Source organism: Pleurodeles waltl, chromosome 1_1, assembly GCF_031143425.1.
Source record: "Pleurodeles waltl isolate 20211129_DDA chromosome 1_1, aPleWal1.hap1.20221129, whole genome shotgun sequence".
Lineage (NCBI taxonomy): Eukaryota > Metazoa > Chordata > Amphibia > Caudata > Salamandridae > Pleurodeles > Pleurodeles waltl.
Window position 1 is genome coordinate 536,628,932 of NC_090436.1, and position 72,089 is coordinate 536,701,020.

Below are 72,089 nucleotides of genomic sequence, written 5' to 3' on the forward strand. Positions count from 1 at the left end.
AGAAATTCAGGAGTTACGTGTGGGGCAAGAAATGTGTAATTCAAACTGACCATAAGCCGTTGGTGTACATTTTGAATGGGGACAAACTCAACTACACCACCCATGCATTGCACGTCTCACCACAAAATTATTACAGTATCATTTCCAAGTTAAATACATTCCAGGAAAATAAAATTTTACAGCAAATCTTTTGTCTCGGTTACATATTTGTGAACAGGTTACTACTGATTTAGAGGATGATAAGGAAGATTGCTTTATGGCATCAGTAGATGTTGATGAGTCCAAAGTTTACACTGAAACAGTGTGGAAAACAGCAGAGAGTAATGATGGTGTGATGGGCAGAGTTAAGCAGTATATTATCAATGGTTGGCCCAAGGAGAGGAATTTAAGTACTGAGAGTCAACGGCATTCCAAAGTTTGTGAAGAATTGTCTATTGAAGATGGTGTTGTGTTGAGGAATGATAAATGTGTTCCCCAGATGTTATTTGTCCAATGTTGGTATACCATGCGCATTGAGGGCACTTAGGTTCCACTATGACCAAGAGACGAGTTAGAGCTCATTATTAGTGGCCCTCTATGGATAGATAAGTGGGAATGGTTGTGAGTAGGTGTGTGGTGTGTAACAGTGCAGAGAAGGTGTTAAAGGTTGTGAAACCATCCTTACAACCTATACCAGTAGCTGACAAAGCTTGGATGAAAATGGGAATCAACATGGTGGGGTCGTTTTAATTTCTCCCACTTCAGTTACGCTATGCATTTGTCTTGATGGATTACCATAGCAAATGGCCAGAAGTAAGTTTTTTTCCTAAGCCCATGGCTGGAAGTGCCATACAATTCCTCAGAGATGTTTTTATGAGAGAAGGGTTTCCGGAGTATAAAATCTCTGATAATGGAGTCCAGTTTGTTAATCACGAAATGGAAACTTTCCTGGAAAAGTCAGGTGTGAAGCATTTAAAAAGTTCACTTTACGATCCTCAAATGAATAGTTTGATAGAAAGGATGAATAGGGTGGTGGTGAAATGTAATAAGTGGGCTAAAGTAAATAGAAATGATGTAGGAAAGGCAGTGAACTCAATGTTGTGGTATTATCGCACTACTCCCCATTCGCTCACTCAAATTTCTCCCTTTGAACTCCTCAGGGGAAGGTGTTCCACATCTAAGCTTTTTCCTGCCTGATTAGCAAATGCAGTAGAGGGTAATCACTGATAAGATGGTCCAGAAGAAAATGTTGGGAGATGTAAAAGAAGCACAAGACAAAATGGTAACTAGATATGATCAAACAAATTCTACCAAAGTACAGATATTTCCACCCTGAGATGTGGTACACATTAAATGTCAAACATTTGTTAAAAAAGGGAATGCTAGTTATGGTGAACCCATTACTGTGAGGAAAGTGTGTGGCAATGTGGCCATAGTGGAGGGAGGCCATTGGTGGAATGTAGGGAAAGTTTTGAAGGTTAGAGGATATTGTGTCATGAGGCTAGAACCAGAGAAAAGTTGTTGTCCAGTCAAGTGGTCAATGAGAACAACGTGTCTAACTTTAATAATTTGGAACCACACATGTCACAGAGATCTGCCCGTGAAAAGCGGGTACCATGGAAACTTAAAGAGTGTTACAGATATTAGTGCGCATGTACATGCATTATATTAGTACACTATTTGACTATAATGACTTTATGTGATCTAGTGTACAGCTGTTATGCGTTCACTGTAGTGTCTTGATTTGTTTTTAGGTTTAAGGGGTTATCTATAGTAGAATGTTTGGGCATGTAGCTGGGTATGTCCATATGTCCATATGTTATCTTTTGTAGAATGTTTGGGTTTGTGGCGGGGAAGTTATATATGTAAAAAAAAAAGAAATAATATGTTATGTTCATGTGTTCTGCGTCATAGAATATTAGCTCTAGTGTTATGTTGCTGTCGTCCGGCCCAAGCGTTCCAACTATGTCAGTTGGGAACACGTCTGACAGATGGCACAGCGGTGGTTTCTTTTTAAGGATCTCAAGAAATAAAAGATCTTCAAATTTTACCAGCAAGAACTCGTGTTTCATTATTTGAAGTCACGACCTCCTGCCCAGGCCTCAGTGTTCCAAAGTTGCTGGGATGGCATCCTCAAGCCTGGGAAGGCCTCAATTGTCTACCAGTTCCAGAAGCTCTGATTTGATCCTGGGTCTCAGCTCTGGCAGGCCAGGTAGTAGAAGTCCATGGCCCTGGGCTCCCTTTAACAGCCTGTTATGTTGCAAAGTGCTGGAGGAAGGGTCTTGCAGGCCCTGGGGCCCCTGCTTAACCGGGTGAAGGAGCTCTGGTCAGGGCCCCTGGCCAGAAGTCCAATTGGTTGGGAGCTAGACGTCTTCATCTCTAGCCTGCTGTGTCACAAAGTGCCCATAACAGGGGTCCAACAGGCCCGAGATGGCCTCCGCTGACTGTCTGGGTTCAGAAGATCTGACTGGGACCCAGGTCAGAACTTTGGCAGCTCCAGGGATGGAATCACCCATCCTGCCATGTCAAAAGTGCCTGAGACATATTGTGCAGAGTCAGGAAGGTCTCCCTTGCCTGCCCTGGGTTATGATGCTCTGACTGAACCCCATGGGTTATGATGCTCTGACTGAACCCCAGGGCAGAGCTCCAGCAGGCCCTAGGGTGGAAGCCCGTGGCCTTGGGCTTCATTCTCTGGCCTACTGAGTCCCAAAGTGCCCAGGATGTGGTCCCACAGGCCCGAGAAGGCCCCAGCTGCCTGCCTGGTTTCAAAAGATCTGACTGAGACCCAGGCTAGAGCTCAGGCAGCTCAGGGGGTGAAATCACCCAGCCCTAGGGTCCCTTCCCCAGTCTGCCATGTTACATAGTTCTTGAGACTGGCTCATGCAGGCCCGGGAAGGTGTCCCTTGCCTGCCAAGGTTAGGAAGCTCTAACTGGGCACTGAGTCAGAGCTCTGGTAGGCCCTGTGATGGAAGCCCTAGCCCTTGACTCTGTTCTCTGGCCCACCATATCCGAATGTGGCCGGGACGGGGTCTTGTGGGTCCACAAATGCCTCCATGCCTGCCTAAGATAAGACCTTTGAACTTACCCTGGTTCAGAATTCAAGCTGTGCCTAGAGGGAAAGACCCAGGACCAGGCAAGGCTCACCTGCTTGGCTGGAGGAAAAATCTCTGACTGGGCCCTGGCCTTTCCAAGGGCGAGTGTATACTGATTCATATGGTATGGTGCAACTAGATGACCTTCCTTCAGTCTGGCCGTCAGTTTGCTCTTAGCCTACACATCTGGTCATAGGAATAAATGGCACGTCCGGATGGATGGGTTGCCCTGGACGTCCTGATGTGGGCTCATTTGACCCTGCTAGGGCTACAGGAGGTTGTACACATTTTCACAAATGTCCCCCTCTGTCACTTTTTGTGCATGGATTACAAGAAAGGCAGGTGGTCATCCTTGGTATTAGTAGGGACCAGGTGCTAGGAACCCCTTTTTCATCCAATTGTTCTTCCAGGTACTTCCTGCCCCAGTACACCAAGGGACCCGCCAGTGACAGCTTACAGCCCTGCCCAATGGGCCTTCCCCCTAGCCTGCTTTCTCAGGGAGCAGGCAGGAATGCAAAGCTGGCATATCCATGCAGGGCGGCCTGCTCAGGGACTGTTTATCTAGCACTGTACTCTAATTGATTGGGCACACTTGGTCTGTTTAGCAAACACTTGGACTGTCTGACTTGATGGTCTGCATTTTGCAAAGGCCACCCAGCAGAGCATAGCTTAAGCAGCCTGGCAGGGTGCGCCCTGCCAGTGGTCTGACCAGAGTGAAAGGTGTCGGGTGACACAAGACGCTGTGTGGCTGTCTGAGCCTGCATGCTTGTCTGTTGCTTTTCTGCAGCAACCACACTTTCGCAACAGCTCAAAACTCTTGTTCCATGGGGGGTCCTAAGTGGCAAAGTGAGCATACTCTTGTCTTGCTCAGGCAGCACCTGGGCTGCCTCTCCCTTCCATTGTTGCAGAGCAGGCTGCACCTTCTGATGAATGTGTGACTGCTCTGTTCACCAAGCCCTCTGAGGGCAAGAATGGGCTCCTAGAGCAGGCTCCTGAAGGGTGTGAAGGTCAGTCCAGGATGGGCACATGGCTCTTCCTCCAGTCCAGCAGGTGCAGAAATGGAAAAAATAAAAGACGGAGGAGCACTCTAGTCAATATTTTAAAAAGAGTTCTTTAAAACAACATAAACAACGATTGATATTCCGTATAAACTCTAAACTTAGAGACCCAATCAATGACGTTAAGTACCACAGATTAGTTGTAGACCACAAAGTTCATTCTTTATTATTTTTTTGCATCAAGCATGAACACAATCTTAAAAAGCAAATGAGGACGCAGCCAACGTGCTTAATCCCAAAACAAAAGGACTTCTTCAGGGCTATTGAGAGGCACATACATAGTACTGAAAAAACATTTATACACACAAAATAATTTTTAAAACCAATATCAAAAACATTACTAACAATAAAAGACATATTAAGAGCCACTAACTGACGTACATGCATACATATAAAAAACCTTAACACAGTCATTTGCTTAGATTCGGGAAAAATCCAAATCAGATATTCTATAGTGCACACCATTCCCTTAACAGCCAGCATCCCACCAAACAATGTGTTTAGCATGCCTTCCTAATTTTTATATGTTATTCTAAACTAAGTCATTTTGTCCTTGATATTCAGTTGCTCCAATAAGCATAAACATTTCTGTAAGAGACTTGTTTCCTACCGACAACCTCGTGTACAATTCCCTCCTTTTCATCACCCATGTATAAGAAGCAGAACTCTCCATTATTCCACATATGGAAAGAGGGAATGGAACAAGAGGGAGTTGTTAATGAAACAAGTTTCTTGGAGAAATGTTTATGTTAAATGGAGCAACTGAGTGTCAAGGACAAAGTGGCTTAGTTTAGAATAACATATTAAGATTAGGAAGGCATGCTAAACACATTGTTTGGGGGCATGCTGACCAGTAAGAGAATGACTATAGTATATCTGGTTTGGGTTTTTCTGAATATAAGAAAACAATTGAGTTAATGATTCTTATATTTATGTATGTCTATTAGTGTTTTTAATATGTCTTGTAGTGCTAATAATGCTTTTGATATTGTGTTTAGAAATTATTTTGTGTGTATATATGTGTATTTTAAATACTATGTATATGTCTTTCAACAGCCCTGAAGAAGTCTCTTTATTTTGGGACGAAATGCGTTGGCTGTGTTGGTTTGCATTTTCAGATTATGTTCATGCTCAATGTAAGCAAATAATAAAGAATGAACTTTGTGATCTACATCTAATTCTTAGTATTCACTAAACAATGTTTCCGCCCGCCGGCCCAGCAGAATGTTCTTTATTCGGCCAGCAGGTCTCCAGGGGGCTGGCGGTCGGTGAAATGACTACCAGCATGAACACAGCAGTAAACATTGCTATTTTCATAATGACCCCCTAAGTCTAGGGGCTCAGGGTGTCCTTATCCTGGTCCCTCTTCTTTTTTTTAACCTCTTTTTGTGAGACTTGGCTGAAGCCAAGTCATAAACTGTCTGCTAGCACTTAATTGTTGAAGTGTTGGCAGCCAATCAGATATCAACACAGCGACAGTTGGATACACAGAGGATTTGCATCCCTAGATATCAATATTTTTTCCCCTTTAATATCTCTAGAAACACTGAATGGATTTATATCAAATCACAAAAAAATTTGCTTTCTGGATAAAGAGCTAGCTTTTTGCCACATTTGGTATTATTCCCTCCAGCCGTTCGAGCTGGAACTGTGTTCAAAATCACAATGGGAAAATCATTGAAAATAACATATTTTGGGACTTTCCTTTTTGTCAGCACCCACTAGATGGGTCACCCCGAAACTTTCAAGACAGCACCTGAACTGACTGAAGCATAAGTTTTAAAAATTTCGTAATGATTAGTCAAGTGACACCAAAGTTATTGGCAAAACAAAAAATGCTTATCCTCTGGAAACAAGGTCCTAATTATAACTACCTGCCAGTAGGTTTTATATATATATATATATATATATATATATATATATATATATATATATATATATTTATATATATTTATATATATATATTTATATATAACTATAAATATATATATATATATTCACTGAAAAAACAAAGGTTACAGGGAAGTTAGAGTTAGGTTCTGAATTTACTTATTCAAAAACAGAGAAATTCAGCAGTTCTAGAGTTCTTTTAAGTAACTATTACGTGAGCCCTAAGGTAACTATTCCTCGTGCCCTGCCATGCACAGCTTTTTCTTCAAAAATGTGATTGGTAATGTTTCATTTTTGTTTTCAGGATGTTATAGAAGTTGACACGATTGCTGTAATATCTGGTGTAATTAGCAGTCCAATGCGAGGGTGCAAGTTATAGTTACCTTAGGGCATGAGTAATAGTTCCTTGAAAGAACCTATAACTGGTAAATTTCTATGGTTTTGTATGAGGAAATTCAGAACCTAACTCTAATGTCCCAATAACCTTTGATTTTTTCAGTGAATTTCTAAGTTTAAAAAAAAAATCTATTTCCTAACTATAATGTCCCTGTAACCTACGTTCTTTTCAGTGAGTTTCTACGTTTTTTTATCATAAAGTTAAATGTGTGCCACCCCACACTCATTTTGAAAACTGCCCAGGGTGACATGTTATCATGTTTGCTTGGAAGTGTAGTGGATCCGCTGATCAATTGTGGTGCCCAGTGCAGCAACAACTGAAGCTCCACAATGGATCTGCAGTTCTCATATGCTGTTTTAAAAAATATGCACATACACACACCCAGACACAAATGTACACAAAACCTCCACACACATTCTGTTGCACACACACAATCACACAACTACACCCATATAGACACCACTCAGTCTCACACACACTCAGCACCTCCGCTCACCTCCAAACACATTACCTTTACACGCAGATAAACACAACTATAAGCACACACTCCTGACCCACTTAGTCACACACATTCAGATAGGCACCCACACACAACTTCACACACTTCCCCTCGCATACATAGATACACACAACTACACCCATACACATACCCCCACCTACTCATTCACACACACCCAGACTGCACATTCAATACACGTTACCTCGTGCACACACACATACATACAATTATGTTCACACACAACCCCACCCACTCAGTCTCACACACAAACTCAAACATGCATCTCCACACATATTCCCTTGTATATAAAAAACACAAAACTATGCCCCCACACACCTCACCCACTCAATCATGCACACACACATACCTACACACACCTAGACATGCATATCTTTGCATAAACATAGACAAACAACTACACCCTCAAACTACATACATGCAGATATTCCCACACATATGAACATGTACAGACACATAGACAGTTCTGGTTTTGACTGGGAGTTTGAGTTAAATGTTTGGTTGTTTGAACAAATAGTTAGATTTGAAGCACATTGTCAGGCCTTACATAACTGGTATGCAGGGAATGTCAGCCGGATGGCCACAAAGGCTAGTGCACTGCATTTGAAAGTCCTGGAAAGTGGGAAAGGACACTCTTGAGGTCCCAATCACGTGAGAGCATGGTGTTCTAAGGTTTGGGTTTAGCTACAATTAACTGCAAAGAAAAGAGATTAGTGCTTTTCAGGTGGTAATAGCACCAGCGCTCGCCTGACAGTTGCTTCTTGGTTTTTCTTGTGTGTAGGTCAGGTTGAACTGCATATCTTTGACTTCTGTGCATAAATCTGAAAAGAAAACAAAGGAAACAGTTTTTGAATTTGTGACATTAGGTTTTCCAGACACATTTATGATTAATGAACATGCTTATATGTTTGTATCGTAATGATATGAAAGGAGTTCAAAGGTACTTGAGCTCTGGCTAACTGAGTGACATTTACTCGTTTAAGATCCACCATAAATTTCCTTTTTAATTCATTTGTTTAATATCTTATTTGGAACCATCTGTTCAACTTTGTTTAATGGTGAACAACCTGACATACAGATAACAAAAGTCTGCACTAAGCCTTTGGCATGTAGTTGTTGTGTACATCAATATTCTTATCAACTTGTGTCCATAATCTCATGTACTTATCCTGAATCATGTTAACCCCAGTTTTGCCAATTCTAGAAGTTCTCATGAGGAATATTTACTAAGAGGGAATCACCATGTAGTAACCTTTTCCTTAAGAACAGTAAAAGGGGCACAAGTACCACATATAGAGTTAACCATCTCTCTTATTTTCCTACAGGAGGCAGGTGTACAGGCCTTACCACTGGCTTTAAGGTCCCAAACCACAGCAGTGTCTTTTTTTCTTCTATGCATCCCCTTTTCCCCCACAGGCAGAGATCGTCCACATGTGAGATAGTCTGGACAGCCAATGCCTAGTGTGGGAGTCAGGATCTTGCTGAGTATTCTTCAGCTGACTCCTCACCCCAATCACCAATGTACCATTTAAATAGCCAGGAATGTATGTGGTAATTTGCCTAGTTCAGTACTGTGGTAAATCAGCTGCTATGCAAAATGAATAATACAAATAATTTTCTATAAAAACATTCTGTAATTTGGTGAATAGGTGGCTCTGCAAAGACCCTTTGTGTTATTAGTGTATTGTGCTCACCTGTAGGTAGATATTGATACATATTTTGATGTAAGTGAGGAAGATCATGTTGTCTTCTGTTGTGAAATGTACTCCATCCTTTTGGCACACTCCTGGCATGTTGAAGCGGATCGTATTGTGAAAATTTAGCCCATCCCGTGAGCACAGAGAAATGCGGTTGACATATCTCAGGGCTTTCTCTATCTTTGGGTAATATTCTCTTCACCACTGCCACTTCTACCTTTGACATATGCTGGAATACACAAAGGCTGTGTAATGAAAGACAGTCATCAATTGTGTCAATGTCTCCTTCATTTAAATTTTGAGCACAATCACAATGTATATATGCTCATAATTCAAAATGCTGTCAAACATAAGTATCAATTGATGCCATTTCATACCTTTGTGGTGAATAGAAGTAGTGTGCACTCGAGGAAATCCAAGATCTCTGTCAATGGCACAATTTCTGGCATGTTCTCTGGCCCAGAATACAAAGCTGTGGCCCATAATCCACACTTGGACCATGATGAAGGTATGCTGGAACAAGACATAGGTAGAGCCAGTGTCACAATGAAAAATATTCTGCAAGAGCATGCACTTTAAAGAGGTTGAAAAAATATCTTGCAGCAGTAGGTCTATGATTAGTCGATGTTGCTGTGTTGAATAGTAGGTTAGGTAGTCAATAGCTGCTATTCTGATTGGGAGAAAGAGTGTCATTACTGTTAGGTTGTTTACAATAGACTTACATTTATAAGCAATATAAGTTGACTTCCTGTGAGAAGCTTAACCACACCTGCGGAGCTCACAGTACTTACTGAACTTTTGATGTACAACTTGTGAGTATTTGTAAATCAGTTGTCATGAAAACTGAACTTGAGAAATGGTATATGGGGAAAGGGTGTAATGGAGAGTGTAGTTACATTACAACTGAATCAATTAATTGGAATGACATATTATGGGTGTCTATTTTCAAGTGAAAGACAGGGAGTAGAAATGCTGTTGAGTCCTTGGTTGAAGAATCAGGTGTGCTGATCTGAATATACTACACATCCCTTTATTCATTTACTTTAAACACACAGCTTCTTTTTCAGATATTTGGATCAAATAACATTTTTTACACTTTTAAAAATGTGTTTATTTATTTATTGAACTTTCAAATAGGTGGAGCATGGATTAAAATGTATCATGAACGGGACGAATGCAGGCTGATGCATTTGATTTGTCTATCTATGTATGAATATGATATGTTTTCCATATTTCTGTTGGTGGGTAGATGCTGGAAAACTTCAGTAGCACTTTACATTAACAAATATGTGTTCATAATAGTGCACATATGTTGTCTTTAAATGGTATTGATTATGACTAGAGTTAGAGAACAGAAGTTATTGAAAAAATAAAGTTATTATTTTTTTACCGTCTTTCTGTATATGTAGTTTCTGTAACCTTCTATGGTATGTATTATGTATGCATGTGTGATTTTGCAGCTCTGTACTTTAGAAAACTGTATATAGAAAATAGTAAAGTAAAGTTTGCTAAAGAGACACGTAGCACGCCAAATAATGTTTTAATGCTTATATGATAAGGCTACGGATATTGTTTTAATCAAGATGTAGTTTACTTCTAACATAGCAGACACAAAAGATAAGATAGTATACTTTGTGTCTAGTTTCAATGGAGCAGACAGTTTACTTGATATATCAATTTATAATAATATTTATGCTATGGCATGTTTTAAGGATGTGAGTGTTTTGAACAATGACAAATGTATAATACATAAGGACATTTATGGATAGTGTCCATTGTAGGTTCATGATTTCATAAACTGATGTATTATGAGCTGTATACCATTTTAGTTAAGGCTTTCTTTATCCAGATATTGAAGACACCTTAATTAGTAAACTATACACTACAGAGAGCTGTAGGTCAGAATGCAATTGTTCGCAGAGAGCCCACCCCTTCAGACAGTTAATTCTCCAGCCTCTGCTTGTACAGAGCTCTTTGCAGAGAGGCCAGTGTCTCTTCATACTGAGGTCCTATTATAGGGGTAAGCCCTCACCATGTGCAGCCTTTATCCTTCATAGAAGCCTTCATGTAGAAGGCAATTCATCTCAATGCATAAGATCCATTACATTGCTAAGTGCTTGTTACACACAGTGCTTATTCTGTATAGAGTTCTTAATTCAGAAGCCAGTCTCTCAAGCACATCCAAGCCCCATTATGTGGCTAACTGCCCACTACTCACAGTGTTTGGTCTGCACAGAGCTGTTCAAACAGAGGCCAATCTATCACATACCCAGGTGCCATTATGTGGCAAAGCCCCTGCTATGTGTAGCCTGAACGAGAAGCTAGTTCTTTACTGTACTCATGCCACAATATTTGTGTAACCTCTACTAACTACTGCTTTCATAATACACAGAATCCTTCATGGACAGCGCAATCCTTCTTCACACCCAGGCTGCTATATGTGGCTGTGTCTGCAATATACAGTGTTTGCCCCGTAAACACCAATTCATGTTGAGGCCAGTGACTTACTGCACGCATTCCCCATTACACTTGTAACCCTGCATTATGTATAGCTCTCACCTTGCACTTAGAGAGCTTTTATGACAGAGGCCAGTGTCTTATAGCACTCATTGTTCATTACGTGGATCAGCCTCTATTATGTGCATCCCATATTTTATGCAAAGCTTTAAACATAGAGGCCAGTTCCTGAGCCCGCACAACCCCTGTTAAGCAGAAAAAGCTTATTACACTCAGTGCTTGTCCAGTAAAGACCTCATTAAACAGAGACCAGTCCCTTCACAGAGCTATTACTTGGTGAAGCCTCTACTGTGTACAGCCTTTGACCTGCACTGAAAAAACCTCTTCTAACAAAGGCCACTTTCTCATTGCACTCATGCTCTGTTATGTGGGTAAAGCTCTTACTATCTGAAATCTTTATCCTGCACAGACCTCAACATAGAGAGGCTAGTTCCTAAGCACACCAAAGCGCTGTCATGTGAGTAAGCTCCTATCATGTACAGTTTACACCTGTAGAGAACCCCACACAAACAGCACACGCGCTCACCATACTCAAGGCCCCTTATACTGAGGTGTTCACAGAGATGCAAGCAACTTACAATAGCCAAGACATATTACAAGGTTAACTTTGTACTGTGTACAGCAGCCCCCACTAGAGACTATGTACAGTTGTGAAATTATACAGAGCTCTACCCAGATATGTCAGTCCCTCTCTACAGCCAAGGCTCATTATATGACTAAGGTCCTACAATGCACAGGGTTTACCATGTACTGATCTCTTCATGGAAAGGGCAGTCACTCTTCACGTTATGTGGCAATATACCTACTATTCACAGTGTTCACCTTGTGCAGAGCTGTTTAAGGACACACCATTCTCCCAGTATTTTTATACCCCATTATTTGTCAAAGTTCCTACCATGAACAGCATTTGCAGTGTACAGAGCTCGTCATGTAGGGGACAGTCAACCACCACAGATATCATCCATTAGTGGGCCAGGCCTATACTACATACAGCTTTCTCTTTGGACTGCGCTCTTCACAGTCAGCCCAGTTTGTTACCATGGCCAAACAACTACTTCACACTGTCTTTACCCTGTGCATAGCTATTTAGAAAGATGCAAGTCTCTCACCTAGTTATGCTGCACCATGGCGCAAAGTCCCTAGTATGAACAGGTTTCACTCAGTAGAGTTTTCTTCAAGGAGAGACCAGTCCTTTTAAACACACAACACTAATTACTTGGCCAAGTCCGTATTAGGCACAGTTACCCCCTGAACAGAGCTGTTCACATGCAAGGCCAGTTTCTTTCCACAGCCAAGCAGTATTGCAAGGTTAACTTTGTATTATGTGCAGCTACAAACCAATAAAGAGCTGCACAGAAAGATGCCATTGTTTCTCTACACCGACCTCCAGTATGTGGAAAAGCCCCTATTAGCACAGGGTTCTCCTTGTGCAGAATGTTTCATACAGAGAGCAAACCCTTGCCATACTTAAGCCATATTATGGGACCAACCACCTACCATGCAGTGTTCACCTTGTGCAGACCTGTTGAAGGGCACACCAGTCCCTCAGAAGACTAACCCCCCACTATGTGGTCAAGTCCCTACTATATATAGCTTTCACCTTGCACAGATCTCTTCACGATGAGGCCAGTTCCTAACCACTAACATTCCCCATTATTTGGGCAAGCTCCTACTACATTAAGCTTTCACCCTACACTGAGTTCTTCATGGAGAGGCTAGTCCCTCACCACACCAAAGCATATAGTAAGAACAATTTCAACCTTGCTTCCAATTATAAAAAAAGGAATCAATCTTGTTACTTATTGAAAATGTTATAGTGTGTCCAAGTTGTAAAGGTATACACATTTTTAAAAGTGCAAATTTCTTTAATATTGTGGCATGCTTTCTGTGTAGGTCTTCAACATTTTTTAAAATGACCACCAAGCAGCAGAAGAGAAAGGAAGTTAGATATAACTACTATGAAAACCAAGTGAACCTAAAACAGCAAAAGCTAAAGAGAGAAGTGAAAAGAAAAGAAAGAAAATTGGTAAGAGAACTCAAACTGTTCTTCAAACATTTATTAAGAAAATTAAAGTTGATACTGAATCTAGTGACCATTAGAGAGTGTGTAGATCAAAAGTAGGCCAAAGGCAAATGGCCAAATTACAAAATGATTTGAAAACAAAATTAAGCCAGAATCTGGAAGGACTAGAAAATTTAAAGAACTTTGACAGAAAATGTTTCACCATAGGATGGTACAGACTATTAAGAAATCTATAAAACGGTTGAATAGCAGAGTAGAAATATTTCATCAGAAATAATTTGTTGAAAGTATTGTTGACAAGGCTTTTGGCATCAAGAGAAAGTGTTCATTCTCATATTAAACAGAACGAAAACTTTATATAGGTTAGTGGCATGTCTTAAAAAGAGGTGCTGTCACAACAGAAGATCAATAAGTCTGAATTTTTCACCATGTTTCAGGGGGCATGTAAACACACTTCCAGCACTGAGGCAGATAGTCTGTCTTATAATGTGAAACAAGATAAAGCAATGTGAAATGAAATGTTAGTGCCTAGAAAAACATATATAGTAAATAGAGATTACATTTTACAACAACGCCCTCCTGCTCCAGTTTACGAGTGGCAGTGCTGTAGTAGCTGTAACATAAGACAACAGTCAATTGACAAGCTTAGGTTACTTGTAAGAAAGTTCAACAGTGTAACTTTAAAACAGAAAAGTTGAATTTTGCAAATTCATTATCTCTATAGAGTTAGGAAGCTCTTTATTCTACAAGGACATTTGTTGTCTTGCCTATCTAATGAGAAATATGAAAGTATTTTTAACCATTTTCAAATGGCGTCTGCGCATTACTCAAAACTGGGCAATCTAGTCAGAAGGTTGTACTTTGAGATACATCCAGATTAACTTTTAGAAGCGCTGAATAAAGTTCTTTTACATGGCACTTTCTCCGATATCTCAAATAGTGCAGAAGATATTCAATTAAGTGAGAAATAGAGTACAGGTATTATGTTAGACAACCTTACCAAGCAAAGAAGTAAGAGAATTTAGTGCAACATGTCCTAAAATACCTGACAAGATATGTGTTTGTTGCTGTCGTACGCACTACAAGGCACACACAAGAAAAATTGATATCTGTGTAAAAACCTAAAGAGGAAGACCTTATTCAGTGGTTTAAGCGTGCACTGTATTTAATTGCTGAGCAGCAGTTGGATCTGTGCAGCAACAAAGTAATATGCAAGTATTGTAAAAGCAAACTGGATGCTAAGAACATGCCTGCTAGAGGTATTCACAATAAGTTAGAAATGTTTTCAATCCCTCCTGAACTTTAGGAACTCAAAGTGTGTCAAACTATTCTGATCCAAACCATACATCCTTTCCTGCCAATAGAATGAATGCAGACAAAACCTGCAAAATCACCCCCAAGGGAATTAGTAAAAGGCCATAAAGGAAAGGTTGTTTACCTTCAACAGATATTAAACAGTATATTGGAACTCTGGGTGTAGACCTAGAGTAGAGGAACTACTAGTGGTTCTAGTAAATGGTGTGCCAACAAATAATATTTTGATTTGGCAGGAACTGGTTAACATAGAGAAAGTAAAGAAAAAAATAAAACTTGCTCTACAAAGATGTAGATGTACAGCAGCATTTAAGTTCACTGAGCACACAGTTTTCACATTCTAGTAATAGTGGACAGCTTGAAAGAACAGGTTCTGCCAAAGCAGAAGAAATATGTGAACATTATCCTATTTACTCTCTACACTCTATAGATACAGAGGTTGATGCATTAGAATTATATCAAATGAAACAAGTTAAAGGTGAACTCAGTAGTCTGCAGTAGTCTTTAGCAAAATAGTTTAGAAGCTTGCTGCTTTCCATTTCTGTTTCCAAAAGAAGAAAGACGCTGCTATGATCATCGGCCAGTGCAGATTCCTGATTCATAGTACAAATTACCAAGACTGAAGATCAGTGATTCTGACAAAATATTTGTTTATCTTTTTCACCTTCTCTTTGAAAGTTCACTTTCTGTCTTGTCATATGCTGTTGCACATATTGTGTAAACAAGGGCATGATTTCAAAATATGATTGCAAGAAATTTTGTTGAAAGAGTTAATTGGAAAGACGAACATTTTGCTTGCAATCTCATGGTGTGCCAGCTTGGAACAAATGTGTACTGGTTCCTTTGGCACGGTAAGCCCAAGTGCATGTTGTGCAACTTAATGGCATCGACCTGGTTTGTAACTGTTAGCTGTTAGGAATATGACTGGGGCGATTTGCACGACTTCCTGAGAGGAGCTAACCATAACATTGCTGGCCTCAACTTTAAAAGACTGGGAGAATTGTGCTCCAAGGACAATGTTTGCAGCCACTTTAACCATAGATTTCAAACTATATATACAACTTTATCTGCAACAAAAGAAGTCTTTTTCTATGTGGGGTCATTGACTACTTTTGGAGGAAATAATCTTAAGCTAAAAGTGCTCCACATATTTATATGTTACTTTGGGTAAAAGGTGCATCACATTTTGGACAAAATACTGATTACTTAGTACAGTCATTCATTGAGCAGTATATACATTTTGACATTTAAAATGAGTCAGAGAACAGAACATTTAGACAGGAAGTATTACAATTTCTGTTCCACAAATGTGGAAAATACTGTTGTTGCAAATACAGAACCAAAGGAGAATACAACACCAAGATGCCTTGGTATCCCTATGGCTGTTTTCTCTGAAGAAAAAGTAAAGAGTTTTAATTCAGACATGCAATTGTTGGCAAATCTCCAAATACATACAACGTTAAGATAAATTAAGCATCCAAACTTTACAATGACTAAACCCTGTCATTTTGTCTATGTGGAATGCTAACATGGAGATTCAGTTTGTAGTTGACAGTTCCATCACTGTTGCTCGATGCATTACTTCTTCCATTACACTGTCTGAAAATACTCAAATGAAAGAGGTGTGGGAAGAGTTTTCAGCTGAGGTGTCCTTAACAATGAAATTGTATTGTTTCAGTCTAAAGATGTTTTCTCACAGGAAGGAAAGTTCTTATTAAGCCGTTGACAGATTCAGTTTGGCAATTTTATATGGGATGTCCAAATCCATCATTTAGATTTGGTTAGGCCTTGCTTCTACTTGTAAAATAGTACTGAAGTCTTTTGCTGCAACTGAATATCTTCCACACTATGAATACAAAAGCACTGACTTTGTCAAAACTAACAGATAGACACTTACTTTCCCCATCAAAGTGTACATTTAGAAAAACTCTGTCTACATGGAGTGGTTCAGCGCTACACATAAGAAACAATGTGAAAGAAAACATTGAAAGTGGCAAGTCTGTTGTCTCTGGTTCTAATGGTCGTTTAGTAAGACCTAACATACTGAGTCTCATCAACTACCGGAAACTGAGTTGTCAAACTGAAGATAAGAGAAAGTTCTTTTAGTTGGCTCTTCTGCAACTCTTTAAACCGTAGAATAGTAAGATAGAACTGTTAGGTCAATATGACTGCTATGAGGATGCGTTTAGCACAGTTAAAGACCAAATAGAATATTTATTGTTTTCTAGTTATCTGAAAATGTTAAACTGATCAACAACTCACATTCACTTTGAGCGATTTGGATATTTAACCATACCAGATTTCAAATTGGTGAAATTTGAAAAATGAATAAAGAAAATTGTGAAAATAATGTATGTCCAGATTGTAGAGCAGAAGTTCTATCAACTTTAATGGTTAGTCACAGCAGCAAATATTTAATCTTAATACTATAAAGATGTAGAGTCGATGACCTTAGGAATATTACACACATTTCTAACTTTAATACTGGTGAGATATCCCTTTTTGGGAAATCATTCACTACTGTCACAATCATTTTCGATGAGGAAGAAAGTATTAGATCAGGTCACTACACAGTGAAAAATAGACCTGGATAGACTGAAGGTAATGACAATTGTCTCACATTAAAACAAAGATTACCTTGGGAATTACCACACAACTATCTCCTTTTTCCAGGATGAAAGTCCTAAAACAAGTATGATTATAAGTATTAGAGATAGGTTTTAGGCAAATATATTGTACACGTTGTGGACATATTTCATCATGTGGCCTAACAAGGGCAACAACCACTTTAGATCTTGCCGTTTTAATTGAGGTATGCCTCTTTTACTGTTGACTGTTATTTTAAGACACTGAACATATAGGCCCTCATTATGACATTGGCGGTAAGTACCGCTTAACTCCATGCTGATTGCCGCCAACATACTTCCGAGAGATAGCAAGACCACAGAGCACAGACACACACCACCATCACCTATGCACCATCCATGTACCTTACATCACACACCTCAACACAGCACCCCACACACACTCACGCACACCACTCACACTACACCCATGGCACCACAACAACACCCCAGGTGCTCAGAGGAGGAGCTAAGGGTCATGGTGGAGGAAATCATCCGGGTAGAGCCACAGATTTTCGGATCACAGGTGCAGCAGACATCCATTGCTAGGAAGATGGAGCTGTGGCCGAGAATCGTCTACAGGGTCAACGCCGTGGGACAACACCCCAGAACAAGGAATTACATCAGGAAGGCGTGGAACGACCTATGGGGGAAGGTGCGTTCCACAGCAGCAAGGCACCAAATAGCTGTAAAGAGGACTGGCTGTGGACCCCCACCTCCTCCTCCACAACTAACAACATGGGAGGAGCAAGTCTTGGTAATCATGCATCCTGAGGGCCTTGCAGGAGTAGGAGGAGGACTGGACTCTGGTAAGTCAAATCTATTTTACTATCACCCCCCCACCTGCATGCTATCACTAACCCCCATCCTTACCCTCACTCCCATCATTCCACCACCTCACACACACACCCCAACATCACGACCCACCCCTCCCAATACCAAGCCCTGCATGTAACACCAACGCACGAACCCCCATCACAGACCTGCATGGACACCCATCACTGAAGCATGCACACTATAGAGAATCACCTAGCCCACAAAATAACTACTCACACAAGACAAAGCTGGCAGGGCAATAACAACCATAGAGGGCAACACACCCCAGGCACAAGATGACACACAGAAACAATAAAACTGCATTTACATCCCCACAGGTCCCCCACCCAACGTCCCAGAGAGGAGGTGCCAGCAACATCCAGTCCACCCCCAGAAGATGCCCACAGTGATGACAGCACCTCTGGATGCCTGGATCTCGATGCCCAACCTGGCCCATCAGGGATCTCCAGACAGTTGGAAACCCAGGCACAGCCCCATACCACCATAGAGCCTCCCCCCTCAGGAAACACCAGCACAGTACCCACCGAGCGGGCCCATACCTCTGTCCCCAGTACACGTCAATCAGCAGTGTGTCCACCACTACATGGACCCCAGGGTACACCACAAACACAGGAAGATTAGGGACCTGGGATCAGTGGCAGTGGGCACACGGTTCAGGGGACAGAGGCACAGGACAACAGGGAAGCTGGGAGGACTGCTGTGCGACAGGGGGAGGCTAGGGCCAGGGAACCGACTCTCCATGAGGCACTCACCAACATCCTGGGAGCATACCATCATTCCCAGGAGATGATGGGCCAGATACTGGACAAGTTGTAGGAAACCCAGCGGCTGCAGGAGGGAAAGTACCTGAGGATCAGAGAGGACTTGAAAGACATCAACATCACCCTGGTCACCATTGCAGGGGTGCTTGCAGACATGGCCTACATCGTGTGGGAGGCAGTGGCACACCACCAGGCCCCTGACACTCGCCAAAACCGATGAACAGCCTTCCACCTCCCTGCCGCTAGTGGACAGGAGGCCCTGCCACAGGAACAAGAAGTCACCAGCACCCCACCCCCTGCAGAAGGAGAACCACCCCTCACACGGTCCCTGCGATCCAGGCAGAAGCCAGAGACTATTGCCAAGACCCCGCAAGGAAATAAGACTCTCCTGATTGTCACCCTTGTGTCCCACAAAGTCACCCTATCCACCTACAACAGCCATTGCTCCACTTCCTATGCCCCCTTGGACAATGCACTTGTGATACAAGTAGACAGGACCCTTTCCTGGACATTCCTCCACCATCACCCTAGCCCATTGCACATCCCCCTCTATTTATTAGCACTTAAATAAACACCATTTGAATAAATACAAGTATGGAGTCTGTCAAATGATTGAACTATGTATTCGTTTAACAAGCTTTAAACACTGCAATAAAACTGTACAGTAATATATCCATAGGAATGACCAATAGTTGGTTGCAGTCAACACACCAGGAGTGATAGTGGGCACAAATATCTGAAAATAGAGATGCCAAAGGGTACAGTAAGTGGCCATAGAAGTGGGAAAATCAGCCTGCCAGTGAAAATGTCAAACACAAAACTGTCAATGTAAAGTGAAATTACAGTGTCTTACCTGTGTGTCATTGGAAGTATTGCCGTATTATTGCACTTCTTTTGTCCTCATCCTCATCCTCTGCCTCCTCATCTTCACTGTCCACATGGTCCACTGCTACCACAGGCCATCTCCAGCCTCATCCTCCTGCAGAAAAGGCACCTGGTGACGTAAGGCAAAGTTGTGCAACATACAACATGCCACGATGATCTGGCACACCTTCTTGGGTGAGTAGTACAGGGATCCATCTGTTAGATGGAGGCAACAAAACCTGGCCTTCAGGAGGCCGAATGTCCTTTCTATTATTCTTTTTGTTCGCCCAAGTGCCTCATTGTAACGTTCCTCTACCCTTGCCCCTGGATTCCTCACAGGGGTCAGTAGCCATGAGAGGTTGGGGTAACCAGAGTCACCTGCAAATATCGAGGGACAACTGTTAGACGCAGACTAACCCTTAGGGCCCACATCATACCCATACACCACCACCTACTGGGTGGGAACCAGGACTTACCCATTAGCCACACCCAGTGCCTCTGGAGTTGAGCCATCACATATGGAATGCTGCTATTCCTCAGGACAAAGGCATCATGCACAGACCCAGGATACTTTGCATTGACATGGGCAGTGTACTGGGCCGCCAGGCACAGTATCTGCACATTCATGGAGTGAAAGCTCGATTTCTGAACACCTTTTCATTTCTCCAGGGGGGGGAGGGAACAAATGAAATATATGTACCATCTATTGCCCCAATAATGTTGGGGATATGTCCCATTGCGTAGAAATCAACTTTCACTGTTGCCAAGTCCTCCACCTGGGGGAAAACGATGTAGCTGCACATGTGTTTAATCAGGGCAGACCACATTCTGGTCAGCACTATTGAGAACATTGGCTGAGATATTCCTGCTGCCAAACCTACTTGGAAGGAGCCAGTTGCCAGGAAATGGAGCACTGATAGGACTTGCACAAGAGGGGGGATATCAGGTCAGGCTTTAATTGGGCACACAGCTCTGTGATTGTGGCCCTGTCCAGTCTATAGGTGAGGATAATGTGCATGTCCTCCATTGCTGCCAAGTCCACCAGGGTCCTGTACACGGGGTGATGTCTCCATCTCCTATTCATCTGCAGCAGTTGCAATCTAGGGGGCAAAACGGTGAGCAGCTGGTCAGTATTCCATATTTCCAAACACTACATTGCATGTTGTGGCGGTAACAGTATATTGTTAGATAGGCCCAAATGGTGCCTATGTGTACTGTGACGCAGTTAGGTGTCATGGCCTGCCCCCCCCCCCCTGAAAATGCATCCACCTGTCCTGTATGGAGGGACAGGTGGAAATGAGGTAATTCCACTGATGTTGTGCACCGTTGCGGGAGTCAGTCGAGAACCGCCGTGCAACTCCTCATTGGATATCATTTGGCCCTATGGGTTACAGTGGCCAATGGTGATGTACGCTGTCAGTGACAGTACGCACCACTTCGGACATGACCGCCATTTTGTATCTGTTCAGTTTCTTACTACCTGACCTTAAACAGGAGAGGACCTACACTGCAAGTGCTGCTGTGACCTGTGTCTGGAACCGACCATGGCTCGTGTCACTGGGGAAAGGGCCCCTGCCTTCACCGCTGCACAGTTGGAGAGATTGGTGGATGTGGTCCTACCCCAGTACCGAATGCTGTATGGGCCTTTAGACCAACAGGTGAGTATACTGTGAGCACGATGCATGGGGCATGAATGCATGGAGTGCTGTGTGTGAGGGCCTCATGTGGGGGGGTTAGTGGAAGGGCCCTGAGCAGCGTGCTGCATGTATGGTGGGCAATGTCTGTGCGTAAGGAGATGTGAGGGCTATGGTGGACCATGAGTGTAACAGACAGGACGGTCTGACTGATACCTTTTCCTATATGTATTTCTCTGCAGGTCAGCGCCCATCAAAAAAAGGGTATATGGCGTGCCATCGCCAAGGATGTGTGGACCGTGGGGGTCTACAGCAGGTGGAGCACCCACTGTTGCAAATGGTGGGAGGACCAGAGACGCTGGGCACGGAAGATGGCGGAGGACCAGCTGGGGATGTCCTCCCAACGAGGAAGGGGTGCCCGTTGAACCCTGACCCCACTGATGGCCCGCATACTGGCGGTGGCCTATCCTGAGCTGGAGGGGTGCTTGGGGGCATCACAGCAGCCACAAGGGGGTGAGTACAGTGCCCCAAAATACTACTTGTGCATGGTTGGGTGGGGGATGTGGGCCTGTGGGTTCCCCTAGGCCAGGCCAGACATTGCCAGGTAGGGCCCATGTTGGGCAGGGTCTGATGTAAACCTCCTCCAACCAAGCTAGTAGGCATCAACTACTGTGCAGGTGTCTGTGGGTCTCAAGTATGCTGCAATTGGCGTTAGGGATCCCTGTCCATGGGCTGGTGACTAGCATTGTTACTGTTAGTGCATTGCCTAGTGCGTAGGGCTGTTCCCTGTGTGTGTGTGTGTGTGTGTCATGTACGCCAATGGTGGTGTTGTTGCCACCATTGTCCAAAGGTATCCTTTGTCTCTCTCCCCCCCTTTTTGTTTTGTCACACTGTCCTTACGTGCATTAGCATCATCTGGTGGAGGAGCAGAGGCACCGTCGACGGGGAGAGTTGCATCCCACAGGGCCCAGGAGGCCGAATCCACCGACGGTAAGGGCACCAGTGGACCGGAGGGTGAGGGGAGCACCACGGCGGAGACTGGAGGGGAGAGTTCTGACAGTGATACCTCATCCGATAGAAGCTCCCTGGTGGTGCCGGACACCTCTGTGCCCACCCCAACTACAGGTACAGCCGCCACCCCCCGTACCAGCACTGCCCTCCCAGCAGACCCTCAGTGTGTTTTCTGTGCCCGCTCACCCAGGAGGGTGGGCATCTCCTTTTCCCCAGGCACCTCAGGCCCTGCCCCAGTTAGCCCTGCTGCCCTGAGTGAGGAGGCTATTGACCTCCTACGATCCATCTCTGTTGGGCAGTCAACCATTGTGAATGCCATCCAGGGGCTGGCAGCCCATTTGCCACAAACAAATGCATCCCAGTAGCGTCTACACTCACACCTGCATGCACTACATCCTCATCCACTACCACCATCACACCTATCACTACACACCCCTCACTGGCAGTCACCACCCCCACATCCATGCACACATCCCCTGTGCCCTCTCCCACTGTTTCTGTGCTCCCTCCTCCCAAAGTACACAAATGCAAGCACTCCATCCCATGCACCGGCACCCAAACACAGCAGACAGACACCTCCTACAACCACTTCCTCTTCCTCCACTCCCAACCTTCACCCTCTTCCCCCCAATGTCCCTAAGAAGCTTTGAGTCTCCACCCTTGACTTCTTCCCTACCACTCCTCCCCACCCCTGTCCTTCTCGTCGGGCCAGGGTGGTCAGCCACCCAGTCCACAGCTACAGTAGTGTCAACAGCTACTGCAGGTGAGAGAGGATCCCAGGCACCATGCAGCAACACTGACAGGTGCCTGCACCAGGAGCATCAAGGAAGGGCAAGGAGGCACCACCAGCAGTGTCTAGGAAGGGCAAGGAGGCACCGCCAGCTGCAGGAGGGAAGGGCAAGTGCCACTTCCCGGCTGCTGACATAAAGGGCAAGGGGCCTGCACCAACAGTCAGGAAGGACAGGAAGCCTGGTGCTGGGACTCATTCTGAGCCCCTTCCACCAACCGTGGTTCAGCCGTCCGAGGCTGCAGGGATGGGCTGGAGCCTCCCCCCACCACTGCCAGCACCAGCATCACTGCCAGCAGCAGCAGCCCCAGTGGGCAGCCATCCGAGGCTGCAGGGGATGGGATGGAGCCTCCCCCCACCACTGCCAGCACCACCACAAGCACCGTCACCAGCACCACTGCCAGCAGCAGCAACCCCAGTGGGCAGCTGTCCAAGGCTGCAGGGGATGGGCTGGAGCCTCTCCCACCACTGCCAGCACCACCACCAGCACCACTGCCAGCAGCAGCAGCCCCAGTGGGCAGCCGCCCGAGGCTGCAGGGGATGTCCTGGAGCCTTCCCCCACCACTGCTAACACCGATAGCAGCCCCGCCACTGCTACCACTGAGTAGCCATCACCACCGGTGATAGTCCTGCCTCCATGGGCTGTTGTGCATCCTGGCCCCTGTAAATCCTGTGGGTCTGACAACCAGGTGAGAGACTCTGACCTTCCAATCCCCAAGATCTGCATCACAGGGCACAATCCCCCTCCAGAACCAGTGGAAGAAGTCATCCACTCACCCCAACCTTCCCATGATGAAGCACACTGGGCACAAGGCCCCCTCCAGAACCAGTGGAAGAAGCCATGCAATCACCCCATCCTTCCCAGGATGAAGCACACTGGGCACAAGGTCCCCTCCAGAACCAGTGGAGATGCTATCCACTCACCCCATCCTTCTAGGATGAAGCACACTGTGCTCAAGTCCTTGAAGAAGCCAAGTCCAGTGGAGAAGCCATCCACTTGAGAGACTGTGGCTTTGCACTCCCTAGGACCAAGCAGTGGGCAAACCACCCACTTGAGAGACCGTGGCCTTGCACTCCCTAGGTCCAAGCAGTGGGCAGCCCACCCACTTGAGAGACTGTGGCCTTTCACTCCCCAGAACCAAGCAGTGAGCAAACCACCCACTTGAGAGACTGTGGCATTGCTCTCCCCAAGACTAAGCAGTGGGCAAACCACCCACTTGAGAGACTGTGGACTTGCACTCCCAGAACATGGCACAGGGCATGTTGCCCCCTCCAGGACCAGTGGTATTGCACCATCTTCCGGCTGAGGTGCACCCCATTTCCCGTCCCCCTAAAGTGTCTGTGTATTTTCAACCTAATGCCCCTGCAGTGTTCTTTCCGTGTTGTTGCAGGAGTGAGGTGGGGCCTTGGCCTCTGTGATGTGGCCCTGAGGTCCACGGACATTGAGGACTGGGCAGTGTCCCTACATTTGTAAATATGTATATACGTTTGTATTTTGATGCACTTATTCATGTTATTTTATTGTATTCCGCTCACTTTCTTCAAATCATTTTGTCCTTGCATTATTCCTGAGGGGTACGGGGTGGATATGTAATGTTGACGCATCTGTTTGTGTGTATGGTGTTGGGGGTGGGGGTGTTGCATGTTTGTCACACTCTCTTTTTCCTCCCCCCATCCCTTGTGTGCTAGGGGGCAGTACTCACTGTAGTCGTCTTCGTCGGCGTTGGTGTTCATAATGCAGGAAAAGGTAAACGAGCATTGGAAATATGTACAACTTGGGCTCCATGGTGTTTTGGCTGTTCCCTGAGTCTCCAGAGCTGAGTCCTTTGACTTCTGTGTTCTGTTTCCACAGTGCTTTTGATGTCATTGGTACCCCCCCGAAAAAGGTGGAGGATAGGCCTGTTGTAATAGTGTGGGTGGTACATTGTCTTCCGCCTGGCTGTTGGCGGTTACCGCCGTGGTGCTTGTTGATACCGCCGTGGTGGTCGGTGTGTTAAAGTGGCTGTCTGTCTGAGCGGTTTCCGTCATGGTTATAATTCCATTTTTTTTACCACCAGCCTGTTGGCGGTATTACCGCCGCTTTATTAGCGACCGCCAGGGCTATAATGATGGCCATAATGCTTTCATCAATGAGCCACTTTTTGTTAACTAGAGTTTCAAACAATTGTTAATGAAAATGATGTGTGACTGATAATGGTGTGAATTATCTGCTCTTTACAATTTCTAGTCCGACATGCACAGCATTAATTAAAAAATAAAAAATAAACACATGCTTTTTCTCCCCATAGTTCAAACATGACAAGCATTTCTGTGAAATGTTGCCAGTGCTGGGAAAGTCTGGGTTCTTATACTTGGTTTGTGTGTCCACTTAGTCTAAGATCACAGTCTGAGAACACAAAAATATTTATTTTACAGTTTTTGTAATGGTTAAGTGTAATACTTATTAGTCAGTTTGTAAAAAATACTTTTTTAAAACATACTTAATAATCATGAATAATTCAAATAATATTTTTGATTTCCCTAGGCTGAGGCTAAGGATAGTCTTAGTGATTAACTAAGCAAACTTAAATCCTGTTAAGTGGTAATAACCCTAGTACACACATACTGCTGAACCTAGCCCTCTCTGCAAGGTCGCCTCCAAATGTTTTGCCTGTTTCCCTCCACTTTTTGCTGAATCCATTTTTGTTGGTCTTAGGACTCTGGATAATTTACCACTGCTAACTAGGCCTAAAGTACATGTGCTCTCTGCTTAAAACGTGGTAACTTTGCCTTATCCACAATTGGCATATTTAATTTACTTATCGGTCCCTGGTACCATGCATTGCCTATGTCCAGGGTCTGTAAATTAACCTCTTCTGTGCCTTGGACAAGATGATCTCGTCCAAGGCTACAGTTCCCCTGTGCCTTAGACGAGATCATCTCGTCCATGGCACAGGGGAACTTGGGGGCGCGCTAGCGCGTCCCCCGTGCACCCCCTTCCCCCCCAAAGTCTGGGATGGATGGGGAAGAACTTCCCCTTACACCCCCGACCCCCCCCCCACCCCCCCTGTGACGTCAGCGCGCGCGCGCGCGCTGATTAGTCACAGGGGCCTCCCTCGTCGCGCTGGATGCTCTGCTTCCAGCACGACGATTGAAAGAGAAATGCAAAAGCATTTCTCTTTCAATCACTGGGAGGCCCGGAGGGGCTTCAAAGGGAAGGAAAAGTATTTCCTTCCCTTTGAAGTCCCTCCGAGGGTTTCAAAAGCCGGATTGCTTGCAATCCGGCTTTTGAAACCCCACTAGACACCAGGGATTTTTTTTTTTCTGTTATTGACAAAAGGGAGCGACCCCTTGGGCAAGGGTCGCTCCCAGGGGGGGCATATTTTCGGGAAGGCCTTTTCTGCCCCCCCTGGGGGCAGAAACCTCTAGGCACCAGGGACCATTTTTTTTTTTTTTTTTTTATGTTTCATTATTTTTTTTTTGGTGGGGAGCGACCCCTTAGGCAAGGGTCGCTCCCCTTGGGGGAAAATTATATTTTGGCCATTTCTGCCCCCCTTGGGGGCAGATTGGCCTATTTTGATGAGGCCAATCTGCCCCCAAGGGGGGTAGAAACCACTAGACACCAGGGAGTTTTTTCTTTGCGTGAATTTCACGCAAAGGGAGCGACCCCTTAGGCAAGGGTCGCTCCCTGGGGGGGAGGGCAATTTATTTTAGGCCATTTCTGCCCCCAGGGGGGGCAGAAACCTCTAGGCGCCAGGGCACATCATTTTTTTGTGTTTTGTGTTTTTTTTTTTTTTCTTTTTTTAGAGATGGGGAGCGACCCATCAGGCAAGGGTCGCTCCCCTGGGGGGCAAATTGTATTTAGACTATTTCTGCCCCCCTGGGGGCAGATTGGCCGATTTGAGGTCAATCTGCCCCCAAGGGGGCAGAAACCACCAGGCACCGGGGATTTGTTTTTTTGCGCCAATGTCACGCAGGGGGAGCGACCCCGTAGGCAAGGGTCGCTCCCGGGGGTGGGGTGGGGGGGTAAATTTATTTTAGGCCATTTCTGCCCCCCGTGGGGCAGATCGGCCTATTATTAGGCCGAACTGCCCCCGGGGGGGGCAGAAACCTCTAGGCGCAAAGGCAAATTTTTTTTGTGTGTGTTTTTTTTTTGTTGTTGTTTCTTTTTTCAGAGATGGGGAGCGACCCATCAGGCAAGGGTCGCTCCCCTGGGGGGCAAATTGTATTTAGACCATTTCTGCCCCCCTGAGGGCAGATTGGCCGATTTTAGGTCAATCTGCCCCCAAGGGGGCAGAAACCACTAGGCACCGGGGATTTGTTTTTTGGCGCCAATGTCAAGCAGGGGGAGCGACCCCGTAGGCAAGGGTCGCTCCGGGGGGGGGGTGAGGGGGGAAATTTATTTTAGGCCATTTCTGCCCCCCCGGGGGGCAGATCGGCCTATTATTAGGCCGAACTGCCCCCAGGGGGGGCAGAAACCTCTAGGCGCCAAGGCAAATTTTTTTTGTGTGGTTTTTTTTTTTGTTGTTTCTTTTTTTAGAGATGGGGAGCGACCCATCAGGCAAGGGTCGCTCCCCTGGGGGGCAAATTGTATTTAGACCATTTCTGCCCCCCTGAGGGCAGATTGGCCGATTTTAGGTCAATCTGCCCCCAAGGGGGCAGAAACCACTAGGCACCGGGGATTTGTTTTTTGGTGCCAATGTCACGCAGCGGGAGCGACCCCGTAGGCAAGGGTCGCTCCCGGGGGGGGTTGGGGGGCAAATTTATTTTAGGCCATTTCTGCCCCCCCAGGGGGCAGATCGGCCTATTATTAGGCCGAACTGCCCCCAGGGGGGGCAGAAACCTCTAGGCGCCAAGGCAAAATTTTTTTGTGTGTTTTTTTTGTTGTTGTTTCTTTTTTTAGAGATGGGGAGCGACCCATCAGGCAACGGTTGCTCCCCTGGGGGGCAAATTGTATTTAGACCATTTCTGCCCGCCTGGGGGCAGATTGGCCGATTTTCAGTCAATCTGCCCCCAAGGGGGCAGAAACCACTAGGCACCGGGGATTTGTTTTTTGGCGCCAATGTCACGCAGGGGGAGCGACCCCGTAGGCAAGGGTTGTTCCGGTGGGGGGGGGGGTGGGGGGGCAAATTTATTTTAGGCCATTTCTGCCCCCCCTGGGGGCAGAAATCTCTAGGCGCCAGGGCAATTTTTTTTTTTTTTTTTGTTTCTTTTTTTAGAGATGGGGAGCAACCCATCAGGCAAGGGTCGCTCCCCTGGGGGGCAAATTGTATTTAGACCATTTCTGCCCCCCTGGGGGCAGATTGGCCGATTTGAGGTCAATCTGCCCCCAAGGGGGCAGAAACCACCAGGCACCGGGGATTTGTTTTTTTGCTCCAATGTCACGCAGGGGGAGCGACCCCGTAGGCAAGGGTCGCTCCCGGGGGGTGGGGGGGGCTGGGGGGGCAAATTTATTTTAGGCCATTTCTGCCCCCCGGGGGCAGATCGGCCTAATATTAGGCCGATCTGCCCCCGGGGGGGGGAGCAGAAACCTCTAGCCGCCAGGGCAATTTTTTTTTTTTGTTTGTTTGTTTTTTTAGAGATGGGGAGCGACCCATCAGGCAAGGGTCGCTCCCCTGGGGGGCAAATTGTATTTAGACCATTTCTGCCCCCCTGGGGGCAGATTGGCCGATTTTAGGTCAATCTGCCCCCAAGGGGGCAGAAACCACTAGGCACCAGGGATTTGTTTTTTGGCGTCAATGTCACAAAGGGGGAGCGACCCCGTAGGCAAGGGTCGCTCCCGGGGGTGGGGTGGGGGGGCAAATTTATTTTAGGCCATTTCTGCCCCCCCGTGGGGCAGATCGGCCTATTATTAGGCCGAACTGCCCCCAGGGGGGGCAGAAACCTCTAGGCGCCAAGGCAATTTTTTTTTGTGTGTTTTTTTTTTTTTCTTTTTTTAGAGATGGGGAGCGACCCATCAGGCAAGGGTCGCTCCCCTGGTTTCTGCCCCCTTGGGGGCAGATTGACCTAAAATCGGCCAATCTGCCCCCAGGGGGGCAGAAATGGTCTAAATACAATTTGCCCCCCAGGGGAGCGACCCTTGCCTGATGGGTCACTCCCCATCTCTAAAAAAAGAAACAACAAAAAAAAAAAAACACACAAAAAAAATTGCCTTGGCGCCTAGAGGTTTCTGCCCCCCCTGGGGGCAGATCGGCCTATTAATAGGCCGATCTGCCCCCAGGGGGGGCAGAAATGGCCTAAAATAAATTCCCCCCCCCAAGCCCCCACCCCTCCCCGGGAGCGACCCTTGCCTACGGGGTCGCTTCCCCTGCGTGACATTGGCGCCAAAAAACAAATCCCAGGTGCCTAGTGGTTTCTGCCCCCTTGGGGCAGATTGACCTAAAATCGGCCAATCTGCCCCCAGGGGGGCAGAAATGGCCTAAATACAATTTGCCCCCCCAGCCCCCCCCACCCCCCGGGAGCGACCCTTGGCCGATTTTAGGTCAATCTGCCCCAAGGGGGCAGAAACCACTAGGCACCGGGGATTTGGTTTTTGGCGCCAATGTCACACAGGGGGAGCGACCCCGTAGGCAAGGGTCGCTCCCGGGGGGGTTGGGGGGGCAAATTTATTTTAGGCCATTTCTGCCCCCCCGGGGGGCAGATCGGCCTATTATTAGGCCGAACTGCCCCCAGGGGGGGCAGAAACCTCTAGGCGCCAAGGCAAATTTTTTTTGTGTGTTTTTTTTGTTGTTGTTTCTTTTTTTAGAGATGGGGAGCGACCCATCAGGCAAGGGTTGCTCCCCTGGGGGGCAAATTGTATTTAGACCATTTCTGCCCCCCTAGGGGCAGATTGGCTGATTTTCGGTCAATCTGCCCCCAAGGGGGCAGAAACCACTAGGCACCGGGGATTTGTTTTTTGGCGCCAATGTCACGCAGGGGGAGCGACCCCGTAGGCAAGGGTTGTTCCGGTGGGGTGGGGGTGGGGGGGGCAAATTTATTTTAGGCCATTTCTGCCCCCCGGGGGGCAGATCGGCCTATTATTAGGCCGAAGTGCCCCCAGGGGGGGCAGAAAGCTCTAGGCACCAAGGCAAATGCTTTTTGTGTGTTTTTTTTTTTTTTTGTTTCTATTTTTAGAGATGGGGAGCGACCCATCAGGCAAGGGTCGCTCCCCTGGGGGGCAAATTGTATTTAGACCATTTCTGCCCCTCTGGGGGCAGATTGGCCGAATATTAGGCCGAAGTGCCCCCAGGGGGGGCAGAACCCTCAGGGCACCAGGGCAAATTTTTTTGTTGTGTTTTTTTTTTTGTTTTGTTTTTTTTCGAGATGGGGAGCGACCCATCAGGCAAGGGTCGCTCCCCTGGGGGGCAAATTGTATTTAGGCCATTTCTGCCCCCTTTGGGGGCAGATTGGCCGATTTTAGGTCAATCTGCCCCCAAGGGGGCAGAAACCACTAAGCACCTGGGATTTGTTTTTTGGCACCAATGTCACGCAGGGGGAGCGACCCCGAAGGCAAGGGTCGCTCCCGGGGGGGGGGGGGGTGGGGGGTCAAATTTATTTTAGGCCATTTCTGCCCCCCCCCCTCCCGGGGCCGGCTGAGCTAGAGGCCAAACTCCACAGGTAGGCACTTTGCAAAAAACACCTCTGTTTTCTGTGAAAAAATATGTTCTGTCCACGTTGTGTTTTGGGCCATTTCCTTTCGTGGGCGCTAGGCCTACCCACAGAAGTGATGTACCATTTTTATCGAGAGACTTAGGGGAATGCTGGGTGGAAGGAAATTTGTGGCTCCTCTCAGATTCCCGAACTGTCTGCCACAGAAATGTGAGGAACATGTGTTTTTTTAGCCAAATTTTGAGGTTTGCAAAGGATTCTGGGTAACAGAACCTGGTCCGAGCCCCGCAAGTCACCCCTCCTTGGATTCCCCTAGGTCTCTAGTTTTCAGAAATGCACAGGTTTGGTAGGTTTCCCTAGGTGCCGGCTGAGCTACCGGCCAAAATCCACAGGTAGGCACTGTTTTCTTCCAAAAATTTGGATGTGTCCATGTTGCGCTTTGGGGCGTTTCCTGTCGCGGGCGCTAGGCCTACCCACACAAGTGAGGTATCATTTTTATCGGGAGACTTGGGGGAGCGCTGGGTGGAAGGAAATTTGTGCCTCCTCTCAGATTCCCGAACTTTCTGCCACAGAAATGTGAGGAACATGTGGTTTTTTAGCCAAATTTTGAGGTTTGCAAAGGATTCTGGGTAACAGAACCTGGTCCGAGCCCCGCAAGTCACCTCTCCTTGGATTCCCCTAGGTCTCTAGTTTTCAGAAATGCACAGGTTTGGTAGGTTTCCCTAGGTGCCAGCTGAGCTAGAGGCCAAAATCTACAGATAGGCACTTCGCAAAAAACACCTCTGTTTTCTTCCAAAAATGTGGATGTGTCCACGTTGCGCTTTGGGGCGTTTCCTGTCGCGGGCGCTAGGCCTACCGACACAAGTGAGGTATCATTTTTATCGGGAGACTTGGGGGAACGCTGGGTGGAAGGAAATTTGTGGCTCCTCTCAGATTCCAGAACTTTCTGCCACAGAAATGTGAGGAACATGTGTTTTTTTAGCCAAATTTTGAGCTTTGCAAAGGATTCTGGGTAACAGAACCTGGTCCGAGCCCCGCAAGTCACCCCTCCTTGGATTCCCCTAGGTCTCTAGTTTTCAGAAATGCACGGGTTTGGTAGGTTTCCCTAGGTCCCGGCTGAGCTAGAGGCCAAAATCTACAAGTCGGCACTTCGCAAAAAACACCTCTGTTTTCTTCCAAAAATGTGGATGTGTCCACGTTGCGCTTTGGGGCGTTTCCTGTCACGGGCGCTAGGCCTACCCACACAAGTGAGGTATCATTTTTATCGGGAGACTTGGGGGAATGCTGGGTGGAACGAAATTTGTGGCTCCTCTCAGATTCCTGAACTTTCTGCCACAGAAATATGAGGAACATGTGTTTTTTTAGCCAAATTTTGAGGTTTACAAAGGATTCTGGGTAACAGAACCTGGTCCGAGCCCCGCAAGTCACCCCTCCTTGGATTCCCCTAGGTCTCTAGTTTTCAGAAATGCACAGGTTTGGTAGGTTTCCCTAGGTGCCGGCTGAGCTAGAGGCCAAAATCTACAGGTAGGCACTTCGCAAAAAACACCTCTGTTTTCTTCCAAAAATGTGGATGTGTCCACGTTGAGCTTTGGGGCGTTTCCTGTCGCGGGCGCTAGGCCTACCCACACAAGTGAGGTATCTTTTTTATCGGGAGACTTGGGGGAACGCTGGGTGGAAGGAAATTTGTGGCTCCTCTCAGATTCCAGAACTTTCTGCCACAGAAATGTGAGGAACATGTGTTTTTTTAGCCAAATTTTGAGGTTTGCAAAGGATTCTGGGTAACAGAACCTGGTCCGAGCCCCACAAGTCACCCCTCCTTGGATTCCCCTAGGTCTCTAGTTTTCAGAAATGCACAGGTTTGGTAGGTTTCCCTAGGTGCCGGCTGAGCTAGAGGCCAAAATCTACAGGTAGGTACTTCGCAAAAAACACCTCTGTTTTCTTCCAAAAATTTGGATGTGTCCACGTTGCGCTTTGGGGCGTTTCCTGTCGCGGGCGCTAGGCCTACCCACACAAGTGAGGTATCATTTTTATCTGGAGACTTGGGGGAACATAGATTAGCAAAACAAGTGTTATTGCCCCTTTTCTTTCTCTACATTTTTTCCTTCCAAATATAGGAGAGTGTGTAAAATAGACATCTATTTGAGAAATGCCCTGTAATTCACATGCTAGTATGGTCACCCCGGAATTCAGAGATGTGCAAATAACCACTGCTCCTCAACACCTTATCTTGTGCCCTTTTTGGAAATACAAAGGTTTTCTTGATAGCAATTTTTTGCTCTTTATATTTCAGCAAATGAATTGCTGTATACCCTGTATAGAATGAAAACGCACTGCAGGGTGCAGCTCATTTATTGGCTCTGGGTTCCTCGGGTTCTTGATGAACCTACAAGCCCTATATATCCCCGCAACCAGTGGAGTCCAGCAGACGTAACGGTATATTGCTTTCGATAATCTGACATTGCAGGGAAAAGTTACAGAGTAAAACGTAGAGAAAAATTGATGTTTTTTTCACCTCAATTTCAATATTTTTCTTTTTCAGTTGTTATTTTCTGTAGGAAACCCTTGTAGGATCTACACAAATGACCCCTTGCTGAATTCAGAATTTTGTCTACTTTTCAGAAAGGTTTAGGTTTCTGGGATCCAACATTGGTTTCATGCCCATTTCTGTCACTGACTGGAAGGAGGCTGAAAGCAAAAAAAATTGCAAAAATGGGGTATGTCCCAGTAAAATGCCAAAATTGTGTTGAAAAATTGGGTTTTCTGATTCTAGTCTGCCTGTTCCTGAAAGCTGGGAAGCTGCTGAGTTTAGCACTGCAAACCCTTTGTTGATGCCATTTTCAGGGGAAAAACCACAAGCCTTCTTCTGCAGCCACTTTTTCCAATTTTTTTGAAAAAAACGAAATTTTCCCTGTATTTTGGCCAATTTCTTGGCCTCCTTAAAGGGAACCCACAAAGTCTGGGTACCTCTAGAACCCCTAGGATGTTGGAAAAAAAGGACGCAAATTTGGCTTGGTTAGCTTATGTGGACAAAAAGTTATGAGGGCCTAAGCGCGAACTGCCCCAAATAGGCAAAAAAAGGCCTGGCACAGGAGGGGGAAAAGGCCTGGCAGCGAAGGGGTTAAATGCTACAAGTGGGCCTGCAGCACTGGCTGTGCCACTTACTTAAGTATCCCTTTAACCATGTCTAAGGCCTACCATTGCAGAGCCTGTCTGTGCAGTTTAAACTACCATGTCACCCTGGCAAAATAACCTTTTTGCCAGGCACAAACGTTCCTTTTGAATACATATGAGTCACCCCTAAGGTAGGCCCAAGACAGCCCAAGGGCAGGGTGCAGGTTGTTTAAAAAGTAGTGTTAACGCGTCCCTTTATGTCAATTTCTACACATTAGGACTCGTTTTAGGCCAATGCATCTTTTGACCCAGTGGTGAGACACTGTAGAACGAGATAACTGATCAATATGTCAAGCAATATACCAATGATGTTATCAACATATATCACCACAACATACTTTACTTTAGATAAAGACATTGATTAAACTGTCGGCGCAACCATGACCTTTCAGTCATGAATAACCACACCTTTATTGAAGCTTTGTGAATTTTATTCCCTATTGATTACAATCTAATAGTAAGAGTATCAATCTCAAAACCAAGAAGCAAAGGAGCATAGTTACGATATGGCAAATGTAATAAGATTTTGACAACGCAAAGATCACAAACATAAAAGCACCAATGTAAGATAAACACAGATCAGAGTTCATAGAATATCATAAACGTCTCAGTTCAGCATAGCACAATATCAGTCACGTCTGTTTGCGTCAGTCAAGATGAGCACCTAATCTAACCACTAATTAGCATCAGCATGTTGGACTTCATGCAAAACAATTTAGAACACTAATTTAGAAAACATCTAACTAGGGTCTCTATCCAAAAATACAGCAGTTGGTACCTAGAAAGGAAAAGCAAATAGACAAATTACAATAGCAATTGTCATAATTACCCTCCTCAGAATGAGTCAGCATACAGGATCAGTCTTCGTCTTCAGGACATCAGTTAGATCGCCGTCAGTCTGCTTCGTCTAAGGGACAGGGGACACTTCCCTCATAAGGAGGAGAAGTGTAAAGGGCAGTCTATGCATAAGGATATTTGTCTAAGTCTCAAGTCACCAAACAGAGTGACAGAGTTTCTGGATGCAAGCAATATCATTCCCTACCTAGTTCTCTCGAGTCTTCTGTGTCATGAGTTTTTATCCCTTTTTCGCAATACCTTCCCCCAAAATTCTATTGGATAATCGCTATACCCCACTATCTTTAGCCTATCAAATTATACATTAGGTAATCCAAATTGTCACCCCACTATAATTTTTAACACTTTGATTGGTCTTCATAATTGACGTCTTCGTAGGTGGCACATCCGGGGTTACTTCATTTTCTGGCACGTTCTTCAGGTCAAAAGTTCTCTTTTCCATGGTTGACTATCCTTGAATGTTTCAAATATTGTTGCAAAACGTAATAAACTTATACAGAGGCAGCTAGCATGCGGATGAGAAAAATTAGCATTGTTACATAAAGCGAAGAAGAGAACAAATGCTGGGTCACGGCCCTTTTGCGAATCAGCACACTAGAAAAACAGAAAAATATGCTTTAATATGAGAGATACATGGCTAAGTCTTCGACTCACGCTAACTTAAGGCCTATGGGTTCTAATACAAATGCAATCTTCGTAGGTGTTAACATATTCAATTAATCATAATGCGAGCAATTATTTCTTATAGTCGACATTAGTATATGTGTACAATAATAATTTCACACTTATAAGCATGTTAAACATACATCCAAGCGAATAATATTTTATGATTGTTTTGCAGCATTGTTAAGTATAAGCATTTCACATCTAATGCATGTAATATTTAAACTACGCTCTCTCAGTCCCTCCTCTGATGACGTTCGTCATCACACAAATCTTTCTTTGACCTTTCATTTCTAATTTTTCACCTTGCGCATAATACGCATTTCAACATCTTGCCCTTTATGTGAGCTTTCCCATATCTCATTGAACATTTTCTCTCTTTCACTTTCTTCATTTCTTCTGGTTCTTTTGGTCCAATTTCTTTTTATTTTGTCATTAATTTTACATGCCCCCCATAATCCTAATAGACAAACGAGAATAATTAATAGGCCCATTAATATTTTTGCAAGTACCCCATTCCAAATGTTCGTAAACCAGCTTCCAACTTGGGCAATTCCCTACCCAAATTTTTCCCAAACACCAAGTTCTTTCAAATCCTTCAAATCTGTACTATCTCTAGTAAGGTTAGTAAGCATGCTTCTAATTTTCTTACTGTTATCCGGTATAAATGAGCAACAATTACGCTCATTAAGCATCTTGCAGACCCCTCCACTCTTAGCTAAAAGAATGTCTAAAGCAAGCCGATTTTGAAGAGTCATAGCTCTTTCTGCAGCAAGTTCAGTATCCATCAGGAGTATAGCCCCTGTAAAATTAGTCAACATGTTATCAACTATGGTAGACAACTTTTGAATTTTCATGGAATTCAAGATAACCCCTACTGATGAGATTATGGCTCCAAATATATCACCAATGACAGCCGCCACTGATTCTCGTTTTTGTCTGGAATGTTGTAATTCAGACGTATTAGGTATCTGTTTTAAGTCATCAATCTGGTATATCTTTGGGAATACTATCCCCAGATAACATGTCCCATACCATCCCTTAGGGAGACGGTAATAAGCATTTAGCCCACAGATGTAATAGATTCCAGGGATTGCTGGATCTTGTCCATTCAGCATAAAGGTCCATTTACTCTGAAACAAAAACACATGCCTGCACTCACTCGTACCCACAAACAAATTGTCTTGGTCAGATTTTGGCCTATATACACAGAGCCTACCTACGTGTAATGCATCTATAGTTAACTTGCCTTGCGTCTTGATTGCAGTGTAAGCATAATCATTTGCATATGTACGTTTCTCTAATCCTTTTTCTAATCTTTCTTTCAATGCTTTGCGTCTATCGTCTGTGTGATCTAAAAAGCTTTTCTCTACAGGTGACAGTAAGCAAGTCAAATTATTGCGATGTGCATAAGCAGTTCCAAATGTAAGTGTTGGCTCAAAGAATCCTCTAACTATTTTTATATTGTGCTCTTTAGCTAATTTATTTAAGAATTCAATGACAGGCACAAAGGAAAACACAACATCCAAATTTGAATAAAAATATTGCACGTGCTCTTGATTATAGAATCTTGTTAGTAGCAAGCTGCAACTAATTTCATAAGTAAGAGGGAGACTATGATAGGTAACTCCCTCCTGCACAGATGAAGGAATTTTAGTACATACATAACAATCTTTCGCATCCATGGTTTCCACATACTCATTTAGTAAGCGAAAGAAGACATTAGTAGAAAGTTCCCCCTTTGCATTAGTTCCTTCATGCATATGTCTTGCATTTGCTCAAATCTCTCCCACGGTGTTAGTGTAGTAGTTTCAGGTTTTGAAATTGCGTTAATAGTTTCTTTCTCTTTCCATGGCATTCCCACAATCACTCCCACAATTATCACTGCACACACAACACCTGTTATAAGACCTAACCAACAACACACCTTACTCCCCTTGCTACTATTTCTATTGTAAGCCATGTTTGTATAGAATCAGAATAGCAGATCAACAATCAACTTGAGGATAAAATTCTCTCTCCTTTTTTTTTTCTGCGTATATTACAGCGTCTTCACTCACTCCAGGACCCCTTTTGTCAAATCAGGTTAGCAGCTTGTCGTAATCAGGTTTCTCAAAAGTCAAATCCAGTTCTAGTGTCACTTCCAGTAGTTTATAAAGTCTCTCTCTTTCAGTTTTCAAAATTTCAAACTTAGCCAAGTTTTCCTTGAAATTTGTTCAGGTACCGTAATATTGGCCAGGTACTTCTCGATCAAAACAAAATGCTAGGAATTATTGTTGCCATTCAGAAGTTGTAGCATACGCCCATTCAGGACCTGTATATCTTCTGTTTGCGATTCTTTTCCTCTTTAACCTTCGTTCACATTGTTGTTCTCTTTCACTCAGATCATCCGCTTGAGAAGTATCACTCTCTTCTATTATTGTGTCATTTGATACATCCCTTATCTTAAGGAGTGGCTTATCTGGCCAATTGTCACCTCTATGTGTCTTTACTCGATGTTTTCCTTCAGGACGTTGGACAGTACCCTCCTCTTGTGATATGGTGTTTTCTCTTGATGGACTTGCAACTGGTTCAGGAGACTGACACATTTTGCCTTCTCTATACAATTTCTCCTTCTCTTTCTTCTTCCGGCTCCATATTGGGTTCGGGCTCTAACCCGTATCCGTCTACTTCTGGGAGAACCTCTCCTTGACTTAGTTCTCCTGCTGCCTCTACTGAGACAGACACTCTGTCACCTCTCTCGAACTCATTGACTGTTTGAGGGACAAGGCTGTTCTCAGTGGGCTCTCCAGTAGTCTCAGTTTCTTCTTGACTGTTCTCTGACCCTGAGACTTCTCTTTCTAAAGTTGCTGTGCCAGAAGTTTCAAGTTCCTCTTCAACAGGACACGTTACCCTTTTCGTATGACTGGCATGTATCCAGTTGGGAACCCCGGCACACTTCACAGCGGTAGTAGTCGTCAATATTACTTGATATGGCCCTTTCCATCGTGGTTCTAGACACGATTTTCTCACGTGCTTCTTGACAACCACCCAATCACTGGCTTGTAGAGAGTGGCCTGGATCGCCAATCGGCGGCAACGTGTTAGCTTCCAACTGGTGAGAAAAAGAGCGAATCACGTCAGCCAAACCTTTGCAGTAATCCAACACCATATCATCTGTAATAGTCACTAGTGCATTTGCAGGTACTGCTGGTAATCTCATAGCTCTACCCATGAGGATTTCATGGGGGGACAATCCCGTTTTCTTGTCTGGGGTGTTTCTCATTGACATCAGCACTAGAGGCAAGGCATCTGGCCACTTCATATTAGTTGCTGCGCACATGTTTGCCATCCTTGATTTCAAAGTTCCGTTCATCTGATCTACAAATCCTGATGCTTCAGGGCGATAGCTACAATGCAGCTTTTGTTCAATGTTGAGTGCGGCACACAGGAGTTTAATCACCTCATTGTCGAAGTGTCTACCCCTATCTGATTCTATAGAAACCGGAAACCTGAATCTTGGTATCAGTTCCCTAAGTAGTAGTTTTGCAACTGTAAGACTGTCATTTCTACGTGTGGGATATGCCTCAATCCAGTGACTGAAAACACACACACGTACTTCAATCCTCCACAAACAGGCATTTCGATAAAATCCATTTGCATTTTGTTGAACGGACCTCCAGCTCTCCCAATGTGGCTCAAAGTTACCACAGTTCCCTTTCCGGCATTCATCTGTTGACAGATGATGCACCTGTGGCAAGTGATTTCTGCAGCATGTCTGAATTTTGGATTAAACCAATCAATTTTAAAGGACCTGATCATGGCATCCCTTCCCAGATGTGCCTGCCCATGATAGAGCTGGGCAAACTGTGACAGAAGGCTATTTGGCAAGACCAATTTCCTTCCTCTGAAACCCATGGATCATCAGCTCTTTGTACACATTGCATTCTTTGCCAAGAGCATTTTTCTTCCTTGCTCGCACGGCCTTGTAATGTTTTTAGTTCATCTAAGGTATCAACCACTCGCAATGCTAGGTTTAAGCATGTGTCATTTTCAGATTGTGGTAACAATTCCCATTGCTCCTTGAACGATATACAGTTCAATGCACAAAATCTTGCGACTTGATCTGCATAGCCGTTTCCCATTGACACAAAATCTTGTGATCTGATGTGAGCACTGCACTTCACCATGGCAATTTCGAGAGGTAACTGAATCGCGTGTAACAAATCTCTTATATGTTCACCATTTTTCACAGGAGAACCAGAGGAGGTCATAAAACCTCTCTGTGACCAAAGCTGGCCAAAATCATGTATGATTCCGAATCCATATCTGCTGTCAGTATAGATAGTGACTTTCAAATTTACAGCTGCGTGGCATGCTTTTGTAAGAGCAATCAATTCTGCCACTTGCGCAGAAAACACTTTTTCAAGCCAGGAGGCTTGAACAATACCAGTTATGGTACATACCGCATAACCAGCTCTCAGTGTTCCTGCAGAATCTCTTAGACAGGACCCATCGACAAACATAATGCAATAATTTTCTTTTAACTGGGTAACCTGTATTTCTGGACGAGGTTTGGTACACAGTTCAGTCACTTCAAGACAATCATGTTCAAATTCTTCCCCATCTTCGATTTCAGTATTTTCATTAGGAAGTAAAGTTGCCGGGTTCAGTACAGTGCACCTCTTAAGAGTAACATTTGGTGACCCCAGTATGATCGTCTCATACCTAGTGAGACATGCATTTGTCATGTGCGTAGTCTTAGTTCGAGTCAACAAAATTTCAACTGAATGTGGAACCATTACTGTCAGAGGGTATCCCATGACTATGCCTTCACATTGTAAAAGGCTCTGACCAACTGCTGCAACTGCACGCAAACAACCCGGTAAGGCTGCTGCGACAGGGTCCAAGGTAGCTGAAAAATATGCTACAGGGCGATTTGCATCTCCGTGGACCTGTGTTAAGACAGACAAAGAACATGCATCACGTTGATGACAAAACAACAGAAAAGGTTTCTCGTAGTTTGGCATTCCTAATACTGGTGCCCTGCACATACATTCTCTTAACTCCAAAAATGACTCAAGCTCTTCTTTTGACAGGGTTATAGTATATGGCTCATCCTTAATTTCTTTACCTGTCAGTTTTATAAGTGGCCTCAAAATGATTGAGAAGTTGGGTATCCACTGGCGACAGTAGCCCACCATTCCCAAAAACATTCTGACATCTCTTTTTGTTGTTGGGGGATTCATTTGCAAAACAGCTGTTATCCTTTCTTTTGATATTCTTCTGGACCCTTTCTCAATCAAATGTCCCAAGTATTTTACTTCTTTCTGACAATATTGTAACTTTCTGGGTGACACCTTGTGTCCATTCTTTCCCAGATGATTTAGTAATGCAATGGTATCGTATTTGCAACTGTCTCTTGTTTTGGACGCAATTAGCAAGTCATCAATGTATTGCACAAGAGTTGAATTGAAAGGCAGCACAAGAGGTTCTAAATCCTTTTTCAATATCTGATTGAAGATGGATGGTGATTCAGAAAACCCCTGAGGAATTCTGCACCAACTGTACACCTTATCCAGGAATTTGAAACTGAACAAAAATTGGCTGTCCTCATGAAGAGGTAATGAAAAGAAGGCTTGTGATAGGTCTACTACGGTAAACCATTCAGCATCACAGGGAACCTGGAACATTATTACTGCTGGGTTGGGTACCACAGGGCAACATTTTATCACAATTTCATTTATTTTTCTCAAGTCTTGCACAATTCGAACTTTTCCACAGGGCTTCTTTAAACCCATTATGGGAGTGTTACATGGACTGCTCAAGACCTCTTTCAGAACTCCCTGTCTGAGAAAGTCTGCAATTATTTGTGACACTTCGATAAGAACATCTTGGGTCATGTGATATTGTGGCACTTGTGGGAACACTAAGTTTGGTTTTATCTGAACTTTGACTGGTTCTACTCCTTTTATCAATCCTACTTCTTTCCCGGTCAAGTCCCACACTTTCTCTGTTACTGTTCCTTCCAGTTCGACAGGCATATCAATCAAAGTATGCATTGGGAATAGAGTAATCAGAGGGTAGTCTTCATTTGTCCCTGTTTCCTCCTCTAAAAATTGACTTTCATCTCCCTCATCATCACTATTTGTCTGTACTTCAATACCGTCATTGGAACAGGTAATTGAACATTTTGTCTTACACAGTAAGGGCCAGATGCAGGAAACAAATAGCGAGTCGCAAACGGCAAAAATTGCCGTTTGCGACTCGCTATTCGCGTTTCCCAATGCAGAAATGCATTTTGCGAGTCGGTACCGACTCGCAATATGCATTTCTGAATCGCAAATAGGAAGGGGTGTTCCCTTCCTATTTGCGATTCTGAGTGGTATGCAATACCATTTGCGACCGCATATGCGGTCGCAAATGGTGTTGCAGTTACCATCCACTTCAAGTGGATGGTAACCCACTCGCAAATTGGAAGGGGTCCCCATGGGAGTCATCACTCCCTGGTCACACACCCCCACTTTACCTTGTGCATACAATGGCACTGGTGGACCAACAGTAATGGGTAACGATATAGCGGCAGGTGTCTGACCTGGACCCAGACCTCTTGGAGCCTCAACACCATAGGTCTGTTCCAATGTACCCAGAACAGGTAGTAATGGTGGTCCCGCTACAGGGTTATACCCTGGTATCAACTGTGGTTGTGGCTGAGACATTAATTTCGGAGTTGATTCAATCTGTATTAGCTTTGGCTTCGTGTATATCGGGTCCGGCGGCACTATCAAATTCGTAGTAGTCTCAAGCACTGGGACATCAGGGTAGATTCTCTTTATCTGTGGTGGAGGCTGCAACTGTATCGGCATGTCTGGTGCAGTGGGTACACTGACACCATTCTGTATCAAAGCTGTATCGCTAGTCTGTACCGTATCAGTAACTCCCTTTTCCTGCGTCTGGTTCCCAGGATCCAAGCTAGTACTTGGAGCACTGTCGCTCACTGCATATGGTGGCGGATGATCATGTAACAATCTGTCCATAAATTCCTCATCGTCTGAATCATCTTCCTCTTCCCAAGATCTTTTATTCTCTTTAGATTTTCCTGACTCTTTGTCGGTTTTACAGGAGGCTCTCTTTCCTTGCGTTTCTTCTCCCTGTGTTATTGCTGGGAATAATTTCAACCCATCTACAATTCCCCGTCTCCACATTTTGCTCTCATTATCCCACCTAGCCCCATAGGATTTTTCTGCCCTTCTCAGTCTTCCCTGAAACCTTTCTTGTCTATGTTTAAGAGCCATCAAGTCCCAAATCGCCAAAGACTCATACTGTGCTGATCTCGGAGGTGGTTTCTGCGTACTTAACATCCACCTCAAATTTTCTAGTACCTTTGGATTAAACGTCCCATGTTCTGGGAACGCTAGACACCCCTCTTTCTCTGTTAATTTGCGCCACTGTTTCATCCACAAACAAGGCGCAACACCTTTCTCTTCCATAACTGTATAAGCTGGAGTACCCTCAGGTGGTGTAGGTTCCCCATCGGTTGCAACAATATATACGTCTCCCTTTAGAGCGCTCTTGAATGCTTTGAATGCTTTGACAAAATTCATTTTTGCGATTCTCTTATTTCGTATTTAATCAGAAATGGCTTAGTTCCCAGGACACTCTTCACCCGCCTTTCTCGACCTATTGCCTCTCACGGACGGCAGCCAATCTGTGCACGACCCCTCTCAGCGCGGCACCACTGACGTCACACTCACACACACTGCAGCTGACAAAGTCTTGTGGCTTGTCCGCTCCTCACTGAACCCCTACAAACTCACACAAACTAATGCAAATTATTGCAAGCACCTTAAAATGACAACACAAATTTGTCGGTTTACTTCAGGAAGGGTAACAGATTTCACTTGAAGCCTCAGCCGCTACTTTCTCCTTATCAGTTCATACGCAAGCAGAATTCGACCCGCAAATTCTACTCTCGACTTGTCAATGACTCCTTCTAGTGCACTTTAGAATTTGTCAAATCTCCATCGAAGGTTTCATACACACATTATAACTCAAACTCGACTTGTCAACCACACCCGATTGACCTATTAAACCGCACAGACTACAACATAAACCACATTTGTCTTCATTCTCCGGAGTCTTAGACCTCGACAGGTCCGTACACAACAACCAACCATGTGGATAATTTTGAGCACCAAGCGCTACATTCACATGAAGTACGCCGACTTCCCTACTCTCATACTGTGGAGTACGCCCACTCCTACTAAACAACACTTAGTTTGGCCTAAATACACACCGATTTTCACAATCACCTGCAAAATGCGTAAGCTTAGGCAAGCGCAAGAACCCTAACCACATACACTATGGTGCCGAGAACATTCCCAACTCATTTAGGCAGGCTCCGAGATCCCGGGAAAGCCATGGTGAACTTAGAAACTCATCATACCTCCGAATTGCATTATCACAGAAAAACAAATCAAACAATGAATCTCCGTCCTAGGGCCCCCAAGGGCCAAACCGTCGCTCTGCTACCAGAACTGTTAACGCGTCCCTTTATGTTAATTTATACACATTAGGACTCGTTTTAGGCCGATGAATCTTTTGACCCAGTGGTGAGACACCGTAGAACGAGATAACTGATCAATATGTCAAGCAATATATCAATGATGTTATCAACATATATCACCACAATATACTTTACTTTATATAAAGACATTGATTAAACTGTTGGCGCACCCATGACCTTTCAGTCATGAATAACCACACCTTTATTGAAGTTTTGTGAATTTCATTCCCCATTGATTACAATCTAATAGTAAGAGTATCAATCTCAAAACCAGGAAGCAAAGGAGCATAGTTACGATATGGCAACTGTAATAAGATTCTGGCAACGCAAAGATCACGAACATAAAAGCACCAATGTAAGATAAACACAGATCAGAGTTCATAGAATATCATATACGTCTCAGTTCAGCATAGCACAATATCAGTCACGTCTGTTTGCGTCAGTCAAGATGAACACCTAATCCAACCACTAATTAGCATCAGCATGTTGGACTTCATGCAAAACAATTTAGAACACTAATTTAGAAAACATCTAACTAGGGTCTCTATCCAAAAATACAGCAGTTGGTACCTAGAAAGGAAAAGCAAATAGACAAATTACAATAGCAATTGTCATTATTACCCTCCTCGGAATGAGTCAGCATACAGGATCAGTCTTCGTCTTCAGGACATCAGTTAGATCGCCGTCAGTCTGCTTCGTCTAAGGGACAGGGGACACTTCCCTCATAAGGAGGAGAAGTGTAAAGGGCTGTCTATGGATAAGGATATTTGTCTAAGTCTCAAGTCACCAAACAGAGTGACAGAGTTTCTGGATGTAAATCAATATGATTCCCTACCTAGTTCTCTTGAGTCTTCTGTGTCATGAGTTTTTATCCCTTTTTCGCAATACCTTCCCCCAAAATTCTATTGGATAATCGCTATACCCCACTATCTTTAGCCTATCAAATTATACATTAGGTAATCCAAATTGTCACCCCACAATAATTTATAACACTTTGATTGGTCTTCATAATTGACGTCTTCGTAGGTGGCACATCCGGGGTTACTTCATTCTCTGGCACGTTCTTAAGGTCAAAAGTTCTCTTTTCCATGGTTGACTGTCCTTGAATGTTTCAAATAATGTTGCAAAATGTATAAAACTTATACAGAGGCAGCTAGCATGCGGGTGAGAAAAATTAGCATTGTTACATAAAGCGAAGAAGAGAACAAATGCTGGGTCATGGCCCTTTTGCGAATCAGCACACTAGAAAAACAGAAAAATATGCTTTAATATGAGAGATACATGGCTAAGTCTTCGACTCACGCTAACTTAAGGCCTATGGGTTCTAATACAAATGCAATCTTCGTAGGTGTTAACATATTCAATTAATCATAATGCGAGCAATTATTTCTTATGGTCGACATTAGTATATGTGTACAATAATAATTTCACACTTATAAGCATGTTAAACATACATCCAAGTGAATAATATTTTATGATTGTTTTGCAGCATTGTTAAGTATAAGCATTTCACATCTAATGTATGTAATATTTAAACTACGCTCTCTCAGTAGGACATGTACTATTAAGTCTAACATATTCTAATACTGAAAAATTCTAAATGTCATTTTTCAGTACTGTGAGTCCTAACTCTCCCATAGGATAACATTCAGATTCCCTTATTACATTTCATGAGTGTAATTTCTGATTGTTAAGACATGGGACCCCCAAGGATGGAGTCGTTGAAATCACAATTTAAAATCACACATTGTGGTGAAGTCAGTTTTAAATTGTATTTCTGAAAATACCACTTTTAGAAAGATTACATTTTCATACTTTAGCCATTCAGTGCCTACTGCCTTTCTCTGAATACATGTCTGGGGTAGGTGATAGCTGAGCTTTGTGCATTCCTTCTAGACAGCCAAACACAAAAGGAGCTTAAGTGTGACTGATGGGCCATCCACAGCCTGATGGACCACCCTGGGCAGGATTGGAGGGAGGAGCTGACACTTACATCTGAATAGGCTGTGTCCTTTCCCTACATAAAGGGCTGAATACCCCCCTTTAGTATGTCTGGAGCCAGGGCAGAAAGGGCAGGTCCAAAGGCATCTCTTTGAAGTTTCCCATATTTCAAAGGCACAATTGGGTATAAGTACTGGACCTCAGACACCACCATTTCAGTACATTTCTGGACCTGTGGATATTCTGCCAGGAAAAAAAGGATTGCTGTGTTGAAAGGACTGCAATTCTTCTGGACTGCTACTCTGCTGGACTCCTCCTTTGGTGAGTTGACCTGCTGTTTGCTGCCCTCTTTGCATGATAGTGAGAAGGACTGGACCTGCATCTCTCCAACCCAGCAAGAAAGTGACTCCAAGGGTGTGCTGGCCTGCCTCCTGTTTTCTGAAGTCTCAGGGACACAAAAGACTTTCAACCCACCTGCAAAGGCACCTGGATTCTGCCAACTGTGAGTCTTGCCCTGCCAAGTAGTGCAAGGTTAGTCCTGGACCCTTAGAAATGGGCATAAAGTGCTGCTCCAGTCAAATCAACTAATTGCTGCACTGCACAGATCAGAACCGGATTGTTGCCCCGGTCGCATGGATCGGAATGGCGCACCGCCCCACTCCTTGCATGGATCGAGTCAACACATCGCCTCTCCAGCACAAATCAACCTTGGCACATCGCTTTCAGAACTGCCACATCTCGGACCCAATGCATCATTGCTGCTGCGTGGAGAAAATCAACGCATCTTCGCTTCTGCATAGAAAGGACTGGCAGTTCTTGTTTCTAAGCTCTATTTCACAGTTTATTCTTCAGAAATTCATATCACAAGTTCTACTTTGGGGATTTTTGTCATGTTGGTCCTGTTTTATTCAATAAATTAAGCTCTCATTTTCTAACCAGATGTGGTATCTATTTGTGTGGTTTCCTGTTTGAAGTGTTGCACAGATACCTAACACATTGCCTCATAAATTAAGCTTGACTACTCTGTGCCAAGCTACCAGAGGGTGAGCACAGATTAATTTGGGGTGTGTTTGTTAATTGCCCTAACTAGGATTGCGATTCCTGCTTGGACAGGATGCATACCTCTGCCAACCAGAAACCACATTTCTAACACAGACGTTTTACTCTTGAAAGCTGTTCATAGAAATGCCAGTCTTTCACCTAACCAAAACCATATTACAGGTAGACGTCCTTTCTACTCACACTTGTTTTCTGTATACAGCTGTCCATCAGAAACTGTTCCCTCATCTAATCCAAGCCACATTCCCTGGATAATGCCCAGCTATTTACAGTCTTCAACCTGTAGTGTGCTTTCACATACAGGCTTGTCCCTTAACACACACAATCTGGTTTACATCTTTGAGCTCCTACTGTGGTTATACTCTGTCCTGTCATAATATCTTTACATAGGGACTAGTCTTACTTTATAATGATACTCTGCTAAGTAAGAAATCACCTTTTACAGGCTGTTTTCACTGTGTACACAGCTTTATTTAAAGAACATTAGTTTTTCAGTACACTATAGTTACAGCTCATGGTAAAGGTTATAGTATGCCCAGGGTTTGTCCGAAGCACAGGTGTTTATACAGAGGCTAGTTCCTCACCAACATCAAGTATTATTATATGTGTAACTACCTAGTATATACAACTTTGTACCTGTTTAAAGCACTTAAATAAGATGTCAGTTACTCATTGCATAGAAAGCCAGTTACCTGAGGAAGACCCTACTGTACACAGAACTTATTCATGAAAAAATCAATACTGCGTGATAAGTTTTGGTTTCTCACATTTACTGAAGATCCTTCATTGGCATGATCAACTATGGAAAAGAAAGAGCTATTGCTGAAAGTATTTAGATTATAATTATGAAACATATGAGAAAAAATAACAGTTATAATTTAAAGTAGAATTTTTAGTTTGCAAACTATTTACACATTGACAACAGCAGCAATAGAAAAGTTACAAGAAGAAGAAGAGTGGAGTAATGAAGGAGAAATAATTTTTGTTGATATTATAACGATATACTATTTGCTTTTTTGATCTATTTACTGTTTTGTTTCCTGGTATTTCAGTGCCTCTATACATACTAAAATTCCAATTAGTGGTAAGGACATACTACCTACAGTCTTCACTGTGTCCAAAGTGCTCAAACTCATCAACAGAGAAACACACCCCAACAGACGCACACATACATATACACGCACACAGTAACACCCATATAAACACGCCCAACATTTAAAACCTTTACCCTCTCCACACGTAGGTTAATATTTACTATGAATTTTTGGTTTATTTTAACTGGGATTAACAATGGTTTTAGTGTTTTACTGTATTTTGTACATAACAGTAATTATCAAATAACATTATTCTAATTAAATATAAAATAATGAACGTTTTGATTGTTTTTTGTTTTGCCCCTAGGTACTTGGGGCCTGATTTAGAGTTTGGTGGAGGGGGTTACTATGTCACAAATATGACTGATATCACGTCCACCCATTATAGCCTACGGAGATCGTAATACAGCAGATGGGATATCCGTCAGATTGTGTGACTGAGTAACTCATCCAAAAAAACTCTAAATCAGGCCATTAGTCAAGACAGCACTTGAACGGTGATCCGAAGATAACAGGAAACTCATTACAAGAGACTTTCAGAAGGAGACAGACTCATAGATCATGAAGGAAAACACTGGAAGCATCGCAGAGCCCTGGATCAGGGAATCATCAGGAAGGCTTTGAAGACTAGAAAGCTGAAAATTCTGTGTGACTCAGGAGGTGAGTGCTGGGATGAAGCTTGCACTGGACAGGAACACAAGAAGATCCAGATGACTCAGGGGATGAGTGGGGATGATGGCAGGGATGAAGCTTGTGTAGAACAGGAACACAGTAAGATCCGGGCAACTCAGGAGAGAAGTGCAGGGACATTGCTTGTGCAGTACTGGAATGCAGGAAGATTCGGGCGACTCAGAAGATGAGCACAGGGATGTTGCTTGAACGGGACTGGAATTAGGCCAAGTGCCAATGCAAGTTCAGAGGGTGTATTTATATAGGAAGCAAAAGAGTGTTCCATAAAGTCATGTGTCTCATGTGGAAGTGCAGAATGTTCCAAAGAGCCTGAGGACAATCACATATTACATAGAATGGATATGAAGCCTAGTGGGTGCCATGGGGCAGACGGTAACTGTCGACAATAAACAACGAACCCCGAGTGCATGATGGTGCAATTAAATGGTTCACAGTGAATACTTGATTATCCTAGAAAGACACGTGATATCTGCAGGTGCAAACTAACCTAAATTTGCATAGCAACAAAAAAGGAGGGTTAATGGTTCAGGCTCCCATGGCAGAAAATAATTGAGGGATCGAGAATGGAAGGTGCCACCAGGGAAGGGTGGCTGGGAGTACTTGGGGCAGGGAGGTGCCACAAGGGAAGGGTGACATGAACCCAGTGAGTAAAACCCACTGCACTTGGGGCACAAGATGGAGTTTGTGACATGCACAACTAGTGTATCTGTGAAAGGTCACTGTTCTGTGCACTTGGTAATGTGGAAGGACTGCTTTGACTCAAACCTGTATATAGTTAAATAAGTTTGCCTAATAAATTATGGTATGATTTGTGATTTGTACTAAGATTTCGTTTAAAAGTGATAAGTATGTATTTTTGTGTTGTAAAGCAGTAGTCTCTTCAATGAATTAAGTTACCAAGCCAATGTCTAATTGTAGTAGCTTTTATAGGGGTAATGCCTTATCTGCTTACAGGTTAGTGGATGTACAATTCTGCATGTAGTAGGGTCTGGTAAAGAACACCTCTGCAAAGTAATACATTTATGTGTTTTGTGTTGCAAGACATTTCTCTCTGCTATATTGTTTTTTGCTTCAATGATCTGCTCATCAGTGATGTCAAAGAACATGTCATTAATGATGTAAGATGTGTGGTCATAAGCAGTGCATGGTGGTGTGCAAGTTATATTTGCTCAATAAACCGAAGCTGACTAATTTCAGTGTTTTTTTAGGTTACAACATAACACTTTGAACTCACATATTACATCACTCATAATATGCTTAATAGCATCACTGTTCACATCACTGATTAAATCTTCCATGATATTGCTGTTCACATAACTTTGCGAACCAGAGCAAGGATTTGAAAAAAACAATTGGGAAAATAGGTCTCTGGTCATATACACCATAGGATTACTCTCTGTAAAGGGATGGATGCATGGATTAGACATTGACTAGTCTAATGAGCCAACAGCTACTGTACATAGTGATGATAATACACTGAAGAATTGGCTACCTGGAAAGGTTTGGGAGCGGGCAGTCATCCCTACTGCAAAGCGATAAGGCTGGGTGCAGCTGGTATTGGTTACTGAGATATGTTTTGTGGAGATAGGAAACAGAACCTTACTCCATCTTGTGAGAAGACTAAATTTTTTGCCACTCAACCAAATGACCCTGCAGAGGACAAATCTAGCAATCAATCAATCAGTCTTTTTTAAAGCGCACTGTAGGGTCTTAAGGTGCTGTGGGGTATGTCCTCAGGGTTCAGTCGAAGAGCCAGGTTTTGAGGTCCTATCTGAATTGAAGTAGCGATGGTGACTATCTGAGGTGGAGAGGTAAGGTGTTCCAACATTTTGTCTCAAGGTAGGTGAACGATCTTCCTCCAGCTGAGGACTTCTTTCTGCAGAGTACAGTAGCGAGCGACTGCTGGGAGGAGCAGAGAGATCTGACAGGGGAGTAAAAGGTGATGCGGTGGTTGAGGTACCTGGGTCCAAAGTTGCGGAGGACACTGTAGGCGTTTACAAGGAGCTTGAAGTTGATACTCTTCTCACCTGGGAGCCAGTGGAGTTCTCTCAGGTGTCCTGAGATGTGTTCTCGGTGGGGGTTGTTCAGGACAAGTCTGGGGAATTTGCTGTAACTTGCTCAGGTTCCTTTTGGTGGTTCTGGCATAGAGGGCATTGCCATAGTCAAGTCTGCTTGTGATCAGTGTGTGGGTCAAGGTTTTGCAGCAGTCACTAGGGATCCATCTGAATATCTTCTACAGGAGTTAGAGGGTGTGGAAACAGATGGAGGCGACAGAGTTATAAAGTATGTGGTACCCCCTGAGTTTCAGTACATAGATAGCCACAAGGAGTAGGCAGAGAAAAAAACACAAACACTTCCAAGAAACAGAAGTTATCTCACCTAGAGGAAGCAAAACATCCTCAGCCCATGGAATGTAAGGCATCACTCACAAAAAAGATAGAGGCTGAGAGAGAACTTACATGACTGACAGATGTGCTTGCCAGATTGTATCATATGCATCAGCTATTGCATTCAATGTCTGTTGAAATGAATAAATATTGGATGCAGTTAGATGATGTTTGAGACTATCCCTTGTACGTGACTTTGCATGCAGCACTACAGCGGGTTTTCCGGCTGTGAAATAAAGTTTACCCTTAGAACCCAAGATGGAAGGCTGTGATCATTTCTAACGAAAGAGGGAGGACAACTGTCCAGAGTTGACAGTTTCTGTGAAGGTTCTTGCTTAAAGTCCAATCCTGTTGTCAACCAAATCTGAATAAAGCCAAAGATTGTGTGCATCAGGGATTAACTGTCTATAGAGGGCTGGGTGTATGTCCAGGCTATATATTCAAAACCCTGTGCTATGTACAAAGACTGTGTAAAGTGGGGGTTTATTTGCTATGGAGGGAAGTGTGCAGGACGTCACTGAACACTCTAAGAAGGTTTCGCTCAGAGTGTCAATGTAAACGTGGGACTAAGGCTAAATCCGACTGTGCATGCTCCAGTGAGCATTGCCCAGCTACAGAGGGTTGTCCTTATGGCCTGTAGAAGGCACAAGCTCAGTGATCAATCTTAGCTGCAAGTCGTCAAATGTTATGTGCATTGTAGGCTGACTTCTCAAAGAGTGCTGGGAACAGGAGAAGCAAACTATACTAGTAGTTTTAGTGGGAAAAGCACAAGTAGTTATGCTTCCTTAATCTAAAATCAAGTTAATCTTTATAAAATTATTATCATCCTGTGTGCCTTATTCAATGTTTGACGAAAAACAAGAATGCCACATAAAAATGCCTAGAAAACAGTAGGAATGAAAATTAATATATGCATACTCCAGGCGTCAAGGAAAATGACCTGTCTGTAAGTATGTTCACCTGTCAGGCATCTGCTTGGAAGGTGCACGATATTGTCATCCTCGTTCTTTTCTTGCCTTTACACTTTATTTACTTGAAATTGTATTACTGTGATTATATGTTAATGGAGTGGAAAAGTGTGCATCATCTCGGCTTGAGGGTTTTAATAAAAAAATTGCCATAGCAGAAAAAAGGCTTAAAAGGTTGTAAATGTGGTATGGTACGTGCCGTTCATTTAGTGTGTTGGTTGATATCTTCTGTAGCAGGCAAAATTTAAAGCTACTTGAGTAATAAAAGACTAATGTCTCATAAATTGCTAAAATTGAGTAGAGTGCAATGTTCTATTCAATGAGTGTATCAAGGCAACAGTGTTATAGATTATGGCTGCAGACTGGTGAGAATTCATCTCTCACACACTAACAACTGCATGAACACAGGGGCAGATTTATCAATATTTCAAGCAACATAGCGAGAGACCTTGCTGCACTGCGCTGCATAAAAGGGATAGGGCAGGAGTGTGCAGTACGCAGGAACCCTTGGTTAATGGGACAGCTTGCTGCAGGAAACAATCCTATAAGACGTTTTCTTCTTTCTACAAGTGCTGCAGAATGCAACACACATAGACAGAGGAGAAATAAGTAGAAAAATAGGGATATTTCTCCTTACGCCTCCCCTCAAAAAGTGTAGTATTTTGATGCAATCCCAGGTCTACCATCCGTGGTAAATCTGGGAATGTACCAAAATCCATGGGTGGATACGTTGGAACATCCACGCTCCACCCATGGAAAGCCTCCCGGGGTTGAGTAAAGAAAGACAGCAACTTGTGCTGCCTTCAATTACTCCAGATTTACCAAGCACCGCAGGGCACGCAAGGTTATCTTGCATGGCTTGGTAAATCTGACTTTAGTGTTCTATTGCCTTGCATCAGCTTGCATGATGCAAAAGCAACACAAAACCTCTAAATCTGGCAATTGTGCTTGTTAGACTTTTCATCCTTGACGTTCTCTCCCTTAACAAGACCCAGTCTGAAGTGAAAGCCTTCTTAGGTCTCACAGGATACTACAGGAGGTTTGTCAAGGGATATGGTACCATTGTTACTCCCTTGACTGAGTTGACTTCTAAGAAGCAACCCAGGAAGGTGATCTGGACAGACGCTTGCCAGACCATTTTTGATGCCTTGAAGGCTGCCATGTGCACAGAACCTGTGCTGAAGGCACCTGACTCCTACAAGGAGTTTGTTGTGCAAACAGACGCCTCAGAGCATGGTATTGGAGCAGTACTCTCACAGCTTAATGAAGAGGGCCTAGAACAACCCGTAGCCTTCATTAGCAGGAGGTTACTTCCCAGGGAATGTAGGTGGAGTGCCATATAATGTGAAGCGTTTGCTGTGGTCTGGGTGCTGAAGAAGCTAGGACCCTACTTGTTTGGGACTCACTTCGGGTTCAGATCAACCACAGGCCCCTCAGATGGTTACTGCAGATGAGGGGTGAGAATCCAAAACTGTTGAGGTGGTCCATTTCCCTCCAGGGTATGGACTTTACAGTGAACACCGTCTTGGTACAGAACACCCCATTGCTGATGGCCTGTCCAGGTTCTTCCGCCTTAGTGATAAGAACTCCCATGAGGTTGGGTAGTTGCTCCCCACTTTCAGCTGAGAGGGACACGTGTTAGAATTTTCATCCTTGGCGTGGTCTCCCTTCACTTTTTGCCTCTGTTTCCTAGGTTGTTGATGTGTGCTGTTTTTGTTACTCTGGGCACTTTACCACTGCTAACCAGTGCTAAAGTGCAAGAGCTCCTATACAACATTTTTATGTAATTGGTCCATCCATGATTGGCATATTTGATTTACTAGTAAGTCCCCAGTAGAGTGCACTAGAGGTGCCCAGGGCCTGTAAATCAAATGCTACTAGTGGGACTGCAGCACTGATTGTGCCACCCACATAAGTAGCTCTGTAATCATGTCTCAGACCTGCCACTGCAGTGTCTGTGTGTGCAGTTTTACCTGTAAATTCGACTTGGCAAGTGTACCCACTTGCCAGGCCTACACCATCCCTTTTCTTACATGTAAGACACCCCTAAGATAGGCGCTAGGTATCTCCAAGGGCAGGGTGTAGTGTATGGTTAAGGTAGGACATATACTAATGTGTTTTATATGTCCTGACAGTGAAATATTGCTACATTTGTTTTTCACTGTTACAAGGTCTGTCCCTCTCATAGGTTAACATGGGGGCTACCTTTAAATCTGAGTGTAGACTCCCTTTGGGAGCGGATAGATATTTCGAGTTTGGGGTCTCTGAGCTCACAATTTAAAAATACATCTTTTAGTGAAGTTGATTTTAAGATTGTGTGTTTGAAAATGCCACTTTTAGAAAGTGGGCATTTTCTTGCTTAAATCATTTCTGTGACTCTGCATGTTTGTGAATTCCCTGTCTGGGTCAGTTTGACAGTTGGGCTGGTTGCACCTCTCACTAGACAGAGACACAAAGGGAGCTGGTGTGTAGTCTGCATTTCCTAATGAGCCATCTTTGCTAGGAGGGACGGGAGAAGTGGTCACTCACACTTGAATGGGCTGTGCCTGCCCTCACACAACGCAGTCTCCAACCCCCTGGTGTGTGTCTGGGGCCTGGCCTGGGTTTCACAAACAACAGAGGCTTTGTTTTGTAGCAGGCCTACTTCAAAGGGCAAAATGGGTATAAGAAGGGCACCCAAAACCACAGACTTTAGAACACTTCTGGAAACCAAGAGGAACCTCTGCCTGGAGAAGAGCTGAGGAAGAAGAGCTTCCCTGCCTGTGACTGTGCTTTGTAAAGCTATCCTGCAGTTGCTGTTTCTGCCTGTGGTAGAGGACAAAGACTGGACTTTGTGTTGCCTTTCTTCTTGTGAAGAACTCTCCAATGGCTTGATTTAGAGCTTGCCTCCTATTGTTTGAAGTCTCAGGGACAGCAAAGACTTCTCTCTGCCAGCACCTGGAGTCTCTGGAGAGACTCCTACTCTGCCAAGTGGTGCTCATCCAGTTCCTGGGACCCTGAAAGGAGAATCTGGCAGCCCAAGAGTGAGAAATCCATGCACTGACCGACGCACAGGGAAAAGATCGACGCTATTCTGATCTGAGGCTGAAAAATCGACGTGCCCCCGGCTTTGCGGCTGAAAATCGACACACGCCTGCAACCCAAAGATCGATACCCTGGGCTGCAGAAACGATGCACAGCATCGCTGATGGAGGCAGGTGAGGCCGCAAACCGTGCTGCGTGGTTTTCGGATCATCGTGCGGCTGGATTTCTAACGCAAACACCGCTGTGCATGTAAAAACAACACAAGGCCTGCTCAGACCCGAGAATGCTGACCGGATCGACGCATCGCCCTCCTGCAGAGAGAAGAAACGACACATGCCGACCTGACAAAACGAAAAACAACACAAGGTCTCGCTCGTGAGTGATATTGACGCATCGCAAACCCTTTTTGACGCACACTCGCCCGTGCGGGCTATTTTTGACGCACCCAAGGTACATTTTCACGCTATTAGTGTTAGTGTGTGTTTAAAATTACATGAAAACTCTTTTTGGTTTTTAATTGATAACTTGACTTGTGTATTGTGGATGTTTGTCGTTTCGGTCTTGTTTTGTTTAGATAAATATTTTCTATTTTTCTAAACCTGTGTTGTGTCATTTTGTAGTGTTTTCATTAAGTTACTGTATTTGTTGGTACAAATACTTTATACCTAGCACTCTGAAATTAAGCCTACTGCTCATGCCAAGCTACCAAGGGGGTAAGCAAGGATTAGCTGAGGGTGATTCCCTTTTACCCTGACTAGAGTGAGGGTCTTTGCTTGGACAGGGGGGTAACCTAACTGCCAACCAAAGAAACCATTTCTAACAGTGCTTTTCTTCAAACTGATTTAAACCCCAAAACATATAGGGAGTTGAACAATCACAATTAAAAGTATTTGTGTGTATCTATAGATACATTAACATACACTGATCAAGTAGAACCAAATAAATTGCTCATGGAGACTTTACCACTGAGACTGGTGGTGAACTGGAGGGTTTCAGGTACTCCATTACAAGTTCTTTGGTTGCTACAGCTGGGAAGGAGCAATTATGTTCAGACCTAGCAACACACATGACCTGTCTCAAAACACATCCAGCTAACATACAGGTATGCTATATGTTTGTACAAAAATATGTTCTTTATTTTATAATTACTTGTACAATAACATTCAGATATTATTCCAAATGTAAACTAGATTGTCAAGCAATGGAATAAACAAATATTTTGCAATTACTTTGCTTACTCTAGATTCAAGGTACTGTGTTGTCCTCCCATCCACTAACTTCCATTACATCTCCAAGAACTGCACCAACATGTGGAATGGCTACAGACTGCTCACGGATGATTGTGACTGGTCGGTCAAATGTTGGTTCTTTTGTTTTGGTTTAAACATATTTTTCCCTATCAATCAATCAATCAAGAAATTTGTATAGCGCGCTACTCACCCGGAGGGTCTCAAGGCGCTGGGGGAGGGGGGACCGCTACTGCTCGAACAGCCAGGTCTTGAGTTGCTTCCTGAAGGAGAGGTGGTCTTGGGTCAGACGGAGGTGGATGGGGAGGGAGTTCCAAGTCTTGGCTGCCAGGTAGGAGAAGGATCTTCCTCCCATGGTGGCTTTTCTAATGCGTGGCACGGCGGCGAGGGCGTGGCTGGTCGATCGTAGCTGGCGGGTGGGAGTGTAGAAGGTCAGGCGGTTGTTGAGGTACCTGGGGCCCAGGTCGTGGAGGGCCTTGTGTGCGTAGGTGAGGAGGCGGAACGTGATTCTCTTGCTGACGGGGAGCCAGTGCAAGTCTCTCAGGTGTCCGGAGATGTTGCTGTGTCGGGGGATGTCAAGGATGAGGCGTGCGGAGGCGTTCTGGATGCGTTGGAGTCTTTTCTGTAGTTTGGCCGTGGTTTCGGTGTAGAGGGTGTTACCGTAGTCCAGTCGGCTGGTGACGAGTGCCTGGGTGACCGTCTTCCTGGTTTCGGTGGGGATATGTGTCATGATATGTATTCCTCTCATCGGTGTGACAGAATGTGAATAATAGCATGTCTAATAGACAAATTGGTTGGAAAGATGCCAGTGTAGTACATGTTAACATATGCATCCATAACTTTTTTAACTTAACTACAAGGACATGTTTATTCCTGCCGCCAACTTTCTTATATCCACACGTGTCCTCATTGTACGCTATGGTTGAAAGTGCTATCCTTTGACACTGTATAAAACCCTCTGACATTGAATTTCGATGTCAGCACAATAATACCATCTTAATCCCAGTTTCTAACCCACAGGGGAGGAGAGTTATGATATGTTTATGTTATGTTTATGGTATGTTCATGTCATGCCATGTCATCTCAGATGCTTAAATTAACGTAGAGTAAAACTATATGATTCTTTTCTTTTTATTTAGAGTGTTAATCTCTATTAATTCAACATAGATTTGTTATAGGATCACCTCTTGATTTCTTCAAATAATTGACGTTTCAAAGACACATATTTGAATCCATTACTCCTTACGGGTCCATAAATCAAGGTAAATCCACAGCACTCAGTATAAGTCCAATATTGCAATTCACATGAAAAGAAGTCACAGAGATTCCAAACTGGTCCAGTCTTTTAATTTCTTCATATCAGATGATTGACAGACATTAACAGTCCCAATCAGGTATTAACCAGTCCTTCATTTATCAAATACACTCATCGACAGACAACACATGTCTCATCACGGCATGTGACTTTCTCAAGGCTGCAAAGTACAGAGTATATATTAAGTATAAAGGAAACTACACTACCTCATATGGAGCACAACATTCTTCCAACACCACAACCCAAATTATGTGGGTACAGACCCAATGACACAGACACTCCTCAAAGCAGTACACTAAACATATTTGTGAAACAAGTAATAAAATAAGGCCCATATTTACCCTTTTGTAGCGCTGCATTTGCGTAATTTTTTGATGCAAAAGCCACGCAATCTTGCAAAATACAATTGTATTTTGTAAGTTTGTGCCATTTTTGCATCAAAAAGCGACACAAATGCAGCGCTAAAAAAGTATAAATATGGACCTAAGTGTGTACCCAAAGTGAAACACCAGGAGCAAAAAAAGATGATGAAAACCGAGGGATTACCATTAGAAAGCTTCAAGTCTAAGTTGAAGAGACAATCATAATGAAACTACTACCAGGCAGATCCAAAACCTACCAACAAATTACAGATATGGGATTGCAGCAAAGTAATTACCCATGTCAGAGTAACTGTAAGGGAACAGAGGTGATTAAGCTGCATGACAACACAAGAGTCCAGCAACCATTATGCTTAGTAAAAATGGAAACGGCGGATAGAGGATATATACCTGTTCAAATGAGACCAAGGTCCTCTGGAATAAGTCTCAGTGAAGAAATAACCAGATGTCCCACCCAAAAAAATCCGACCAATTGCAAGTCAGTTCAATAATCCAAGACTCAAAGTCAGTAGTAAAAGATAATTATATTGTCGAAAAGGACCAAGATATGTCCCAATCTTGTAATGACATGAGAAAGCAATCTAATATGTAAAGCCACAATAATGCAAATGCTGACCGCACACAAAAGCATGAGGGGGTGGAACCCCTACACTCCGATGAAGATATTATGTATTGTTTCCCTTCAGTTACTAGACCAATAAATAAGGGTCTATATCAAACCCAAAGTCATACCCAGGTTACAAGGAACTACTAGTATGCATGCACATCTAAAAGCCTCAGCTAAGAGGTCATGCTGGAAAAAGAGAAACAGTTAGGTCTGATAAAATATGAGCCAGATGTGCACCCATATTGGGGCCATCTGACAAAGTCCCTTTTCTTATATAGAACCCAGAGTGGAAACAGATGTACTCTCAATGCAACCAAAAACATTATTTTGGTACCTTCCGTATATTGATATAGTTCACGTTGTGCCTAAATCTACTTGAGTGTGAATCAGCAGTAACCATGACTACCTGGAACCTCAAACCTCAAACAGAGTGCACTTAACCTGAACAAACAACACTGTTTGACAAGTAACATATATAGTTCTATCAGTATAACTCTCAACAGCCTAAATACACCAAGAAGGCACCCTAAAGATAAATTAGTAGTAGTAGAGATGGAGGGCCAATGGTGTGGCCATGTCACAGAAGTCTAAACTGACACAAGTAACTCCTCAATATAAACACGTTTGTGCTGGAGAAATAGAAAGACATGTATGGTTCCCAGTGTGTGGCATAAACTATGGTGGTAATGTTTAAATGTCCATGAGAACAAAGGCAGTCATTATGAACACAGCGGGAAACACCGCTGACCGCTGTGGTGATGGTGAACAGAAGACCGCCATTGGCGGTGAACAGAAACCCGCCATATAATGAACCAAAAAACAGATTCCGTCAAAAATCACCAGTCTCTGTCAGGGCCCTGTTGGCGGAAATGCTGCACCTCCCACTCCCCCACCGTCCAGCACACCCACATCCCGCCCTCCAAATAATGATGCACAAATCACCTTGGCGGTCAGTGGAAGCCGAACGACCATTGGCGTTGCAGACCGCCACGGGCAGCAAGTGGACCATACAGTAAGAAGTCACACATTGGATAAGTTAGAAACCCACACACCTGACACACATCTGCAACACCATAAAAACACTCACAGACACAGCCCACAATCTTTTGCAGCTAAAGAAGTCCAACGAAGACAGAGAACACGAGAAGCAGACACGGAACGCCACAATACACAAGACTCACACCGAATCACTGAAGAGCACCCTCACCGGGATTCCACTCCGACACCATTCACCACACTCACCATATTACCCCCAAACATCCACGCTTCACAGAAAGGGAGCTAAGGACCATGGTGGATGAGATCCTGAAGGTGGAGCCACAACTATTCGGGGCTCAGGTTCAGCACACACCCATCGCCAGAAAGATGGAGCTATGGCAGACCATTGTCCACAAGGTCAAAGCAGTGGGACACAATACACGCACCAGGGCTGACATCCGCAAGAGATGAAAGACCTGTTGGGGAAGGTCAGGGCCATGGCATCCAGGCACCACACTGCAGTCCAGAAGACTGGTGGAGGATCTCCACCAACACCACCCAAATACACTGACTGGGAGGAAAAGGTACTGGCCATCCTGCACCCTGAGGGACTCACTGGACTCACTGGAGAAATGGACTTGGGTAAGTTGTCTACATTTACCCCATAGACATCACCCCTGGAATGCATGCCCCACCCCACCCCTCCAACATCCACCAGGACCAACACCCCACCCAGGCCGCAGGCACTGAATACACCACCCCTGCATGCACACAAACCGACTACCAGGCCTACATCCCTCCCCCTGTGCACAGCCACCCACCTCTGCAAGGAAACACAATGGCCTACAACACCCACAATGCACCACCACATCCTAAGCTAAAGGCAATGTTAACCCCACTAAAGCATCCTGCATGGTCCCAAAGTGTGTAAGCTGCACAAACCCGCCCAAGCCTCTGCACCCCATCCGACCATGCTAATGTAACAAACATGTCCATTTCCCCCACCAGGCACCACCACCCATGCCGCACTGACGGACATGACAAGGAGTGCCAGTGCCCCCCAGGGAGACAGAGGCACCTCACAGGACACTGGGGATGGAACCCTGGACACTGATGAGCAGGCTGGCCCCTCACACAGTTCTGGACTGTCACCATCCAACAGCCCCACCCAGGATACCACTGACACCCCTACCTCCCAGGCAAGACCATCAGCCCAGGGCAACCGTCCACACACCTGTGTATTCGGGCCACAGACTGGTGGAACACAAGTACAGAGGCCACAGTCACCCCCTACCAACAGGCAGGAAGACGATGGCCCCAGTACAAGTGGCACTGCCAGACCTGTGCAGGGGACACAGGCACAGGGGGCTAGGCCCAGTGGGAGGGCATCAGTGGGCCAGGGGGGAGGCCACAGGATGGATTCTGCATCCCAGGACGTGATCTCTGAGGTCCTGGGGGCCTACCAGCATACCCATGACAGATCGGCCCAGATAGTATCCACCCTAGATCAGAGTCAGAGGATACAGCAAGAGACCATGGAGCAGTGGAAAATGCACAACACCACAATGGCCAGCAAAGCAGGTGCACTGCTGCAGCTTGTAAAAACCCAGCCTGAGGCCCACACAGTACCGGAAGCCCCCACTACAGCAGAGGAGACAGACCGGACAATGACAGCATCAGCATCAACTTCACATCTCATCCACTATAGGTCAACAACAGGCGCCCAAACAGACCCTCCGGCCAAGATATGGGACTAGAACACCTGTCAAGAACAAGGCCCCCTCAAAGAAGTGACTCTGCAACAATCTGTCCAACAACTATCCCACATAATCAACCACCAAACAGTGCTAACAAGAAATAAGAACTCATGTAAGCATTGATGGACCTACCAATACTTACAACAAGGCGACAACCATGTTGGCATTTAGGATAACCACCCATGACCAACTGCCATCTCTGTAATTTGCACAAATCAATCCCTGCACCATATAAAACACATATCATACCTGTAATACTGTCACCTATCATAATGTGTGAACAAAGTGAAGTATGGATGCAACTGGCTGATGACTACTTTATTTGTACCTCCGTAACATGGAATGACCAACTCACCTTACATGTTGTAAAAACACAAAACTGTATTCTGTACTATGCAGACCTGGACACAGCTGCTATTAGTACATTCAAACCCCCACTAGATGACAAGACACACTGACAGTATGTTTCACAGACACCAATCTCAGCCCTTAGTCCCACATAGTTACTGGAAGTAGAGTTGTATCAGTTGGGTCCTGGAATTTACATCTTCCCATTCCTCATCATCACCATCACTCTCGTCCCCTCTCTGAGGAAGCTGGTCTGGATACACAGCACCCTCCACCTCCAAGAGGGGGATAGAATTTCTCACTGCCACGTTGTGCAGCATGCAGCAGGCCACCACTATTCTACATATCTTTTCAGGCCCATATGCCAGGGATCCGCCAGAGATATGTAGACAATGAAATCTAGCATTCAGGAGACCTATTGTGTGCTCTATCTGCTCTATCACCCTCCTAGTACGTCCATGGGCCTCATTATAATTCCTCTCTGCATCTGTCCCAGGATTCCTCACTGGTGTCAGGAGCCAACGCAAGTTGGGATAGCCAGAATCACCTAGAAAGAGGTGCAAAACAGAACTGTCATTGACGAGCCTCAGAGGCAGACAGCCTGGCTGTCTGCTAGGTGGCAGTTAGTGACAGAAACACCTACCTATGATCCACGCTCTGTCCTCTTGTAGTTGTTCCATCTTGTGTGGCACACTACTGTTCTTCAGCACAAATGAATCATGGACTGAACCAGGGAACATGGCATTCACATGTGAGATGTACTGGTCTGCAGTACATACCAATTGAATGTTCATGGAGTGAAAGTTCTTTCTGTTTCTATACACATGTTCACTGACTCTTGGGGGGATTATAGGTATGTGGGTGCCATCGATGGCACCTATCACATGGGGTATGTTGGCAAAGACATAGAAGTCCGACTTGATGACAGGTAGGTCAGTACTTTGCGGAAACCTCACATAGGACTACAGGTGTTGTACAAGTCCATTCAGAAATCTTGTCAGTATCATGCCGAACATTGGCTGTGAAAATCCAGCACCCATACCCACTGTCACTTGAAATGAGCCCGTGGCCAGGAAATGGAGTGCAGAGAGCACTTGTACATCAGTAGGGATGGCATGCTGATTACGATTTGCCGGAGTCAATGCAGGATCGAGAAATGCACAAAGTTCAAGAATAGTTGAACGGGTCAGTCTGTGAGTGATAATGATGTGATGCTCCACCATGGTCCGCATAGCCACAGGTGGTCTGTACACCGATGGGGCCCTTCCTCGCCACAAGGGTCAGTACCTAGGAGGAATTTGAAACACGTGTGAGGAAGACTCATACATTGGAACACATTGTCAGTCATTGAGCACTGCTGACTTGATTGTAGGGACACAAATGCTAAATGTGTTTGACATAACATCAACTAGACGATAATTATTGTTCAGGGTTTGTCAGGTGTGGTATTGTTAATGCATATGTGTATTTGGTGAACATTAGGGCCAGCATTGTGCAGATGGCAGTATTATAAATGCATAGTTATTGGCAAAATGTCTGCCCCCTGTAATCCAGAACTCTTGTGGTGGAAGTGACCTCATACACTAGCGGTTGACGTAACAGCGTAAGGCGGTGTTTACCGCTGTGCGCACAGTCATTGGTTAACATGGGTGTCAATGGGGAATCCTAGCATATCATGATCTCTGCTGGCGGTGACGGTGCACACCGCCGCGGTGCGTATGCAAAGTCATCACCCCAACTTTACTTGACTCCCTGATCTCGTGCAAGCAGGTACTCCACTGAGTGTACTGCTGTGTCCTGCCTCTGGTCATGGAAGTGGCTTGTGTTGCAGGGGAAAGGGCCCCGGCCTTCACCCAAGAGGAATTGGAGAGGCTCGTGGATGGGGTCCTGCCCCTGTACACCAAGCTCTACATACGGCCAGAGGTACAGGTGAATAGGGGGATTGTGGGCAATGGTTGTGTGTAATGGATGGTGTTGGCAGCATCTATGTGTGCACCTCTGACCCTGGATGGGCCAGGGTTCCTGACATGCTGCACGTGTATGTGCTGTTAGTCTGTTTGTACTTACTGTCCCATAGTGGACGCATAGCCAGCTGTATATGTTTGCCAAGTGCCTGACCTCTGTGTTACCTTTCTGTGTGTTCCTTTTAGGTCAGCGCCCACCAGAAGAGGGCAATTTGGCATGCCATCGCCAAGGAGGTGTGGACCCTAGGGGTCTACAACCGGCAGAGCACTCACTTCAGGAAGAGGTGGGAGGACCTGCGGCGCTGGGCGCGAAAAATCTGCGAGGCCCAGCTGGGGAAGTCCTCCCAACGGGGAAGGGGTGCCCATCGGGCACTGACCCCCCTCATGCTACACATCCTGGTGGTAGCGTACCCAGAACTGGATGGGCACTTGAAGGCTGCACAGCAGTCACAAGGGGGTGAATACACACACCATATTTTTGACCCTTGATGGATGTCTGTCTGTGCATTCGGGTGTATGCTGCTTAGTTGCAGGGACTCTGACTGATGTCCATCTACATGATGGCCCCCGTGGGGAGTAGAGGTGTTTTGGTCGGGTCCTTAAGTTGTTTAGGGAATAGGTGTAGAGCAGGGTTCTGTACACTAGTCAGGGGCATGGCCATGGGTATGGTGGAAGGTGCTGCCTGTTGGAGGGTCTTCTGGGTGGGTGTATGTATGAACCACTATGTTCACTCCTTTCAGCTATTTACAAGTGTCTCTCCTATTTTGTCTCCACATCCCTGTTCTCTTGTGTTGTTTGTGTACATCAGCATCATCTGACGAGGGAGCTGAGGCACCGGCGAGTGGGGATGCAGCCGCCCATGGATAATCGTAAGCAGAGTCATCCGACACCAAGGGGACCAGTGGGTTGGAGGGTGAGGGGAGTACCACTGTGGAGGCAACTACCACTGGAGGTAGTTACTCCGATACCTCCTCCGATGGGGGTTCCCTGGCGGTGGCGGACCCTAGTGGTCCCTCCCCTACTGTATCATCTTCCGCCACCCCCATGCCATCACTGCCCTCCCATTTGCTCCCTACCGAGTTGCCCGTGCCCGTTCCCCCAGAAGGGTGGGCGTCTCCTTCGCCCCAGGCACCTCTTCCCCTGCCCCAGTCTGCCCCGCTGCCCTCACAGAGGTGGCTATTGACCTCCTGAGAACCATCTCTGAAGGGCAGACAACCATTGTCAATGCCGTGTCTGGCCCACAGAGATCTTTTCAGGCTCTGGCCTCCTCTTTGGCGGCAGCCAGTGACCCTGGTCATTCCGTCCCCCCTCCAGTCTCCTCTACCCCCTTCCAGCACCCCACTCCCTTCACCTGTCGAAAGCACACATTCTGACACGTAGTCACACACCTCAACACACAAGAAGCACACTTCTAAACACAAGCACCACACCTCCCACCACAAGCATTAACACAGCCAACATACACATGCACACACAGCAACATCCACTTCCCCCAGTGTGCCCACCTCTTCCGCCTCCCTGTCTGTCCCCTCTACATGCACACCCCCAGGCACTGCACCTTCATTCACTGTTACTGAGCCTATTCCTGCAGTCACCACAATAGCACACATCCATACATGCACCCCAGACACCACACCTGCACTCACCACAACTACTTTAGTAGACACATGCAGCACACTCACAAGACTCGCCGACATCCACACAACATACATTCACATTGGAAGCCTGTCTTCTCCCACTGTGTCCACCCCCTCCTTCAAAAACACACAAATGCACCAAAACACCCACTCATCACACATCCACCACACCTCAGCATAATGTCCAGTCACCTGCACCCACAACACGCACCCCTACACCACTTATGTCCACACCCTCTGCCTCCACTCCCATGCCCTCCTCCATGTCCACCCCAATTGCCCTGAAAAAACGATTCCTCTCCCGTGCTGACCTCTTCCAACCCACTGGCCCACCCCGTCTTGTCCCTAAATGTGCACACCTCCTTGTACTTTCCACTCCTTCCACTTCACAGCCCGCTCCTGTCTGCCCTTCACATTCCTGTGCCCCTTCCCCAGATAGGAAGAAGCCCCGTGCTGAGCAAATTCCATCTGGCTCCACCCGGTCCAAGCACACTCCCCCACCTTCCAAGGCCAAACCCAATCCCCCTCCACCTTCCGAACACAAATCCAAGGCCCACCCTGTCATAAATCCCCACCCCCACCACCCTCTGCCCCTGTTCCCTGAGGTGACTGGATGCCCCATTGTTGCCCCTATCAGTTGGAGTACCGTAGCACTTGTGGGAGTCAGGTTGGGGCCATTATAGCCCAGGGGACTCATGTCACTATGGACTGGCCATTGGCCTTACTTGACAATCGTTTGCTCAGTGAGCTACATTAAAAGTTTATGTGTGGCCTGTGTTTTTGCGGCACACTCTTGAACCCTGGTCTCTCGTTTCATTGTTTCTGGGTGTGGGGCATTTGTATGTACTATGGTCAGGTTGGATTTGCCTGGTACCTCTTGCTGTGGGGTGTGGGGTTGTGGGAGCGTTGCAGGGTGGGTGGGTATGTAACTGTGCCCTTTCTTCCCTTGTTTCGTAGGCTGCGGTACTTACCATTGTCATCTTCGTCGGCGGTCTCGGTCGTGGTGGTATATGGCAAGGAGCAGGGCTGGCATGATCTGCAGTTCTCTATCTATGCCTGCTTCGGCGTGTTGTGTGAGCCTCTGGTGAGTGTTTCCTTTTATTTGGTTCGTATCCGCCTGGCTTTACGTGCTGACAGCGGTCTAGTGTTTCATTATTTGATGGGTGGGTTGGCCTGTGGGCGGCCTCTTCCATCGGTGTCAGCACTCCTCTACTGGCGGTGGGTGGTTTCAGAATGCCTGTGTTTCAGTTGGTTCATTATTTGGCGGTCCGGACCGCTCCTCTGTTGGTGGTTTTTACCACCGCCGCCGGCGATGCGGTATTTCCCACCATGTTCATAATGATCACCAAATGACCACCAAAGTCACATATAACTGGAAGAGCCCCAGGAACAACATGCTTAATGCAGAATCCCCACCTCAATAGAACACATAATAAAAAGCCACTAGGTCAATTTTCATACATCAAAGAGTGGCATGTGGGCTAAACGAACAATAGGTGCAATAGTATATAGACAGTAAAACATGCAGAGAGTTCAACTCAGGAGTCCCGTAGGAGACAAGCAAAGAATCCCCAGTACCCCACTCCTTGGGTAACCACCTTTTGATGAATTTGTACCGATGTAATCAAATGAGCCCTGATGGAGTGGCATAGATCGCTGTGAAACATGTGTTGGCTGAAAGTTGTCACGCTAGTGGAAGGCAAAAGTAATTGAAGCCAGACTGTGGGAAATATTGTATTTCTGTATGATTATGTTGATATTTGTATTGTTCTTGAATGCTCTCACAAATATATGTTGACTTAATAGAGCTTAACACTCTAAATAAAAGAAAGGAACCATATAGTTTTACTCTGGCTTACTTTAAGCACCCAACAAATATTATTATGATTCTTTATAGTTGTATGTCAGATAGGGCCCCTGTTTTTTGTTGTGGCAGCTTGCGCAGGGACAGCTATTCCTATTGCTTTGAAAGTATTTTGATTATGTTACGTTACATTATGTTATGGGATGTTTTCTGGATTTGTAATGCCCTTTTTTATCTGGAAAGAGTATCCTAGCAAAGATAAATGAATGCCAGACAGTTACAGATGGGGAAAAGGATCGCTAAGATCAAATAATTTAAAGCTTTTTTTTAAACAGAAAGGTAGGTGATCAGTAGCAAACTAAGCAGGAGTTTGTTCCAGCAGGTGGCGGCCAGATAAGAACAAGCATTTGCAATGTAATAGGTCTTGCATTTGCTTGTGTTAGAGCTATTGGCATTGTAAATGCATAACTGGACTTTTCTTGCCACATAAATTGGTCAACCCTGCCGCATAATTTGGTCCACTCTGCCACATAATTCCAGCTGATAGGTGCAAAAGTGGAAAAGGGAAACATTATCCGGAAGCTTACATATCTCAAAAATAAAGGTAAGCAATTTCATCCATAAATGCACCGGGCAAAAAAATGTAATGCGTACAGGATAGGGAATTCAAGAAAACATAAATCGTTTGCCTCCTCCCTCTCAGAAATCATATTTTTACAAGTTTAGCTTTTATTAAAATCAATCCCTAGAAGTGTCAACGATTATTATTTATTAAAGAAATCATTTTCATGGATTTTGTAAGTTGGCCTGGTCTTAAAAAAATAAAGAGCATCTCAAATGTAAAACAAATTCTACTTTCTGAAAAGCTTTATAAAAAAATGCATGAATTCTACCATGTAGTCTTTGCTCTGTTGAGCTATTTCATGCCATTACGAATATAATCAGAGTTTCTACACCGGTAGTGTGTGCGTTATTTCAGTAATGGCTAGTGTAATTCAAATGAACTATTGGATAATTTGAGCAGATAGGGGAAGGACATGTTGGGGTGTACAAGTAAAATAAAACAAGTTAGATCTATCAACATTTTAAACTTCTAACTGGACTTTTCTTGCCATGTGGGGAGGGGGAGTAGGGGCAGGAAAGAAAAGGTGATGGGGTGAGAGGCTGGAAAAGAAAGGAGAACAAGTTTTGGGCAGTCTCGCTGTATGAAACCTGAAAGCGCCATGAGAACATCTGAAAAACAAAACAAACAATGGCAAGTAACTACCAGTAACTTGTCATTGTGCGTTTTGTTTTTCAGTCACGCTCATAGTGCTTTCAAGTTTTTTACAGCAGTAACTCGATCGGCAGTCCTGCTGTATAAAACTTGAAAACACCATGAGCGTGATCGAAAAACAAAACAAACAATGACAAGTAACTACCAGTTACTTGTCATCGTTTTCTTTTTCAGTCGTGCTCGTTATAGTTACTTATAATGTAAAAAGGGGGGGAAGGGACCGGGAGATTGATTGGTCCAGTGTACACTCTCCCTACAATAGTGCAAAACAACCAAAGTACACTGTTCCATAAAGAAAAGAGCACTAGGGGGATCTGAAAGATCAGGAGCAAGGGCCCTCAAGCATCACAATGGATGGCTGGCATCATCATTGGGTACTGCTCCTCGTCAAGCCGGCAGTGCAACGCCTGACGGGCTCCCCACATGGAGGAGCACTAAGCCGTATTTTTGATAGTTACTGGTGAATGCTAACTATCTCAAACGGGCATGCCTACATTCAAGCACCAGTACGTGAAGGAGAGAACGAAAAGAAGCAAGGATAAAATTGGTTAATCATCATTACATATATCATCATTTTAATCAATAGTCAGAGATGAGGCCAAAATTAAAAACCAGGGGGAAGTAGATATTGAGTAACAATGCTCAATTACTTCCAATGAACAATGAACTCGGAGGGTCCCTTCCCCCCCTTTTTACATTATATGTTTGTACAGCAGCTTGCTGTGGGACCTCTCAAACCTTCACTTTAGTTAGCCCTTCTTATAATCTTCATAATGGAAGATTTCCAGGGCTTAAGCTATGATGATGACATGGTATCAGCTATTTTACAGACTCCCTCGATTCTTGACAATGGGGGTGCTGTTGCAACCAGTAGTCTTAAACCTGAATGGGATAAACTTTCAGTTTAAAAAAAAGAATTGATAAAGACTGTCATGCATGGGACCATCATGACAGAGTATTTACGAGCTAACATCGCTCCCAACGGCCTATTGGTTTCCAACATACCTCGAATATTTTTACAAGATTTAGCTTTCAGAAAGGACTGGGCACAAATAGCCTGGAAATGTACCAGAGATTGGCTGGTTCTAATTATCAATACCTCAAAGCGCCTTGCTGATACTATCACCATCCAAATCAATGGTATTGAGAACAGTCTTAAGACCACTATAACATTGACAGCCTTTAAGAGCCGACTTGCAGAGATCACAACAGAATTAAACGAGACTAAAGAGTTCTTGACTCACCAAAAGATAACTAAACTTCAAAAAGATATCACTAGATTCAGTAGAGAAAAAGTGTATCCTTACATTAAGGATGATTATGACGTTGATAATCAATCACGATCATCCGACGAATCCATGACAACATCCATGAAAAATCGCACATACAGTAGCGGTTCATCATCTGACGGTTGGAATACGGATGAAAATCCACCACAACCTTTCTATAATTATCCACCCTACCCAGTACATCAATCATTACCATGGCAACCTCCTTATCCCTTCTTCCAGCCCCGCCCCATGATGCCATATATGCCTTTTTTAGGCCACGGCCGGGGCAGGGGAAGAGGCAGAAGAAGAGGAAGAGGCAGACGGGTACAGTGGTCCAGAGAAGAACCCCAGATGGTGACAAGGAGCCAAACGAAAAGTCCTACAGTGAGAACCTAGTTGTTAACTTATCATCTAGATCACTTACATCCATAGAAACAGATGTACTTAATAAGGGTTTGGGGTTTGTCCCCACACCTGAAGAGGAATTTTTTTCGATTACATATCGAAATGGCTCAATTTTTCCGGAAAATCCGGCTACACTTCTTCTTTAAGGACAAGAGAGTAGAACAAACACAATGCGATTCAGGTTTGAGGAAACCTTCAACTTTTGTACCACCATAAACAGCTATGCCTAGCGAAGTTGTGACTTTTGAGAAAGCAGTACTTACAGATTTAAATAGATTATGCCCGAAACATCCATTTATTAACATCCCTAACAAAGAGAAGAGGGCTCTCCTTGATTTAGCATCTGACCCTCAAATTACCATCAAACAGGCAGACAAAGGCGGTGCCATTGTTATCATGAACTCTACAGATTACAAACAGGAATGTCTGCGGCTGTTAAGTGACTCCACCTATTATGTCAAAATCAAGGAGAATCCCACTACTAGACTACAGACTCAGATTAGGATTCTTATTGAAGAGGCAAGGAATAATCTTTGGATTTCACCCAAGGAGGCTGATTTCCTAGAAACACCACATCCTCGCGTCCCTTATTTTTATTGCCTACCGAAAATTCACAAAGGCACTATACCACCTCCAGGACGCCCCATAGTCTTGGGGATAGGTTCGGTTCTAGAACCACTATCAATATTTTGTGATCATTTCCTTCAGACATTGGTTAAGAATTCCTCCACTTATCTGAAGGACACAAAAGATGTCCTTAACCTGATTGAATCGATCAACGACTCTGGCACTGTACAAGGCATTATCACTATGGATGTTGAAGCATTATACACCAACATCCCCCAGGAAGCCACTCTACAAGTTATAGAGACAGCCCTTCAGGAATCCTCTAGCCCACTCTCTACTCCAATCTGCTTTATTATGCATCTAGCGAGATTGGCTCTGACTGAAAATTTCTTTCAATTTGAGGATCAGTTTTTTCATCAAGTTAGGGGGACATCGATGGGCAGTACTTTTGCCCCAAGCTTGGCCTGCTTGTATATGTTTGATTTTGAAAAGAAATACATTTTATCACCACTTAATCCCTTTTCAAATCACGTCACATTATGGCGCCGCTATATTGATTATATCCTAATCATATGGAATGGCCAATTGTCAGTTACGGAACAGTTTACTACTTGGATCAATACTCTTGATCCTTATCTGAGATTCACGACTACTGTATCTGCCAAACAGTTACCTTTCCTAGATTTAATGATTACTATTCAGAACGGTAAACTGCTTACCTCCATCTACCACAAACCTACTGACCGTAACTCTTTGTTACTATATGATAGTCACCATCCGAAATCGCTACGAGATAATTTACCGGTTGGCCAATTTTTACGACTTAGACGGAACTGTAGTTCCTCGCATGAATTTGATCATCAAGCTGATGCTCTACAAGAGAAACTTCTGGAACGCCATTATCCTTCAAGGATTGTGAAGCAGGCTCGTAAACGGGCATGAAATAATAACAGAGAATCTCTACTTACAACCTTTGACAAAACACCTCAGTCGAGAATTACGTGTGTTTCCACCTTCACTCCCCTATCAAATTCAATTAAAAAATTGATCAATAAAAGATGGTCTATCCTGACCAGTGGTGGCTGTGAGATCTCTTGACCTCTTTTTGCGTTCAAACGCTCAACCAATATTAAGGATGTGGTAATTCATACTAGCCCACGACTGCCACTTAATACAGATACCCAGACCACGTTGTGGGGCCTTCCCCCAGTTATAGGACATCATCCGTGTGGCAGTTGCAGTGTCTGTACTTTCACTAGACATCTTTCGTCAGTAAACCTAGATCCAATTGGTACATGGTATTTAAAAAACATACCAACTGCAATACTAAGAATTGTGTCTACATGATTACCTGTCCATGTGATTTACGTTATATTGGCATGACATCTAGACCGGTCAAGAACCGGATTAATGAACACCGGAGTAACATCAGGTGCAACAGGATCACCACCAAGCTTAGTACACATTTCTTGACTGTTAAACATTCCCCTGACGATCTGTGGTGGATGGTCCTTGAAGCACCTAAAATACGACCTAATGATACAGGACATCTCTTCAGGTTGGAACAGA